Source organism: Drosophila subpulchrella, chromosome 3L (genome assembly GCF_014743375.2).
Source record: "Drosophila subpulchrella strain 33 F10 #4 breed RU33 chromosome 3L, RU_Dsub_v1.1 Primary Assembly, whole genome shotgun sequence".
NCBI classification, from domain to species: domain Eukaryota; kingdom Metazoa; phylum Arthropoda; class Insecta; order Diptera; family Drosophilidae; genus Drosophila; species Drosophila subpulchrella.
In genome coordinates, this window is record NC_050612.1 from 13,571,020 (window position 1) to 13,635,085 (window position 64,066).

General features: G+C 41.9%; 29 protein-coding genes across 30 annotated transcripts in view; 14 read left to right on the forward strand and 15 right to left on the reverse strand.

The window, feature by feature from the left end:
- Positions 1-4,467: 4,467 nt before the first annotated feature.
- Positions 4,468-5,042, reverse strand: LOC119554637. Its single transcript, XM_037865634.1, has 2 exons — positions 4,863-5,042; positions 4,468-4,798 (listed from the first exon to the last, which is right to left on the reverse strand). Exons 1-2 carry the CDS (start codon positions 4,875-4,877, stop codon positions 4,514-4,516), a joined length of 300 nt encoding a protein of 99 aa, XP_037721562.1. The 5' UTR covers positions 4,878-5,042; the 3' UTR covers positions 4,468-4,513.
- A 485-nt stretch (positions 5,043-5,527) lies between these two features.
- LOC119553238 (retinin) lies at positions 5,528-6,451 on the reverse strand. Its single transcript, XM_037863508.1, has 2 exons — positions 6,335-6,451; positions 5,528-6,270 (listed from the first exon to the last, which is right to left on the reverse strand). Exons 1-2 carry the CDS (start codon positions 6,344-6,346, stop codon positions 5,704-5,706), a joined length of 579 nt encoding a protein of 192 aa, XP_037719436.1. The 5' UTR covers positions 6,347-6,451; the 3' UTR covers positions 5,528-5,703.
- Positions 6,452-6,481: 30 nt separating this feature from the next.
- On the reverse strand, positions 6,482-6,974 carry LOC119554615 (protein dpy-30 homolog). The gene has a single exon (XM_037865609.1). The coding sequence runs from the start codon at positions 6,905-6,907 to the stop codon at positions 6,563-6,565; it is 345 nt and encodes a 114-aa protein (XP_037721537.1). The 5' UTR covers positions 6,908-6,974; the 3' UTR covers positions 6,482-6,562.
- Positions 6,975-7,439: 465 nt separating this feature from the next.
- On the reverse strand, positions 7,440-8,987 carry LOC119554002 (trimeric intracellular cation channel type B). Of its 2 annotated transcripts, none has more exons than XM_037864710.1 (3): positions 8,526-8,987; positions 8,090-8,362; positions 7,440-8,011 (listed from the first exon to the last, which is right to left on the reverse strand). In XM_037864710.1, exons 1-3 carry the CDS (start codon positions 8,810-8,812, stop codon positions 7,723-7,725), a joined length of 849 nt encoding a protein of 282 aa, XP_037720638.1. In that variant the 5' UTR covers positions 8,813-8,987; the 3' UTR covers positions 7,440-7,722. The 2 variants fall into 2 exon arrangements, with proteins under 2 accessions (XP_037720638.1, XP_037720637.1); XM_037864709.1 differs by having other exon boundaries at positions 8,090-8,365.
- Positions 8,988-9,215: 228 nt separating this feature from the next.
- On the reverse strand, positions 9,216-9,822 carry LOC119554568. The gene is made up of 2 exons (XM_037865540.1): positions 9,697-9,822; positions 9,216-9,632 (listed from the first exon to the last, which is right to left on the reverse strand). Exons 1-2 carry the CDS (start codon positions 9,706-9,708, stop codon positions 9,216-9,218), a joined length of 429 nt encoding a protein of 142 aa, XP_037721468.1. The 5' UTR covers positions 9,709-9,822.
- A 1,031-nt stretch (positions 9,823-10,853) lies between these two features.
- LOC119553977 lies at positions 10,854-11,682 on the forward strand. Its single transcript, XM_037864684.1, has 2 exons — positions 10,854-11,017; positions 11,340-11,682. Exons 1-2 carry the CDS (start codon positions 11,006-11,008, stop codon positions 11,610-11,612), a joined length of 285 nt encoding a protein of 94 aa, XP_037720612.1. The 5' UTR covers positions 10,854-11,005; the 3' UTR covers positions 11,613-11,682.
- Positions 11,683-12,373: 691 nt separating this feature from the next.
- LOC119554080 lies at positions 12,374-12,868 on the forward strand. The gene has a single exon (XM_037864824.1). The coding sequence runs from the start codon at positions 12,428-12,430 to the stop codon at positions 12,788-12,790; it is 363 nt and encodes a 120-aa protein (XP_037720752.1). The 5' UTR covers positions 12,374-12,427; the 3' UTR covers positions 12,791-12,868.
- Positions 12,869-13,177: 309 nt separating this feature from the next.
- Positions 13,178-13,924, forward strand: LOC119554079. The gene is made up of 2 exons (XM_037864823.1): positions 13,178-13,319; positions 13,379-13,924. The coding sequence occupies exons 1-2, from the start codon at positions 13,308-13,310 to the stop codon at positions 13,922-13,924; spliced, it is 558 nt and encodes a 185-aa protein (XP_037720751.1). The 5' UTR covers positions 13,178-13,307.
- Positions 13,925-14,863: 939 nt separating this feature from the next.
- Positions 14,864-15,446, reverse strand: LOC119553983 (A-kinase anchor protein 14). The gene is made up of 2 exons (XM_037864689.1): positions 15,387-15,446; positions 14,864-15,322 (listed from the first exon to the last, which is right to left on the reverse strand). Exons 1-2 carry the CDS (start codon positions 15,396-15,398, stop codon positions 14,864-14,866), a joined length of 471 nt encoding a protein of 156 aa, XP_037720617.1. The 5' UTR covers positions 15,399-15,446.
- A 2,491-nt stretch (positions 15,447-17,937) lies between these two features.
- Positions 17,938-18,290, forward strand: LOC119553993. The gene is made up of 2 exons (XM_037864699.1): positions 17,938-17,988; positions 18,063-18,290. The coding sequence occupies exons 1-2, from the start codon at positions 17,977-17,979 to the stop codon at positions 18,288-18,290; spliced, it is 240 nt and encodes a 79-aa protein (XP_037720627.1). The 5' UTR covers positions 17,938-17,976.
- A 663-nt stretch (positions 18,291-18,953) lies between these two features.
- LOC119553987 (A-kinase anchor protein 14-like) lies at positions 18,954-19,451 on the reverse strand. The gene is made up of 2 exons (XM_037864694.1): positions 19,388-19,451; positions 18,954-19,326 (listed from the first exon to the last, which is right to left on the reverse strand). The coding sequence occupies exons 1-2, from the start codon at positions 19,397-19,399 to the stop codon at positions 18,958-18,960; spliced, it is 381 nt and encodes a 126-aa protein (XP_037720622.1). The 5' UTR covers positions 19,400-19,451; the 3' UTR covers positions 18,954-18,957.
- A 356-nt stretch (positions 19,452-19,807) lies between these two features.
- On the forward strand, positions 19,808-20,399 carry LOC119553985 (A-kinase anchor protein 14-like). Its single transcript, XM_037864692.1, has 2 exons — positions 19,808-19,868; positions 19,931-20,399. Exons 1-2 carry the CDS (start codon positions 19,857-19,859, stop codon positions 20,324-20,326), a joined length of 408 nt encoding a protein of 135 aa, XP_037720620.1. The 5' UTR covers positions 19,808-19,856; the 3' UTR covers positions 20,327-20,399.
- Positions 20,400-20,798: 399 nt separating this feature from the next.
- On the reverse strand, positions 20,799-21,549 carry LOC119553990 (neuropeptide-like 3). The gene is made up of 2 exons (XM_037864697.1): positions 21,392-21,549; positions 20,799-21,307 (listed from the first exon to the last, which is right to left on the reverse strand). The coding sequence occupies exons 1-2, from the start codon at positions 21,401-21,403 to the stop codon at positions 21,041-21,043; spliced, it is 279 nt and encodes a 92-aa protein (XP_037720625.1). The 5' UTR covers positions 21,404-21,549; the 3' UTR covers positions 20,799-21,040.
- Positions 21,550-22,601: 1,052 nt separating this feature from the next.
- LOC119555323 lies at positions 22,602-34,721 on the forward strand. Its single transcript, XM_037866651.1, has 5 exons — positions 22,602-22,750; positions 31,173-31,339; positions 31,405-31,744; positions 32,726-33,088; positions 34,010-34,721. The coding sequence occupies exons 2-5, from the start codon at positions 31,328-31,330 to the stop codon at positions 34,663-34,665; spliced, it is 1,371 nt and encodes a 456-aa protein (XP_037722579.1). The 5' UTR covers positions 22,602-22,750; positions 31,173-31,327; the 3' UTR covers positions 34,666-34,721.
- LOC119553989 (uncharacterized histidine-rich protein DDB_G0274557) lies at positions 24,343-25,101 on the reverse strand. The gene is made up of 2 exons (XM_037864696.1): positions 24,920-25,101; positions 24,343-24,850 (listed from the first exon to the last, which is right to left on the reverse strand). Exons 1-2 carry the CDS (start codon positions 24,929-24,931, stop codon positions 24,509-24,511), a joined length of 354 nt encoding a protein of 117 aa, XP_037720624.1. The 5' UTR covers positions 24,932-25,101; the 3' UTR covers positions 24,343-24,508.
- On the reverse strand, positions 32,660-33,292 carry LOC119553986 (larval/pupal cuticle protein H1C-like). The gene is made up of 2 exons (XM_037864693.1): positions 33,231-33,292; positions 32,660-33,147 (listed from the first exon to the last, which is right to left on the reverse strand). Exons 1-2 carry the CDS (start codon positions 33,240-33,242, stop codon positions 32,764-32,766), a joined length of 396 nt encoding a protein of 131 aa, XP_037720621.1. The 5' UTR covers positions 33,243-33,292; the 3' UTR covers positions 32,660-32,763.
- Positions 34,722-35,484: 763 nt separating the features above from the next.
- LOC119553991 lies at positions 35,485-35,854 on the reverse strand. The gene is made up of 2 exons (XM_037864698.1): positions 35,809-35,854; positions 35,485-35,760 (listed from the first exon to the last, which is right to left on the reverse strand). The coding sequence occupies exons 1-2, from the start codon at positions 35,827-35,829 to the stop codon at positions 35,545-35,547; spliced, it is 237 nt and encodes a 78-aa protein (XP_037720626.1). The 5' UTR covers positions 35,830-35,854; the 3' UTR covers positions 35,485-35,544.
- Positions 35,855-36,002: 148 nt separating this feature from the next.
- On the reverse strand, positions 36,003-36,576 carry LOC119553988. The gene is made up of 2 exons (XM_037864695.1): positions 36,542-36,576; positions 36,003-36,483 (listed from the first exon to the last, which is right to left on the reverse strand). Exons 1-2 carry the CDS (start codon positions 36,560-36,562, stop codon positions 36,133-36,135), a joined length of 372 nt encoding a protein of 123 aa, XP_037720623.1. The 5' UTR covers positions 36,563-36,576; the 3' UTR covers positions 36,003-36,132.
- Positions 36,577-37,182: 606 nt separating this feature from the next.
- On the forward strand, positions 37,183-37,846 carry LOC119553984 (cuticle protein 16.5). Its single transcript, XM_037864690.1, has 2 exons — positions 37,183-37,247; positions 37,314-37,846. The coding sequence occupies exons 1-2, from the start codon at positions 37,236-37,238 to the stop codon at positions 37,764-37,766; spliced, it is 465 nt and encodes a 154-aa protein (XP_037720618.1). The 5' UTR covers positions 37,183-37,235; the 3' UTR covers positions 37,767-37,846.
- A 518-nt stretch (positions 37,847-38,364) lies between these two features.
- LOC119555173 lies at positions 38,365-38,776 on the reverse strand. The gene is made up of 2 exons (XM_037866424.1): positions 38,762-38,776; positions 38,365-38,694 (listed from the first exon to the last, which is right to left on the reverse strand). Exons 1-2 carry the CDS (start codon positions 38,771-38,773, stop codon positions 38,365-38,367), a joined length of 342 nt encoding a protein of 113 aa, XP_037722352.1. The 5' UTR covers positions 38,774-38,776.
- A 6,032-nt stretch (positions 38,777-44,808) lies between these two features.
- On the forward strand, positions 44,809-45,727 carry LOC119553368 (cuticle protein 63). Its single transcript, XM_037863713.1, has 2 exons — positions 44,809-44,932; positions 44,993-45,727. The coding sequence occupies exons 1-2, from the start codon at positions 44,921-44,923 to the stop codon at positions 45,368-45,370; spliced, it is 390 nt and encodes a 129-aa protein (XP_037719641.1). The 5' UTR covers positions 44,809-44,920; the 3' UTR covers positions 45,371-45,727.
- A 3,330-nt stretch (positions 45,728-49,057) lies between these two features.
- On the forward strand, positions 49,058-51,541 carry LOC119555326 (extensin-2). Its single transcript, XM_037866657.1, has 2 exons — positions 49,058-49,123; positions 50,936-51,541. Exons 1-2 carry the CDS (start codon positions 49,058-49,060, stop codon positions 51,539-51,541), a joined length of 672 nt encoding a protein of 223 aa, XP_037722585.1.
- A 1,605-nt stretch (positions 51,542-53,146) lies between these two features.
- Positions 53,147-53,959, forward strand: LOC119553827. The gene is made up of 2 exons (XM_037864460.1): positions 53,147-53,214; positions 53,281-53,959. Exons 1-2 carry the CDS (start codon positions 53,203-53,205, stop codon positions 53,821-53,823), a joined length of 555 nt encoding a protein of 184 aa, XP_037720388.1. The 5' UTR covers positions 53,147-53,202; the 3' UTR covers positions 53,824-53,959.
- A 2,555-nt stretch (positions 53,960-56,514) lies between these two features.
- LOC119553828 (cuticle protein 16.5) lies at positions 56,515-57,161 on the forward strand. Its single transcript, XM_037864461.1, has 2 exons — positions 56,515-56,590; positions 56,657-57,161. The coding sequence occupies exons 1-2, from the start codon at positions 56,579-56,581 to the stop codon at positions 57,134-57,136; spliced, it is 492 nt and encodes a 163-aa protein (XP_037720389.1). The 5' UTR covers positions 56,515-56,578; the 3' UTR covers positions 57,137-57,161.
- A 1,074-nt stretch (positions 57,162-58,235) lies between these two features.
- Positions 58,236-59,124, forward strand: LOC119554290 (vegetative cell wall protein gp1). Its single transcript, XM_037865147.1, has 2 exons — positions 58,236-58,345; positions 58,408-59,124. The coding sequence occupies exons 1-2, from the start codon at positions 58,328-58,330 to the stop codon at positions 59,122-59,124; spliced, it is 735 nt and encodes a 244-aa protein (XP_037721075.1). The 5' UTR covers positions 58,236-58,327.
- Positions 59,125-60,102: 978 nt separating this feature from the next.
- LOC119554383 (cyclin-dependent kinase inhibitor 1C) lies at positions 60,103-60,887 on the forward strand. Its single transcript, XM_037865263.1, has 2 exons — positions 60,103-60,173; positions 60,255-60,887. Exons 1-2 carry the CDS (start codon positions 60,156-60,158, stop codon positions 60,780-60,782), a joined length of 546 nt encoding a protein of 181 aa, XP_037721191.1. The 5' UTR covers positions 60,103-60,155; the 3' UTR covers positions 60,783-60,887.
- A 393-nt stretch (positions 60,888-61,280) lies between these two features.
- LOC119555334 lies at positions 61,281-62,718 on the reverse strand. The gene is made up of 3 exons (XM_037866668.1): positions 62,654-62,718; positions 61,597-61,645; positions 61,281-61,538 (listed from the first exon to the last, which is right to left on the reverse strand). The coding sequence occupies exons 1-3, from the start codon at positions 62,716-62,718 to the stop codon at positions 61,281-61,283; spliced, it is 372 nt and encodes a 123-aa protein (XP_037722596.1).
- A 100-nt stretch (positions 62,719-62,818) lies between these two features.
- Positions 62,819-63,420, forward strand: LOC119555058 (glycine-rich protein). Its single transcript, XM_037866258.1, has 2 exons — positions 62,819-62,847; positions 63,019-63,420. Exons 1-2 carry the CDS (start codon positions 62,836-62,838, stop codon positions 63,418-63,420), a joined length of 414 nt encoding a protein of 137 aa, XP_037722186.1. The 5' UTR covers positions 62,819-62,835.
- Positions 63,421-63,926: 506 nt separating this feature from the next.
- The window catches only part of LOC119553952, a 738-nt gene continuing 598 nt past the window's right edge, over positions 63,927-64,066 (reverse strand). Inside the window, exon 2 of the mRNA XM_037864646.1 lies at positions 63,927-64,066. This exon is cut by the window's right edge and continues 487 nt beyond it. The gene's annotated coding sequence lies outside the window, so the exon portion shown is untranslated.

Consider the following 64,066-nt stretch of genomic DNA (forward strand, 5'->3'; position numbering starts at 1 on the left):
AAGTAGTGATGCAATATAAATGTGTTAATCGAGCCAACCAAAGTGAAGCATAACCCAAGACCAATATCCTCTTATAATACAATTGAAGAACAAGTGAAAATCAACAAAAAAACATTGGAAGCATTCAAACATGCACTGAAATACATTTAAACCAACCGAATCGATAGACAAAGTGCGAATCATGATGAACAGCCGTTGAAGAAGTCGCATGCCTCTGGCATAATATAACTATATATTTTGTGTTTAAGTGAATTGGTATACCTAAGAACAGCCGTATTTTGGTGCACGTATATTTATATATATATATATCCAATATAATATTTTCCAAAGCCCAGGATCCGGAGCGTCGAGATCTCATCGCCCAGGATTTAAAGAGGGGGTAAGTTTGTCGGAACACGGTTCCTTTCTTATAAGCATACATATATAAATATCCGTGCAGTATCCTACAGTTTTATAGACTAATATAAACTTTTTCAGCGGCGAGTATCAGCCTTGTTGTTGTATGTACAATTGCAAGAGCTCTCTGAGCGACGTTTTGTAGTCGTGAATAGTCAGCATTTTGCTGATGTGTGCACCTTCATCGGTGGTAAATTCGATACTCTCCGCTAACCAAATATTGTCAATTAGTTTAATTTCCATATGATTTAGCCAACATTATGTTATTCATCCACGGCACTCGCCGACCTAAATATTATCCAATAAATTTGTAATGTGAAAAAGTATTCGAAATCATGGTGTGCTAAAGCTTTATTAAAGGGGTGTGCTGACGCGAGAAGTGTAGTAGGTCAAGAACAATGACATAACTTTTGACGGACAACCTTGACAATAGGGGATCGTATTGCGCGGCCCGCGACGATCCATTGGCACACGAATGTGTGAAGGGGAGGGAATATGGCCAAAACACAGCCCGATCGTAATACGATCAAGCGACAGCTAAGCTTGTGGGGCAGTGTGGACTGACGACCGACGAACTTTATGAAGTAATATTATTTTCCAGGCACTTTTAATATTTATTCTCGTTATGTTGGAGAGGAGAGAGGCTTACCAAGATCCCACGACCCGAATACGACGTAGCTTATGCCGGCAAATGGTGCCAGAATATCGGACGCCTCTCCCTCGGCCCAAGTCCTTGTCAGGACTCGGGCACTAATATGCCCACGTAACAGAACATTGTATGTACAGAGCTTTTCTATTTTTAGAAATCTAAAAACTAATTATAGAAATATTTAGATAGTGGTCTGTATATTATAATTGTAAACATTTTATAAAATTAACAACTAAGAGATTTTTGTAAGTAAAAAATTTAGTTCTTCTGGGAAACTAAACAACATGAGTCAGACTTTGGGTTTTAATATTATTTTTATTAAAACAATTGTTTAAAACTGAGAATATTGTCTTTTATTTATTTTAGGTTTATATAAATTTTTCTTCAATAAATTTTTTTATTTTCCCTTGTTTTAAATCCTACAATACACATATATTATATTCAATATAATAATATATTATGAGTAATTTTTCCCTCAGTGTCTACAATTGCATTCCGCTTTTACACTGCCTCTGCAATTGTGCCATGGATTTGCCCGAAAAATTCGCCAATGCTGGAAAATCCCAAGAAAACCCAACTTCAGTTTTTGGTCTTGCGTTGTTGGCCTATTCAATTCTTGATTGCTTGCCGGCTTCAACGGCTTTTGGGCCTTGGGGAAACCCCAGTCAAGTTTGTGGCTAGCATCGCTTGGCTGGATTTGCTTTGGGCTTGCATAATAATAATAGTAATGCATTGGAGTGCGATGCAGTGAGCCGAGCTCATGATTCATACATATGTTCGGAGTCGATTTGGATTTCTTTGACTGGCTTATGTGCCTTCCATTCGAATGAGTTTTTCACTTTTGTTTTCATCTCAGCTTCGGTTTTTTTATTTTCTTTTGCGAAATGGCCTGTAATAAAATCGATGCGTTTGCTGAGGTTTATTGTTGTATTATTGTAATCATTATAGTTGGCCAAAACCGTCAAGGTCGTTCACCCACATTGTGTGATATGCATACGGATGGCGGAGTGAGTCATGTCGTTGGCAGACAGCTGTTGCTCCCACTTATTCCCCCTGGTTATTACATAACATCCCGAATTATTTCACCCGCATCAAAAAGCTTTTGTTGCTATTGTTGCCCTTTCACTGCTCTTTTACTGCCTGGCTCATTTAACACGGCTTATTGTCTTTATCTCGGCTCAAACAAATTTACCAACGACGAGCTCTGAACATTTGTAAATTAATTTGAAAGCCGTTGCTTGCCACACCGGAAAGTTTGGAGATGGAAAAAGGGGGTCTTGCCCCACAAAACTTCCGTTCTCCCACCAGCTTTAAGTGAAAGCCTCGGCCAAAAGTTGGCCAATAATTGCGCCTTAAGTTGAAACTTCTGGATTACATCAAATATTTAATATGTTTTGGGCAGAGAGTTCTGGGAAAATGTTTTTTGTGGCTAGCCACTTATGGTAAGTGGCTCGCCGTTTGATTTGAACAGACGGAATTTCATCTTTCGGGATTTAAGTTATTAAATTCTAAGCAGACCCCCTAGGATGGCTGGTCCTTTTAGTGCGTTCAGTCGCCAGGATGACAGCATAACGATGCATTCAAATGGCGGTTGGGATAGACAAACAAACCGATTACACAGCAGTCGAGCACCCAAATCACCCACTGTGCCAATCGAGAGTGCCCATATAACCAGGTCCAATCAAAGCCCCAGTCCAGGGAGAGAGGGATGCAATGAACCCAGCTTTTGGGGGAGGTGGAGGTCTTTCATGGCTCTTTCATTGTCCGATTCCTTGGGGCAGCCTTTTGGGAGGCCGATCGGCTTTGGTTGGTGTGAGCCCAAAAGGCTGCTATGCCGGGAGGACTGGGAAATACAAAACCCATGATGACGATTGTGAGATGGATGATGATGGTATCCGAGTTGTCGATGAGGTGGAGCAGAAGAAACTGCGCCTCTTCGAATTGCATCATTGGATTGCCTGCGTTTCCTGGTAATGACAGGTATTCAATTTCTCGTTTAAAACAATGCATTTGTGCATCAATCGATAAGCAAACTGTTCCGCCCACCTTGATGCTTTGACCTTAATGCAGAAGACCCTTGGCTTGTGTAATCCGATAATGCTTAACTATGTGTGCTCTTTGGAAGGGTATTACTTACCCCCTTTAAGCTTTCTGCGTCATTTTGCCCAGCGGGTTGTTCACACAGTTAATTGGCATCAATAAATCCTTTGCCAATTGCATAACCTGTTTTCAGTGTCTTCCAGAAGTTGAACTTTGGCATTATCTGGGGTTCAGGGTGTTCAGTTTCATTACTCTATTGTGTCATTTGAAACTCTATTATCTCTGTCTTCAAAACATAGGGGCTTCCATTTGTTATCTTTCGTTAGGAGACGAAGCCAGGGAAATTTCACACACTGGGTGAAAGTCCTCACTCAATCCCAGGCACTTCCCTCACCTCCTCGGCTCTTCGGGGATCGGGGCTAGGTTTTTGGCCACTGACCCGGGGTCATTCCTATGGAAATTTATGAGAGTACAACAGCCTCCAAGGCCCTGGAAATAATGCCAAAACATTTGCGTACAGCACGTCAATCATCCTTGCACCAATGCACCCAAAAATAATAAAGGTTTCGAGTATGTGTGCTTTGAGATACCTATTGCAAGATTTGGCTAATATTACCATTCTTTAAAAACTGTGTATTTATTCTGTTTGTTTATTTATTTCAAATATTTATAATGCTATAGAGTTTAAACTTGATAGCCTTGATTAATGTTACTTATTCTGTCGTCGGTTTACCGTTATATAAACAACATTTTAAATACTCTGTTTATTTATTTTTAGTTTTTCGATTAATTAAAAATAAATTTTTAATCCTTATTAACATTTTCGGTACTGCTTTGGTAATTGAGTTCCAATTAGATTGCACTTTCGTGGGAATGATGGGTATTTAAATAATTGTACTACAGCGAAATTCCATTTAATATTTTCGCACATTACAAATATATGTTTAATTTTCAACTGGAAAATAGCTCTTCAAATTTTGCAATTAACGTGTTTAGTAATACTTTTGAGAACCTCATAGAAAACTTCGAAATAAGATTGTTTATTCAATTTAAATATAAATCAGCTAAGGCCATCTATCCTGCCTCCTCCGATTCAATAAACCCCTACAAGATCCTTGCGAACAGGATACCAAAGCAATGCATACATCGTGCGTTTGTTTGCTCATCTGGTGACGTCAGTTGAATCATATTCCGCCACCCAACACTCAATCAGAAGTGCAGCGTAGCGCGAAATCTAATTGGCAGTCGTCTACTCAGAATCCAGTTGGGATTATCCCATACACCCCCACTCAATTTCCCCCATCCGAATGCGATACAATGTCTTTTATGGGGCTTTTGAATTTGTTTTATTTTATTGTTTAAATCGAAAGTTTGGTAGGCCAATCATTTGAATTGAATCAAATTTAAGGATTCATTTTGGTCAGAGGATTACTTTCTGTACAGGGTGTTGGCACCATCGAAGAGCGGATAGTTCCAGGTTGGATAGTGCACATAGGTGGTCCTCAGAGCAGGAGTCAGCAGTGGTGTAACCCTTGGGATACTACGATGCACGATGGTGGAGCTCTGGTGGGAAACCGCGGTGGGCACATGGTCCACCAGATGACCCACCTGGGCCAGAGATGGTTGGTGATGCAGGGTCATCAAAGGATGGTAAATTTGCAGCGCAGCTTTTCCAAATGCCAAAAGGCAAAGCAGGATAACAAATGAGAAATTCTGCAGTAATAACAGAAATGTTAAAATCTGTATAGGTTTTCATTGAATGCTTTTCTGAACTCACCAATCTTTGTGACATCTTCTTGGCTCAGTGCACTTCACTTGACTGTTGTTCGTTGGCCAGCCAATCATCCGCTTTTATAGTCCAGCAAAAGAACCCAAGACTGGAGAATGGACTAACCATTCTAAATGAGTGGTCCCAGCCCTTGAACATGAGAAGAGCTTGGGCGTTAACCCAGACCCTGTGCCTAATCCTCCAGAGATCTTGATTGCACACAATCGGAGTGTTCATTGGGGAACCGGGGGGCGGATGTGGCATATTTATTGTGGTCGTGGGCCGGTCTCTGTGTTAACTTTATTGATTTCCTGTCGCACCGACAACGCCCAAGAATCCCAGCCAGACAAGTGAAAATGCAATATGTTCACAATACGCAAAATGCAGGACAATCATTTTACATAAGATGGGCGAAGAGATAGAATTATATGGGTAACGAGTGGTAAATGTCTTTAAGGGGGAGCTTAAGAAGGATAACTTATTAAAGATAGATTTTTAGCATACGATTTCCAGAGATTCTCGGTTGGTGAAAAATTTTATTTTTTCAAATCATAATAAATTTAAACTTTACTCGAATTATAATAGAATTATCAGGACTTGACTCCTTGTTATAATATTTTTGCAAGTTGTAAAAACAACTTGAAATATTGTCCTTTAAATAAAAATTCGTTAAGTGCAAATGCGAAATCTTTATTAAAAGCACACTACATAAGAATTCTACAGAAAATGGCAGAAGAAAGAAGACAGAGAAGAGACAGAGTTTTGTGGGTAATCAGGTTGAGAAAAGAAATTAAGAGTAGTAATATCATAGATTTGGCGAGTTCATCTTGTTGATCTTTGGAATGCCTGCTCAGTTGCGGATGAGGACCACTCGGGGATCGGAGGCCACGGTCCACAGAAGCGGTGGCTCCTGGCGAACCACCTGGGTGGTGCGAACAGCGGGGGCCACAATGGGAGTGACCAGCCGGCGATGATCGTGCACCACCGTCTGGCTCTGATGCGAAATGGCAGTGGGCACGTGCTGCACCACCTCACCCACCTTGGCCACAGCCGGCTCCCGGATGGTCAGTACGGTGCGCAGTCCATCGCGAGCGGCCAGGATCAGAGGAAGTGGCACGGAGACGGGTATGCCGGATGAAACCAAACGGGCATCGATGGGATCCGAGCTGCCACTGGAGGACTGGGACAGCTGCTGTTCCTCATCCTCATCCTCCTTGGATTGCTGCTCCGGTTGGGCAACGCCTGAGCTGACAGATCCCGAACTGCTCTGGGCCAACTCAACGGAATCTTCGCTGGCAATGGGAAGCAGCTGCGACGACTTGACCGAACTGAGGGCCACCAAATTCGAGGGCCATTCCAAGCTGGCTGCCTGCGAAGCTCCGGCAAAGACGAGCACAACGGCCAGGATGGGCAGGAACTGGAATTCATGTCTCAACTTAGTAAAAAATGCTTAAATAGATCATCCTAAAGATAGGACTCACCACTCTAGACATGATTATGATAGTCTCCCTTCAAATCCGTAAGCTGACGAATGAATGATGCAGCTTGGATTAGATTATCTGCTTTTATAGCCCTTAAACCTAGAGCCAATCTCCCCGCCTGACTGCGCATAGAAATGCATCATTGGCTAAGTTAAACACTGAACCAGAAACATTTAATCAGCTGATAATTTGAAATTTGATTGGGTTACACTGGGGATGATACATATATCAAAGTATATTCTGCGGCAAATCAATATCGCACTTGTGCTTGTTCTCAAGCCAGAACTTCTCCAAATAACCGATGGGATCGCGGGGCATTTCGCGAGCCAATCCCAGCATTCCCTCCATCAGAATGGGCACCACCTCCTGTTCAAGATATGTCCGCTTTTCGCCCTCGGACTTGTAGCTCTTCACTCGAGGACAGTCCTTGACCTCACCCCCTGGCTTGGGTTCTTTCTTGGGCTTTTTGACATCCGGACAAATGACCGATATTATAGCGGAAGGATTCTTTTTGGCCTTATTCACGCTTGTCTTGCTCTTCTTGTGGGGACTTACTTTTCGATTGGATGACATTTTAACAAATTATCTGGCCAGAATGTAGAAATATTCGTTAACCTAAAAGGGAAAAATAGATCTAAGGCAACTCTTTTATGATACAAATGACTCTACAAGGGATTGATGTGTTGACGAGAACTAAACTCTATTTACTCCATTAAAAGTCCAAAAATTAATTTACAAAATTAACAAAACAATATTTTAAAATTAGTAGTAGGCCATAGAAAACAAAAACCACTATAAAAATTCAGTCCCTAATTACAAATGTTAAAGAATAATATTTAAAGGGAAATTTATCAAATCTAACGATTTTAAATTTATTGTCTTTATTATAATGTCTTTCGAGAAACTTGTGGTTTTACACCACTTATATCAAATATGCGAAAGTATTAGATACATGTAAATCAAGTAATATATATTTCCTTAATCTATTTCATTTTATTTCCCTATTGAATGTTTTTTTACATTTAGAATTTTTGAAGACGGTTTTAGATAATCTCAAAAAAGTAATAGTTAGATTCGTTTTCAAGAGATACAAATTTGGTTGTCGTTTAAGTGTGGTAATTTATTCTCAAACAGAAATTTCTCGGTACAGCTGGACGAGCACACTTGAGCATCCGGCAACCCAGCACTTCCTCCTCGGCTCCGTCGCTCCGTCCACCCGTGGGCGCTTCTAAGCTGATTAGCATACGTAACCCGATCAAGCGAGACATCTGCTGCAGTTCTCCAATCGCTTGGCTGGACGGGCGGTAACTTAAGCCGCTTTACCCACCCCTAGCCCCTTCTGGAGGGAATGTGGGAGGGAATACGATTGCGCAATCCCCCCGAGGGTTTCAATCCAGTTCCGAGAACGCCCACTTTCGCCGGCTTTTGGGCTCCGGCAGGCGTTGAAAGAACTTGCTCAAATCCCTCGAGAGACCGCCAAAAAAGGTGTATCGTATCTGGTGCTCCATAAGCCAAATAAAATGGTCCGTTCGAAAGGTCAGCGACAGGAACTTAAAGGCAGTGGTCATCACCAGCGTGTAGACTATCAGTTGATGGCGGTTGAGGCCCAGAATTAGGGGACTTTGGAAGATCTCGAGCGTGAAGAGGAGTGATAGGACCAGTGCCAGTTTCGAGTTGCTGTGATAATATAAAATATATATTATATTATATATAATCCCAATTCTTGATATAATATATTTAGCCTACAGAACTCACTTGGTTAGCTTGAGGTACGCCATCTGGTTGTGCTGACATCTATTGATTAAAAGACTCGCCACCGGCTTCAGCACCTCAGCTCCACTGCCCATGACAGTGCCCACTATAAGCATGGGAACTGGTGCATTTCCGTAAACCTGTCCCGCCAAATGAACTCCTCGGTCAATCAGCTGAACTTGGCTGATTGTCGACATGGCGGTGGTTAGGACGCGAAAGGCCATTGTGCTGGCCAGGGCGTGTGCCAGGTCAAAGGGAAAGTAAAATATGCAGTACCTACTTGAAGAAAAAAATTGTTTTGATATTAAGAACGTTTATTTCTTAAAAAAGTGTAAAGAAGAATTCTAAAATTGATAACACCGGATATTGGTTTTTTCCGTACTTAATGTTTCTGGGTGTTTTTCTTCTTTCTTTTGAATTCCGAATAAATCACACTCACCAGATAAAGGAACAGAGCAGTATATCTGCGGTATTGCAGAGTGGTTCCAAGGGTAGACTACCCAGCAGCAGGTTTCCAAGGATATCGCCTGCGTAGTTCAGCAAGAGGTTGGCCAGCCACAGGACGAAGGGCTGCCACTCCAGAGCCTTGCTACCACTTCCCTTCAATCTAAAGGATCCTGCAGAGACTACCAGTTCGTCCCGCAGTTGCTGGGAGATCTGGGAATAGTGCAGGATGCGAAAGATTAGGAGGTTCGGAAGCTGCTTCAGGATCAGCCGGGCATTCATCCCTCGGTCAACTGCCTCACGCCTTAGACCTTGCTTTTGGGAGTCCTCTAGTTGACTCTGAATTTTGGCTTTAGGTATATATTTTTTATTAAAAGCCAATTACACTTAAAAAAAGTAATAGTGAACAGAATTTGCTTAAACAAAAATATTGACAAACGAAACTCAGGTGTCTACATTCGTGTGGATGTGTGTATGCAAATAATATTGATTGGCAATATCGTTAGATTATAAAAGATCGTTTTACCTATTCGGACCTCTAAATAAACTGGAACTTGAAAAATTTCTATTAATGGCATGTAATGTAATATGCAAGTAACAGGATCCCAGGGACTAAATATTTTTAGTGAATGTGATAAGTTTATATATGGGATTTAATGTAATATTCCTAGGATTTATTATCATTCTAAACTGGCGACAAGTTGCTATGGGTGGCCAAACTGCGGGGTCCTGGGACTAGAGAGGCGAAGCTAATGTTCCGCACGGGCTTAATTCTCGGCAGCATTTGGTGCACCACTGGGTGGGCGGCGTAGGTGAGGTGGGCGGGTGTCTGACCGGAGATAATGGGCACCTGTACCTCCTTCTCCTCCTCCGCCGCCGGGAAGAACCTCTTCACCTGCTCCCCCGCAGCTCTGTGATGGCTGACAATCCTGGCTGAAGGAGCGACCAACTGCTTTTGGGACTGGAGGATTAGTGGCTCCGCTGACGATAGTCTAGTGAAGCTCTGGTGGGAAACGGCACTGGCCAACTGGCCGTTGCCATGCAGGATTGTCGTGGCTGCCTGACTGTGGCCTAATCCCCAGGTGAGTACGAGGCAAACAACCTGTTAGGATTGGATTCAGCTTGGAATCAGGTGGAACTCGGACAAAACATTGCGGATTACTTACTGTGATGTGCATGATGGTCACTTGAGTGGGCAACTAATTACCGTTAGACATGTGCCCCTGCCATTTATAGCCGGGCCTCTTGGCCAAGAGGACTCCTTGACCAAGAGGTCGCCCTGCCCCTGTCGCAGCAAGATTTATGGGCCATTTTGTATGCAGCAAATTAATTAATCAAAAAGTACTCCAATCCGACAGCCTCTCATTAGCTGCGTGCACTTAGAGCTTCCATTACGCGCCTCCGGCTAGTCGCCAAATCATATGGCCGGCTTATGACTCAACATCGCCGGATTGATAGAGAATGTGCGAAGCCACGACGGCAACTTTAAGTATTGAAACGTAAAGCGGCATAAATATATTAGCTTCGAAGCATAAAATACCCTATTAAAAACTTTACAGTAAACTTTACAATACATAAAAGTTTAAAAACAAATGTTTACTATAATGTAAAACGTTCTGGTTCTGGAATATCAATTTTATTATAATATATTTTTTATAAATGTATGGAATTTTTAGAATATTTGACTTGACCTATTTTTTACTAGGTCTCATGTTTAAACTCATGAGTTTCGTCTTTTTTTTTTGTAAAATAATACCAAGTTAGTTAGAATACTTTAAAAATGTTTATATTTAAACATGATTTTGTTAACTGATGGATCTTCATGAGATAAGTTTATCTCCTAATAGTAAGTTAGTCCCCCCTCGATAGAGTATTATAAGAGAGCAAACAATCCAAGCAACCACAGAAGGTGGTGGAGCGGTGGGTGAGCGGCGGAGGTGCGAAGTGGAGTGGATCAACCTTCAGCGAGTTGCGCAGACGCAGACGCCGTCGCATGTTGTAGGCTTTGTTGTTGCGGCGCTATTACTACAATATTTGCGGCGTTCGGTATTTATTTATATTTGATTTTTTTTCGGTTTATTTCTTTACGTAAAGCTGCGTCCAAGTTGAGACACTCCCACAATTGCAAGATAACCGCGACTGCGCGCGTGTTTCCAACGCTTCGATCGCAGATCGAGCAGTTTTCCAGGGGCTCTGCGAGGGGGGCTGCCTCGATGGGCCTACCCCCTTGTCATGCTCCACAGGCGCCCCTGTTTGGGCCAGCAACTGCTCCACCGTGATTTCATGGCACAGCAATTCACACAGCACTTCAGTTTGACTTTGCCACTCGCTCCGCTTTGTGTTTGTTTCTTGAAAGGGGAACCTCCACTCCACTCCAGTCTTCGATTCGATTCGATCCGCCCACCTCAGTTCGACGGCGGTGTTCTCAGCGGCCTGCTGCCTCCATAATCGCCCCATTAGGCTTGGATCGTTACCATGCGGCATCTGGTGAGTGGGATGATCATCCTCCATCAGGGTGGGTCGATTTCGGGGATACTTAAGAGCACATGTGATTTATTTTCATTCAACTATAATACTTTTGAAGCATCAGTTTTTTTTTTGAGAAGGTTGTCATTATGTCATACAGATTTCAATATATATTCATCAGTGATAAGATCTTAGGCTTTTAGATATTAACAATTAACACTAGTTTACAAAAATAAATCAAAAATGTACTTAGAATATAATTTCAGTTTCATCTTCGATTGGAATCTGCAATTTAAATTTAAGCATTTAAACCTTCTAATAACTGATTCTAACACCCTTTTAGGTGTTTTTGGCCCTAATTTTCGTGGCTCTGGTTTTGGCCAAGCCGGCGACGGAGGCTCCTCGTCTGCTGATCGATTCGGCGCCCTCGGTGGTCTCCTACCAGGGTTCATCGCAGGCACAGACCCGCTTCGTCATCGCGCCCATGGGCCGGGCACTGGGCTACGTAGAACCCACCAACCTGAATCGAACCTTCCACACGAAGGCCACGCAGGAGGATGGCTCCACGGGCTACGAGCAGCTCAATCTGAGTCCGGTTTATGTGCCAAACAGCTAGGCAATGAAGTGGTGCACCTAATTTTAGATAGTTAAATGTGTAAATAAAGACAGTGTGTATATGAGTAAAACGTTTTGTATTTTGAACATTATTTCTTCCAGGTCTCGCAAGCTTGCGAATTTCAAAAACCTTCTAAAAGCATATAATCAGTAAACTGGAACATAACATAAATATTCTTATATATATGTACAAATTAATACTAAATTATGTTTAAAAGGAGATAAATTATTAGAATTTTATCAAATTTTCAAAAGCTTTAATAGCCTCTGTATACTGCGGTTGTGTGTTTTTTGATGAAATTCTTCTCACATATTTGTAGTCAATAATATAATTATTATTTATGTATGGTTTTTATTGCTTTTACAAAAGTTTGTTATTAAAAGTTTATAAAAGTCTTAACACTCAAGCTTTTATCTGCTTGAACTTTGATTTGGTACTCCAAATTTCCGTTTGCCTAAGCTTTTGGTTTTAAAAAATATTCACAGCCCTTAGTGAAAGCCCAGCTGAACACAAACTATTTACTATTTAACTTTTTAAGCTAAAACGTCAGCCTAATTTTTGCATATTTGCAGATATTTCAAGTAAAGTACGTAGTAAATATTTGGTAAATTTTATGAACCCTTTATTTTTGGTCTTCTTGGTAATATGTCCGAAGTATAGAGTTGCTTGCATAGGGACATCCAAGAACTAATTCCTCTGACAAAAAATGATTGTTTTGATTTAACCACGCAGCAGGCATTAAATAAATTTCAATCATATAAAAAGGTCAGACAAATACAAAAACACAACGAAAATACTATTTTAAAACAATAATCATGTCGAGCAGCAGTCGTCGCGAAATGTGGGTGCCCAGTCCGTCGATTATGTTGCACCAGCTGCAATCCGCGGAAGAGGAGGCCGACGAGCCGGCCGTGGAGTTCCACGAGAACTGCAACCATGCGTGGCGGGCCCAGTACAAACACCCTGCGATGGCCAGCGTGGGAATTGGGTACGAGTTCGTCAGCTCACCCAGCCGGTGCATCAGCTCCTCCCGGGACGACGATGCGGAGAATCGCATGAATGGTAATTCTTCTTCCAGCACCAATCGACTGGTGCGCACTCTGGAGATCCCCCCAATCGGATACCATCCCTACAGTTTTGGGTCGGAGGACGAGATCCAGATGCAGCACCTGTTGTAATCGCAAAACCCATCCCCCCAAACTAAATTCTCAGTGTTTGAAAATTCTGATTCGCTTTTTCCCAAACCAGGATTTACGTGCCTGACCCACCGCTGTCGTATCTGAGCCCTGATGAATCCCAACTGGAAACGCTAGGCCCCGAAAGGGGGTCTTTTATAGCATCACCTCTTTGGAATAAAATTGCACTTCATTTTGTTTTCGCCAACACAAATCGAAAGACCTTCGCTTGGGCTCTGAACCTCTAAACTAACAATACGTTTTTTGGTATCAGTCTTTGGGTTATTGTTTGAGCTTTGAAACCTTTTTGGGCCTAACGACAATTGATTGTTGAGAGTTCGCAGATGTTTAGTTCAAGTTCAATGTAAAGCAAACGAGTTTGCCAATTGCTCGTTAGTTGATTTTGGTGAAGGACAATCTGGCTGGCTAATTTTTGGCCATATAAAGACGTAGTTTGGGTTTCAGATCAGCAACAGTCACTCGTCGACTTCCAAGCACCACACAAACCCAAAAACCCAACATGTTCCGCTTCGTGAGTATCTAAGGGGCTTAAGGATCTAACTCAGGATTTAACTTGGTGCTTAACTCTAGATTGCCATCTGTGCCCTGGCCACCATTGCCGCCGCCGCCCCGGGATTCATTGAGGAGCATCATGTGGCCGTCGCCCCCGTTGTGGCCAAAGTGGGTGCTGTGGTGCACAGTGCTCCGGTGGCCACTTCCCATCAGAGCTTCACCCAGTTCCACAACCAGGCGGTGCTCACTCCTGTGGTCAAGCATGTGGTGCCAGCTGTTCCCGTGATCAAGACTGTGGCTCCGGTGGTTCCTGTGGTCAAGACTGTCTACCCCGTGGCTCCCGTGGTCAAGCATGTGGCTCCCATCGTTCCCGTCGTGAAGCATGTGGCTCCAGTGGTGCCCGTGATCAAGACCGTGCCTCTGGTGCACCACCAGACTTATGTGGCTCCCGCTGTCCACCATGTGTCCGCCGTGCCCGTCGTGAAGGCCCTGCCCCATGCCGTCTCCCACCAGAGCCACACCCACGTGCACCACCAGAAGACCTTCGTCACCCCAGTGGTGGCTCCTCTGGTCAAGACTGTCGCCGTGGCCGCTGCCCCATTGACCCATGTCTACCATCATTAGGAAACATATGATTGTTATGGTTGCTTCTTTGAATAAATTGTATTGTTGATATTACAAATTGCGAAATTTACCTATTTAAGGGGTAATGCAATGGTCTACTTTTTGTCAAAATTCCAGTTTGAATAGCTGATCGATTTGATCCAATCCAATTAGCATATAAATAATAAATTTGAATGACTCTTATTTAAGTGTTTTTCATAGGTATTCATCGTTAAGCTTAGATCGGTAGCTCAGTGCAAAAATTCAAAATAAAAGAAAAGATAACAAAAGCTGCCCAGGGGCTACACCAAAAATATATGTATTTTTAGTCATTTAAAAAACCAAATGTGAACGTACCTTTGTGTGTATAAGTAAAATCTTTTTAGTTAAACATTTTTTATGGGTTATATTAACAGAGCTCTATCTCACGAAATTCTGATTATAATACTAGCCGATATTAATCGTTTGTAAGGAGTGGTCAAAGGTTCTAAAACAGGGGTATGTATATTCTGAATAAAACTAAGAAAAACAAAAGGAACAATACTCTCTTTGCCAACTTCCAAAAAAAAATTTTATCTTCGATTAGAGGCGAAGAAAAAACCATTGCTTTTATTTTTATCTACTTTACATTTTTCGATCTTACACTTATATCTACTTGCCTTATATGGGCATAAGGTCGTAATTCTTCAACTAATGTTCTTTTTTGAGGAATTTTGGCGATCCGATAGGTATTGACAAGAGAAATTGTATATAAAACAAAATATTTGAAAATTAAACATGTGTGGTTGTGGGCGAGGCACTTTCGTGGAGTAAGCGTAAGAACCTCTAGAATCTGCATGATTAATCCCAACTTTCCGAGAATTCAAAACCAAATAATTAATTTCAATCCTTTTTTTATTAGTTGTATCTTTTTTCGTTCAATAATTGTATCGTAACCACATCACAACGCTTTGAATTGATTTACTTGTGGTAGGCAGAGTAAACCACTGGGGCACTGTGGACAGTATGTACCAAAGGCTGGACGGAATGAACCACTGGGGCAGCTGGGATCACAGTCTTGACCAGAGGAGCGGCGGGGACCACAGTGTGGAGCAGTGGAGCAGCTGGGATGACGGTCTTGACCAGAGGAGCGGCATGAACCACAGGGGCGGCATGAACCACTGGGGCGGCATGAACCACTGGGGCGGCATGAACCACTGGGGCTGCATGAACCACTGGGGCGGAATGAACCACTGGGGCGGAGTAGACAACTGGCACCTTGCGCACCAGGTTCACGTTGCTCTGATGGGTGATGGCCGAGGAGGCGCTGTGATCCACGTAGGCGGTCTTGGCCACAATAGCTGGCTGGACAATTGAGTGGGTCTCGGCAATCAGACCAGGAGCAGCAGCGGCCACGGCGAGGCAGGCGAAGAAGGCAACCTGCAGATGGGATAATCGGTTAAAGGACACTTTTTTTATAATTTCCAACTCCTGAACAACTCACGAATTTGAACATTTTTGGAGATTTGGTTTTTTGGGGATTTGCTGCGATGGCTGAATCAATTGCAACTGTTGATGATGACAGGCCAAACGCTGGGCTTTTATAGTTGCCTAGTTTGGTCCAAACCCCAATTGCCTGCTTGTCGCTAAGTACTTGGCTGAACTTGAGCCCCGAACCGGTTTGGGTTTCAAGTAAAACACTTATTCGGGTTTTCAGCTGGCTTTCTTGGCTTGGCTTCTAAACGCGCTTATCAAAGACGCAGTTCGGTTCGTTAACTGACCTAGGTTCCAGGGGCTTTTGTGTGGGTGACTCTGAGTGAGGAAGTCGAGTCGGTACAACAAGCCAGGCCAATCAATCGACAATGGGCCAAGTAATTGGCCTTAGATGCGGTCGCTTACGCAAATGAGGCTGCCGGAGATGGAGTGCGTGGGTTATCCTTGCACTTCACCAGGGGATACTACATCTTCCGCCGCGTTGGCCTTTCACAATCCCTCGATCCGGGCGTAATTGAGTTGCATTCTCGTCTTGGGGATAACCACGCATCCCTGCCCAAAGGAGTGTATACTATCTGTTGGATATGTGTTCGTGCGGCTGCATCTCCCATAGCTCGTTATGTGACCTTTTACCACATAACGCTAATGAATAAATGTGCCAATGTGTAAAAGTGCACATACCATCGATGGCAATTCTATAAGGGCGATTCATATAACATGGATTGCATTGACAGGAGATGTGGAGATAATTAAAGGTTATGACAATTGTCTGTGTGTTCACAGGTGTGCTCACCTTGACTCGGTAATGTACTAAGCCCATGAACTAAGAATAAACATGGCCTTTCAAAATCAATCGAAATGGAAGATATAATTCTGGGAAAGCAAGGACTAAGACAATCAAAATGATGAAATGCTGTGGGGATGTAAGCTGGTTATGTGTGAGGAGCAAAGCTCGAAAGCAGTTGAATGGGGAATTCTGAAAAACACCAATTAAATAATAATAGAAACTAACTTTGTTTATTACCTCTTATGTTGAATATTTTATAATGCTTCTGTATTTAGCTACAGAGAAAGCAAACTGACGAATTAATATTTTTAGCTGTGTTACAAATCGGTAAAAGACATAATATAAACAAAAATCTATACTAAATTACATTATTTCTTAGAAATTGTATATTAAATAAAAGTATACACTATGCGAAAATGGTATCATTATTTAAAAAAATACTTATTATAATGCTACCATATTTAGGTAAGAATAATGAATGGACATAACCAGAAGAAAACCTCTAAAAGCAGGAACTAATTCTAAATTAATTTGGGAAAATCAATGTTTTGTTACATGTGTTACATGTGTAGAGAACACTCCATATGATGTCCGAACTTGACCCAAATCAGAACCCTCGAAGCCCCCGACTTCGCCTTTATTAAACGGGGCACAAACAAGAGCGCAGTAAATTATACGCGTACGCCTGCATTCAAATTGAATCCGATTGCAACATCGGCGGGTCCAGTTGATGGCTGCCGCTTCTCAAGTGATTCATGGCCAGGCCATAAAGACCTGGCTACCAACTGCAGCAGCTGTTAAGTGCCGCTCGAGTGACAGATAAAGACCCCCGATTCGGTCCCAGACTCGATCCCAGTCCCTATGTCAAGGTTATCCGCCGGACAAGCCCCACGCGCACTTAACCCACAATTTTTAACTGGACGTTGTTGTTTTGCCGTCTGTGTCATTGTTTTTTCGGCTTTTCGGGGCTCGGCTTTGGTTTGAGAGACAGTTACACGTACTTAAGATAACCATCGGATACCAACTGGTAATGTGGAAAATGAATACCCAGAAAATTATGCACACATCTTGATCGAAACTCGAGTCTCTGCTCTCGTAAATCCTAATTTGCGGTCTCTGTAACTTTATGGAGTGATGCTTGCCGATTATTTCTTAATGGCTGTTGGTTCGTACAAATCAATCAGTCGTCCCAGGATGAGACTAACCTGTTTTTGTTTGTTTATATATTTGACTCTATTTTTTATTTTTTTGAATCGCCTTTATTTTGTGGGTTGGTAGTCCCAACTTGGGACACAAGCTACTAACATATGTTAATTTAATATATTAATTTTCTATATCCCAAGAGTTTGGGTATCTGAACATCTTATATAATGCAATACTCTCAAGACAACTATATATCTCCTTAATTATGGCAAATTTCACAACTTATTGCTTACAAACAACCTCATAAATATCACGTTTTTTTATGCATCTTTTAGTTTTCTTTTTAATTTACGTCGCCTTATTAATAATCTCATTTTTTAAGCTTTTTACAGTTTTTTCTAGATTTTGCCATAGGTTCAATTTCTATATATTTTTAAGATCAGTGATCCGATCATGTCAACAACAGTTTTCTGGTATATTCAATCGTTTTGCTAAGTATACCCGTTGTAAGACCTTCATTAAATTCGGCGTGTCATTTGTCATTTTGGCAAATCTATTGACAATTTGGCTATATAAACGGTGCGTAGGCCTCAGTGGGTCATGAGTTCTTACTGGAGTTTTGCAGAGCCAAATTCAAACTAAGACTAGATCCAATTTCAGCTGCCTCAACATGCATAGAATGGTAAGTAAAAATACTACAATAAATATATTTTATTTTTACGTTTATAAATTTATAAATTTCCATTTTCTTTGCAGCTGCTCTACACCTTGGTAATCGTTGCCCTTGCTTTGGTTCAGGCCTGCCAAATCCATCATAATCTGACATTTCCTGCTGCGAACCAAGTTTCCGACTGTTCTGGCCACCACCTCAATTTTCGTAATCGGAGTTTGACGAGGGATCTGCCCACATTAACCACCGGCAATTCGATGTCTTCTTGGCCTGAACTTTGCTTTTATGGCAAACCTTTTACGTTGGGGCACTAGCCATGCGTTGTTGTTGCTTTTGTTATTGCTTGAATAAATTGTTGTACATTATTTATCTTATAAAAAACATAAAACAATGTTGGGAAAGTTATTTTTGCTTAACAAGGGACTTCTAAAATTAGATGTTTGATCTGTAATTCGGCTGGAAGTTATTGCTTGTCTGAGTTTAATAATGATAAATTGAATATGAACTAAACTATTTAGTTAAGCTAGCTAGCTGTTTTTATATTTTCGATTTAATCTATAACATTCCATGTTTGGTTAAATGTTTATTTCTAAATGTTTCACTCCTTCCTGCAGCTTAATATTTAAAAGTAAGCCTACGGTGTACATACTAATAAATATTTTAAAATGTGATTTACTATTTATTTACACATTTAACATTGATAAGCAAATAATTAATTTAAAATTTATGTCCGTTTTAATTTCAGGTGATAATGGACAATAAAATGTTATTTTAGATATATATCTTTTTACTATAATTGTAGATTTAGTTGATTAAATTTGTTTTGATAAAGACCCGTTCATCTCATTTATCAATCCATTGATTCATTGCTGTTTCATCATAAATATAATAAGAAATGATAGTTGTTTAGGGATCGATAATACTTGTGGGAATTTTATTTAGTTTTCATATAATTGGTTAACAAACAAAAGGTTTAAAGGATTAGTGGTGAAGGGTGTAGGCCACCGGCACGGAGTGGAGGGAGTGGACGACTGGAGCGCCATGGGCAACGGGAACGGAGTGGACAGAGTGGACGACAGGAGCGGCATGGACAACAGGAACGGAGTGAACGACTGGAGCAGCATGGACAGCCACGGCGGGTTGGGTGTAGGTGGTGGTCTTCACGATGGGGGCAACCACTTGCTGCACCACTGCCTTGCTGTGAACTTGGGTGATGCTCTGGTGGGACACCGCCGAGGGAGAAGAGTGCACCACCGATCCCACCTTGGCCAGGACGGGCTCATGCACCACATGGTGGGTCTCGATCAGACCAGCACTGGCGGTGGCAACCAGGAGAGCGATGACAGCAATCTATAGGGGAAAAGATATTTTTACTCCTGCCGTAGAGGATAATATTCCTTTTGGTACTCACGAATTTGAACATTTTGGTTGGATTTTTTTAAGCGAATGCTGCTTGTTGGCTTGAGAAGATTCGTTGAATAACTGATGATGTTTGGGGATAGCAAACCTAACTTATATAGAACCTCGAAAGCGCATTGAGTGCTTCAAAACCAACCGTTGACCTTGATTACGCCCCTGCATGACCCGACTTTGATCCGATCGGGAACCGAAATCTCGACGAAGTCAGCTCATTATGGTTTCTCGATGCTGCAGCAGCCGACTGCCGAAAGCTCGGATCGATTTGGAGCCCGAAGTCTCAAGTATCTCGTACCTTATCAAAAGCCCCCAAGGTGGACAACTTCGGAAGCCGAAGTCGCTGGCTGTTTGAGCCCTTAGCCTGCGTTGGTTAGTTGCTATATAAGCCTCATCTGCAGGTTCCAAAAGCATCAGTCATCTCTCTGAGCTTACCCCAAAAACAACCAACCAAAAACCAACTCAAGATGTTCAAATTCGTAAGTCTAATGGATTTCTGGATGGAAAAGAAGATCTCATAAAAAAATATGTACTTATACAGGTTGCTGTCATCGCTCTCCTGGTTGCCACCGCCAGTGCTGGTCTGATCGAGACCCACCATGTGGTGCATGAGCCCGTCCTGGCCAAGGTTGGATCGGTGGTGCACTCTTCTCCCTCGGCGGTGTCCCACCAGAGCATCACCCAAGTTCACAGCAAGCCAGTGGTGCAGCAAGTGGTTGCCCCCATCGTGAAGACCACCACCTACTCCCAACCCGCCGTGGCTGTCCATGCTGCTCCAGTGGTTCACTCCGTTCCTGCTGTCCATGCCGCTCCAGTCGTCCACTCCGTCCACTCCGTCCACTCCGTTCCCGTGGCCCATGGCGCTCCAGTCGTCCACTCCGTCCACTCCGTGCCGGTTTTGCACTCCGCTCCTCTGGCTTACACCCTCCACCATTAAATTTCCAAATGTGATACAGTATTTACCATTTTTTGTTTAAATAAATGTTTTTCGTTTTGTCATAACAAGTTAATCAACTGTTTTTCAATCATTCTTTAAAAGGGATGCTTAGATACAAGGTTGTTTAATTACTTTTACTCGTTTTTTAAGCTTTAATTTTGTATTTTTTATTTAAATTAAGACAATGTAAGAGGTTTTTTAATGAGTAATTGATCTGCAGACTTTTATAAGGGTTTTCTAAGTCAAAATTTATATAAACCCACAAGTTAATTTATTGTAATTCTTTAAGCACTAAAAAAAAAAAATTGAATAAAATTTCGATTCATATCTAAACGATCATATGCCCAAGCAAATATTTTGTATACCTCCCATTCTTATAAAACTCTTATACTTACCATTCGATCGACAAATCTTTTCTGCACTATACTTTAAGGCTGCTGTAGAAATCATTGAAATAACAAAGTCAAAGTCATTTTCGCTCGCTATAACAAGTATGGTAGGTAATTTATTGCTTGGAATGTATTTTAGTGTCTAAACATTTTTTTGTGATTTTTTTTCTTCTCATTGCTGGATTTGCTTGCATTATAAACAGGGCACACAGGATACGTGATTGAAGTAATCCGCAGGAAATGCTAGGGTTGAACAGGAGCTGAATGGCTGGCTGGAGTGGGTGAGATATGTGGGCTTGCAGGATCGTCAATGGATATAGCTGGATTAACCGATCACAACGGGTCCCAGGCCATGGACGCTCTTGACCAGCAGCGGGGAAGGATGCACCTGGGTGATGGCAGCATGGGAGATGGCGCCGGGCACCACGCTCACCACCTGGGGAGCCAGCAGGGGAGATCCGACGACGGTGGGTCCCCAGATTCCAGGAGCCACCAGGCCAGGGTGAATCAGTCCAGGAGCGGGTGCAGGAGCAGGAGCTGGGACGGGAGCTGGGGCAGCAGCAGCCAGGCTAAGGAGGGCAACGAAGACGCACTGGAAAGGTAAGGGATTGTTATCATTATAAGGAGTATTACTTATAAAATCCTAGATAATCCTTTCTTAGTTTATCTCACTCACCAGCTTGAACATTTTGTTTTGTCGATGGTTTGCAACGATTTGATATAGAACTGCACTCCAGACTGGCCTATTTATACAGATTATTACAGAACTGCAGTTCTAACGCTCTCTAAATGGGTCGCCAACACGCCTCTGCACTCTGCACTCATTTGGCCTGGCAACAAACACATTTTCCACAGCGTTATAGCCAAGTTAAGCCACATAGAACCAAACCGAATCGAACCGAATTCAAACCCTTCCGGGGGCAGGTTCTCGTCTTACCCGGCCTCACAGTAAAAATAAATACTATTAAAAAAATATATTATTATAATGCATTTGTAACATACACGGAAAAAATAAGTAAGTACAATTTCAAGAACTTCATGATTCAAGAATAATCTATTCTCATTTCTTTTATAGACTCCTCTAGGATCAAATCATATAAACTGTCGTTCAACTTTATGTCCGAATTTCTAACCATAATTTTAAAAGTCTCGAATCGTTTTTTCTTGTTGAAGTGATACAAATATATTTTGAGTTCAGTCGATAAAACAAAATTAAATAATTATAAATATTTTAAAAATTTGTTATAAAAAATGTATAAATATTTGTTAAGTTTCTAATAAAAATCCATAATTTTAAAATAGAATGAATATAATATTTTCTGTAACTTAGTTGTTAAACAAAATTTTTTTAAAAAAAAGCTCTCCCTATTTTAAAGACTTTTCTCCCAGTGAACTCGTTCTCCCCCAGTTGACTGGCCACTTCAAAGCGATCTGATTCGATTCTATTCGATTTCGCCGCCTTATGATTTATGCAATGCGAGACATGTTCTAAGTGGACTCCCCCTAACTCAGCCTCCCCTTCCTGCAATCTCACTTGGGGCTATGCGGCGTATACTTGACACTGTTGCATGCGTCGCACAATTAAGCAAACAAATAAATAGAATCATGTCAGGGGGAAAATATGTAATGTGAGCCCAAGAAAAGAATTAACTGAAGCGGCTTAGTTGGCGGGGAAGAGGGGCTTGCTCTTTGCACTTTTGGCTTGCATAAATTAAGTTCCCAACTTGGTGAAACGTTGATTAATGTGACTTGCCAATAACGCCAGCGGGCAGTTGGTAGTTCAGTTGGTCAGCCAACTTGCCACGGGGCTCGGCCAATCGACAGAGATTGTCTCCAAAGCGATTTTGTCTTGTGCAATACTGCGACACTGGCACATCAGACACGTTTTATGATCGCTGTCGCAGGCAGTGAGTTATTATAATGCCGTCATGTAGATCAGGAAATGTATTTGAATATCGGTGGAATCTTGCTCGAAGGATGACTTTTTCGGTAGCCAATTGTTTCTAAATCAATATCCCAATATTTGCAAAACTTGGTGAGTTAGAAACTCAGAAATAAACTTAAATATAATATTTATATATGTTCTCTAAAGTCACAGAAACATGTTTTGAAAAGTTAGTTACTGTAATCTAAGTATTTCATCTTAATGAAATATACAATATAATAAAAGTTTAAAAATATGTATCAAGTAGTTATATTATAATATTATATTATCAACGTATAAGTTCCCAATTCTATCGTTTTCCAACCAATATCACACCCCACATTTTTATCTATATCTCCACATCTTTGCTATTTGCTCGTTTGTTTACCTTTAATGAGCTACCGAATCACGTGCCTCAAAAATAATATAAAAACCGCAGTTACCTTGCCGAATCTATTTATTTATTGTTTTATTTCAGCTGCCTCGTTTGCCGGTCAGCGAACCACTCTGAAAAGTTGGCTTAAACCATAACCGATTTGCGGCTAATTTTGGGCGATGAAAAGACAGGCCAAAACAAAAAGCGAAAAGTTTTCAGGGTTACTAGTTGATTGATATTGATTTTGATTTGATTTTAATGCACCAAACAAGGAAGTATCCAGTTATTTGTGTAGTAAACAAAGGCGCACAAGGGGGAACCTCAGTATATAAGACCCCTTTGAAACACCCCTGATTTTGCCCAACCCCACAGCTTATATTTATTGCAAATTGGCCATTTATAATTGATGTTTATGTCACATTAAATGTTTGAATATCCCATTTGACTGGCTTTATGGCAATGTTTGCCGATTAAGCTTATTCTGAATGCGAATATATCACCGGGCTCAGTGTGGGTAAACTACACGGGCAATTTGCATTGGCTTATGCAAAACGCCGAGTCAATTGCAAAAGCCAAATAGACTTGAACTTGAAATGGATCTGGATCCCTTCTGGTTTTATTTTCAGACCCTGTTCACCATGGAAAATTGCTTGCAACGGCAACTATTTATCACCTCTCTTGGCCAATACATACCATAGATATTCCCCCCGTCCCGCTTGCATAGACATTCATCATCTGCTTATGCACTGATTTGCATAACACTGAAAAAGCATTTGGTTGCCACATGTAGTTGCAACGTGTGTTGTCACCATGGGAAATGTGCCATCCCATACCCCCTCGAATGTATCGAATGGTTTTTTCGGTTAATTGCGATGGCAGACTAATTATGTCACCTCGATATGGGGAAGCGATTTTCGTGCGGTTTCGCCACAAATAGATCCGATCTCATTTGATTCACTTCGAGTAATGAATACTCAGCTAAAAAGAAACAGATTAATTGCAATCGGTTATTATAAATTGTACAATCATATTTGTGATAATTGATTTAATATTTAAGTTCTGCCTATCGCTGAGTAGACCGTCAGAACATTTTAAATCCATCCATAAAAAAGGATTTTGATTTAATGGGTGTGCTCTTCTCTTTTTAATCCCTTATAAGTCATATTTCAAAATCCAAATCCTTTCGAGGACCTTCAGACGTTGTATATATGTATTTTTGTTAGTGGATCCTTATTTAAAAACAGTATTTGCCTATAACCCCCAAAACCAAATCAAAGATCACTTTTAGATATTGTATCTTTTATGTACAGTATTTAAGATAGATGGAATAGCATAGTCAGCAGCTTACAGCGAAACTTCCTTTTGGACTTTACACATGAACAATCGAGACACGCAAACATACACAGCATACAAAGGTTGCATCCTTCCCGTCGTCGTTATCGGCATTTAGTTATCGTTATCGATCCTCAGTCATCAGCGTCGTCAACCGTCGTTTAATGCAGGTGGTAATCGTGGAAGTCGTGATGGTGGTGCAGATGGAAGGGATCGTATGGGTGGTAGGCCTTGAGGATTGGCGCAGGATGGTAGGCCTTAATGATGGGGGGATGGACCACGGTCTTCACCACGGTGGGTAGCAGCACCGGCTTGATGATGTGGTGCGGCACACTGTGCACCACCGTGGAGCTCTGATGGGAAACGGCGGGCAGGTGGTAGTGCAGTGGCTCCACATGGTGGTGGTGCGGATAGTACGGAATCTCCGGATAGTGGTGGTGGTGGCCGTGTAGGTAACCAGGACGAGCTGCCGCCAAGGCGCAGATGGAGAGTAACGAGAGTACCTATGGGTTTGTTTTCGGGAATATCCTTAGACCGATTCGGGGTTACAGGTAAATCCTCGATATCCTTACCAGTTTCATCATGTTGTGGGGGTGGCTTGTCCTTATCCTTGCTGATTAGTCTCGGTGGCTCGCTGCTTGCAACTGATGCCACTCAATGGAGTGGAGGTGGCTTTTATTCACTTGCCACCTAGCCATTTGGCCACCAGCAACAGCTGCGGATTCCGTTGCAGATGCAGATGCTCTCGTTGCCATATCCGCCGCCGCCGCCACTGAGAGGCTTCAATGTTGTGGAACTTTGCGTTTGCATCCGCAGTTTGCAGTCTGCAGTCTGCAGTCTATAGTCTGCAGCCTGAAGTTGCTGCCGCTGTAATTGCAGCTCGTTTCGTTTTCATTTCAATTGTTGTTTTTGCGTTGTCTGCACTTTTTTCGCAGAGCGTTTTGTCAAGCGCCGCATTGTTTACCCGCAGCCATCGCTTCGTGTCTGAGATGCTCTATCCATCGACCCCTCACAATCCCAAGCGCTGAACTCTGCCACGGTTGGGTTCAATGAGGTGGCAGGCATTGCATTTATTGGGGCTATTGGGATGCTCTAAAATAAGTCTGAAGAGGATGCGAAAAATAAAAACAGGCCAAGTTATCAGAACCTATAATTTGTAGCCTTCAATATGCAAAGATCATTTCTTTTTTCTAAAAAATCAAACCGATCTCAGCTGTTTAATGTAATATAAATATTATGATTTATAACTATACACCTATCCATACCCAAAAACGTATTCTAAACATTCGGTTTTAAGCGATCCTTAAAAACATTTTCTTTTAAATTTATAAACATATCTATAAAACCTTAAAGTAAAATATAAATCGTTGAAGCAGAATAGATTATAAATTATATATATTAAAAATTTGGTGTTTATCCTATTTCGTATGTTATTGCAGTAATAAATGTGCTAGTCATAAATTTAATAAACAGACAGATGATAATTATAAACATAGATACTTTAAAGTAATGATTTTCTCTACTAATTAGAGTATCTTCTCATGGGTTCAGATTTTGTTGACTTGTTTTAACCTCTTTCCCAACTTTTTCCCATTGCTGATGTACCATAATTAATTGAAGAGCAACTGCCTATGTGTTCATTCAGAAAGCTTATCTTAAGGTTGTCGCTGCTTTTTTGTATCTCTTGGCAAGTCTTACATATAATTCTATAATATCCCAGCGATTGTCGCCGTTCTGTTCTCGATGTTCCTCTGCTGCAATTGGCACTGGTAATTGTAGTTGCAGTTGTTGCTGCTGCAACTTCATTGCAATTTGCGCTTGCAATTCGCTCGTACCGTTAGACCAACAGCAGTTGCAAATTGTCTTTGTATTTACTTTTGTATCTATGTAGTCATAGTAAGTAGCATAATTTATGCCAGTGTTACATTTGCCCCGCTGCGACCTTGACTACCAGCAGTTTTTGGCCCGCGAATTGCTGTTGGTTTTACAGCATCGCATTTTTGTTTTTTCGACCTCCTCTGTTTTGGTTTCTTGGTCAGCGGAAATTCACACTTGCCAATTTAATTGTTGCAATTTTTTTTATCGTGGAAATTAGTTAACTACGTCTACGTCTATGTTATCTCTAGGTCTGTGAATGTGCTTTAAAAGAACTAGCTTTTTTGTTGAGTGTGTGAGAATCAAGATCTAGACACTGCTGTCGCCATGTACCTACAGTTGCAATCGAAATAATAGCTTTAAAAACTTGTTCTATACGGTGATATTTTTAGAAAATATAACACTTTTTTTATTAACCTTTAAATATTATTTACAAGTTTTTCTGCAAAGTTATCTCGTGAATACACAGTGGATCTTTAAGGAGCCACTTATAAAGTTATAGTTATGAATATTCCGAGCAATTTTACTCTTTATGGCTAATAAAGCTTTTTAGACTTATAGGGACTACGAGTTAGACAACAATAAGACAAATAGCTTAGACAAATTTGAATTAATTCCTCATAAGTTTTAAGATAATTATAAAATTTATTAAACTAGATGGAAATAATACATTTTTATTACAAACTGTCTTAACATACGAAGATGAACTACTTTGAAAGGGGGGACTACTTATATGGTTACTTAAAATTTTCATAAAACAAGTCTTTTTGCAGAGACTCCTCTCTTGTACACTTAAGCTATAAAAATCAGCCGAATCGAACTTGGAGCTCATCTTGAGTGCTATTATCTTGACTGCAGTTGCTGCGCTTTGCTTCTGTCTGCCATCGATTGTGATATTTAAGGCTTCCATTTGCGCCCTGTCATCTCATCTCCTCGAAAAGTTCACGAACGGCAGCGGATTCAGCTTCAATCCATGGCGAACTAGAACACTTGAGCCGAGAGCACGAGCTCATTAGAATGTCGTTTGGTATTTTGACAGCCAACACGGACGGCAAGTGCTGAAATGTCAGCCTACGAGGGAAGTCTCGGGTGTCCGGGGGTCTCGTAAATTAATCATGATTTGCATTTAGCGGGATAAATATTTACACAACAATTCGCTGGGGTCCCTGGTCAGCACTCCCAAAAAAAAAATGGAAAAAGTGGGGTCCAAAATGAATTCAATTGCTTGGCTTATCGCGACCAGGAAGCACTGCATCTGCGGCATAAACGGGTTGCAGCGAGTGACTCGAGTGTTGCAAGCAGCACACTCCACCCAAAAAGTTCGATTCAGTTCAGTGGGTTAGTGGGAGCCCCGATCCGCATTATCTTTGGCTCGGAATCTCGAGTTATTTTCAATGTTAGTGCAATTAAGCTGCGAACCAAGTCAGGCATCCGCTGACGCAGCATTTTCAATTCTGTGCCGAGAATTCAATTGATGGACACATCTGACCTTAGCGAGTGGCCAATGGCCAATTGGTCGCTTGGCCACCTGCTGGAAGTTCGTTGAGTATCCGCCATAGTGGCAGCAGGCAGCAGGTATACTATATATATATAAGCAGCTCGAACGTAATTACTTGGGGGGCCAAATGAAAATGAATTTTATATGCCGCTCTACTTGCCGCAGCTGCAGCACATTTCTTACTGGTTGCCATTTGCGTAATGGTAACGCTCCTTCTGGCCAGATTATCCGACTCTATGGAGTCTATATCCAAGTTTCTGAGTGTCCAGAGGTCTGACACCTGAGTGAACTGTGCCAACAGGACAGGTCGGATCATTTGTGCTTGTGGCCGGGAGTGTTTGGCAACTATGCAGCTACAAATATCCAACAGATTGGGCCTGGCCAACAACGCTCTTTTCTAGCCCCAGCCCGCGAAAATATTCAATTTCACGTAACATAATGGTCAACTAATTTTGAGTCTTGCGAAGTGTTTGGGTTGCCAGCCGAATGCCTTTGTGCTTAAAGTTTATGGATAAGTTAATGGGTTTAGTTTTGAATTACATTAGTAGGCGGCTGAAAGGTAGGCTGACTAGTCTTGTTCAAAAACCATGGGAGGCTTTTTATTTTCGAACCATATATAAAACAATTGACATTTTTATTATTATGTAAATTAAACTGTATAGAACGCACGAACTTGCAAGAGGTTTTATTGTTCTGACATTATAATATTAATCAATTTAAGAAATCTGTTATTATAATCATGATTATAATTTGAATTTGATTGATCTGTTAATTCATTACTTGATCTTAAACTTTTTTGTTTACAAAATATTTAACTTGCTTTCAATTTGTTGGCTAATTTTTCCAATTCATTTTCCTTAACAACTTCCTCATTTATGAACTCCCTACATTATTTACATCACATCAAACGTTGCTCATATTCTTCCGTCTGATTTGTACCGACCTTCCAGCCAATTACCTGTATACAAATCACAAAGGCACAATGGCAGATCAGAAGTTAATATTGAAAGACTCGGAAACACTGTATAGATAGAGGTAATTACGGCAAGAACCACACAGAAAAGTAATGACGTTTAAAAATGACTGTCAACAAGATTTTTTTTACCCCCAGTAATTGATCTTTAAGCGCGGCTTAATTGTTGTTCATTACGCTTATACTGAGATCAGCTCGAATGTCTCTAATTAAAAGCGAAATTGAGTTTGGTGCTAAACGGTGGCGATAAGGGGCGATCGCAACGGAGTTTGCCCGGGGAACTGGTTCCCCGCATGATAATTGCCTGGCAATTTCTTAATGTGGTTAGTGCTCTTGTGTCCAGTGTTATGCAATGCACTGGCAGAAACAGAAAAGAAGTAAAAAAAAAAAACCAAAACAGCGACAGAAATGTCACTTGCCTGCTGGCCATAAGGCGTACATTACCCCCAGAGCAGTACCACTCGAGATCCAATGAGAGATATCTACCACAGATGTTGGGGCACAGCATGTTTGGCAAAAAACATAGCCCGGATATTGCCAAGGAATTCACTAGAAAAAGACTCAAATCTATTAAAAGTCACTCAAGAATTTCGGCTAACAAAAGAGGTGGTTGGAGGAGGGGGCTATGTGTCGCCAGATTGAAACATTCATTAATCATGCTAAAAATTGCTGACAAATCACCATAACGGCGGCAAATACAACTCCAGTTGAACACTATGGAAAGTACAGTTGTGTTTGTTACTTTTGGGCAGTGAATGATTATGCTTTAAGCTTTTAAAAATCTAAAATCAAAATTCTTTTATATTATCCTACCCCTTTTATTCGCCACCACTGTTGACCAGCTTATGTGTGATCTGCGCGCCTGCGCAATCGCAATCGATGTTTGCTTATTACACAAAGCGGAACTCCAGACCAGTCCCGAGTGCGGTTCTATGTGGGAAGTGGATGTGGATGTGGCTGTAGCTGCGACTGTCTTGGGTCTGTGCCTTCTGGTGCTTTATCGCCTGGCCCGTCGAGCTGGCCATTGTTATGCCAGACAATTGCAAGCCGAGATTAGCATAACCTGAAAAATACGAACGGAAAAAAGGGGGTGGAGAAAGGAAGGGAGTGCTGGTGCTGCCCAGAGAAATAACCGATACAATAAATCGAAATGGGAATGAGAAATTTTGAATCAATTTATTTGGTTGGGATATTAATAAATTTGGGAAACGACTTTGTATTTACAAAAAATATTTGCATGCTTTTACTAAACTTTAATACACATATCGTGCCTTGTTCTTTGTTAATTTTGGGTATTGGCGTGTTTCTCGTAAACGTAAAATATATTAAGAAGAAAAACTCAAGGTAATAATAGCAATTGGTATTCTTTTTCTTAAAACGTTACTTAATTTGACTGGTGTATATTTTTCTCTTGCATATTTTAAATTTGAGACAGCAAAAGTAATTAGCTTGGATATACGGTCTTAGAAGTTAATATTTCTCCATGGGTAAAGTAAATGTTGTTCTGTTATAGAACTAAAGAAAGTTGTTTCTTTTTTAATGAATAATTTCTTTTAACTTCGTATATTTCCATTTATTATTTTAAATAAATTTGAATAAAGTTCCTTGGATATTACTTACCCAAGTTCCGTTAATAATTTTTATTTGCTCATCTCCATAGACAGAAAGTGCGAAGAAGTAAACAAAAAAGCCCTGTGGAACTTGCTAAAAATATGAAGAAATTAATTTTCATTTCGTTTCGCGTTCGTGGGCCGACGTGATGGGCAAACAAATTGGCCAGCGAGTTTGCGCACATTCCTTTCCCAACGCAACTCAACCCGGTGACGATTACCAATGGCCTTCTTTTCCTCCTCCGCCCGCAGACAGCCGTCAACCGGAGACGCAGATCCCCCTGGGCCCAGACCCCCTCCCCCTCACATTAGAGCCAGTTATGTTTCGGCCATGACAGATACACGCAAGTGCGTTTGCATTGAACTTGGGCTACTTTGGGCGGGTTTTTCTCTTTTTTTTCGCCCGATGTGGCTGCTGTGCGTGTTGCAGCCTCGGAAAATTTTCACGGTCAAAATCGAGGAGGAAAATGACAAGTGTGAACCACATTTTTAGCGACGCTTGTCTGGGCCTGAAGTGATGCAAGTGGCGGCTGCTGGCCAACTGCCCGAGTGGGCCAAAAGCCCAACGTCCGCGAGCTCAACCCAGCCAGACAGACATTACATTTTGACTGGTTTTGTTTTTTTCTGCTTTTTGCAACCTAATGGGGTACGATGTCTTTGGTGGGCAGTGGCCACTCGGTCAGTTGGCCATTTCGGGGAGTTGTTGGCCAAAATGCTGGCCGAAGACAAAGCGAATCAGCTGCAGCACATGCAAACTTTGGCAGCTCTGCCACTCGTTGCCGTTGGCGTTATTTTTCAGCTTTTCCTAACGATGCTTGAAGGAGGAAAAAACAACAAAATTATTATTATTGTATTTTCTGCATTTTAAGATTCGGTTGCACATGGGCCACTGCTCGGATTTTGGCAGTATAAAAGCCACTGCAAATTTGGAGCTAACAACACAATTCGGCGAGGCGTCAACACAGACCCACAGTTCAGTAGTTCAGTTAATAGCTAGCGCACCAGGATCGCAAGGATTAGCAAAATGTACAAGTTGGTAAGTCAAGTTATAGAATAAATACTTTATATACTATAATAAATATTTCTGTATCCCTATTAAAGGTGGTGTTCTTCGCTTTGCTTGCCGTGGTGACTGCCCGTCCGGGTTATTTGGAGGCTGGTCCCTTGCTCCATAGTTATGCCGCCCCAGCTATCATCCATGAACCGGCTCTGGCCAAGGTGGGCGCCATCATCAAGACCGTTCCCAGTGCCGTCTCCCATCAGAGTATCAGCCAGGTCCACAGCTCGGCCCACATCATCCAGCCGATTGTGGCCCCCGTTCTGAAGACCTATGCCGCCCCCATCATCAAAACCTATGCGGCTCCCGCCCTCCACACGACCCTCCTCTCGTCTCCGTGGGCCGGACATGGTTGGTCTGGTCATGGCTGGGCCCCATCCTGGTAAATGGTGTCTTATAGCCGGAGGTCCTGGATGGCTTTGCGTGGGCTAGCAACTGTGGCTTATCCTCACCCCGATCCCACGCATATTGTCTTCACCCTGCTGTTTTGTTTTTCTTCCACCACATTTCGACTGATGTAAATAAATCCAAGTTTCATGCTCAAAACAATCCTGTGGTGTTCTATTAATAGGGGAAATACTTAAAATAACCAGGCAGTAATTAATGTTCTATTTAAGCTCTAAAGACGAAAATATTAATAATGGTCCGAAGACTTATTTATCAATCTAAATTGAGTTGGCTTAAACCCCTTTTGATGATACATTGCTGAAAGTTTTTTTGATAAACAAAAATGTCTGCATCGGGGTCACAGAAATCTCGGGGGAAACTTGTACGAGCACTCATGTTTACGTAAATTTCCCCTGAAGTTCAATAAAAAATAAATTTCAAATAAAAATTTTAAATTTGTTATACTTGCAAAATATTTAATAATCCATTTTTTTCAACCATTTTGTCATGTGTGTCATATGGTCTTCTTTAAAGATCATGTGGTACTGTTTGAAGACCAAATCTTATTATTTAATAACTCTTATTCAGACCAACGGCTCGGTCTCATTTTGAGCCCTATTAGTAGAGTCCTATAGTTATTATAGTTTACATGGTGATTGAGTAAAATGAAAAATTGCTTGATAATTATCAATTATAACCATAAGTAAATCTAACTATTCAACACATTATATTATTATGTTTTGGATAAACAATTTATTTTATTGATCATTATGTTTAGAATCACGTTTTTTAAAGACCAAAATATTTAGTTTTAAATCCTAATAAATAGAATCTTTATTAGATAATTTCCGCTGTTGCCTTAGAACACCCTTCAAAATAGTCTAGAATAAACACATATAAGTTTTTTTAACATTCACATTTTACTCGCAATTAAACTCGTTTATATACAATAGGAATCGCTATTTTCTAACCATCCAGATCGCTCGAGTGAGCCCCCAAAGGTCCAGTTCTGCCGATTACCAGCTGGAATGGTAGACGACGGGAGAGGCAGCGGCGTAGGAAGTGTGCACCACTGGGGCAGCAGCGGCATAGGAGGTGTGGACAACGGGAGCAGCAGCATAGGAGGTGTGCACCACTGGAGCAGCAGCGGCATAGCTGACCACCGGAGTGGACTTCACCACCGGGGCCACGATGTCCTCCACCACATGCGAGTGGCTGTGCACCACCGACTGGCTCTGGTGGCTCACGGAGGTGGGCACACTCTTGACCACGGATCCCACATTGGCCAAGACGTTCTCCTGGACGATGGTCGTCGCAGCTGGAGCGGCATAGACCAAAGGAGTCTCATAAAGATGACCGGGACGAGCGACAGCTACGGCGAGGAGAGCAGACAACACCACCTGTGGGATGAAAAATAGATGAATGTTAGATATAAGATTTGATATAATGATATATTTAATATCCACTGTATCAGTAAACTTACCAATTTGAACATGTTTAAGGATTTTTGTTTCTTGGTCTGTGTTGTGCTGCTGAAGCGAACGAAGTTGACTGATAATTTGAAAACCAAAATTGCTGGCTTATATACAATGTTCCAAAAAATATTGTTCATCGCCGCTCCGACGCAGCTGCAAAGCGAAAAAGAGTGGTTTAATTAAAGCATTTACGAGCCGAGCAGAGGGCAGTCAAAACCAAATGAGTTGAATAAATCTGCCCTCGCTGGGACAATAAAACATGAGACTTGCAATTGGTCACTCCAAGACCCGAAATCCCAGAGCCACAGGTACAAAACCCGAAAGCTCACGCACTGCAAGTTGACCCTGACTCTCGCCCCCAAAATGCAAGTAATGCAGTTGCCGAGGAATCACAGTCTCTAATGGCAGTTTCGATTCGAATCCATTTTACACGGAAAAAATATTGGTGATACCTATTTGCTTTGATGATTTTTAATTTTACAAGAAATCTGCACACTGAAATGTTATTATAAAAGGTATTTTTATTTATTTCAGTTTTAAATCTTATTAATTTAAAATGTTATAATTTTTAAGATCTTTTTTAAAATCTTATCATAGGCGTTCAAAATATGTTTATGTTTTAAAGTTTACTTATAGAAAATGTTGTAAATCAGTTTACTATTTCTAGACATATATTTTGTTAACCGATATTATAAACAACACTATTTTTCTGTGTACTCAAACACGTAGAGCAATTGTCTTCACTGAGCCGTCCACCGACGCAAATTGCTTATTGATCGTCGGCCAGAATCTGATATGGGTTTAATTTCGGCTCGAATTGTGACGGATCGCAAGGTCAAAGCCAAATGGCTGCTGTATAAAAAGATTACTGCAGCCCGGCAATCAGCAGCAGTTCTCGCAAGAAACTCAAACCGATCACTCGCAGTCCAATCAGTCAATACAGACCTAACCCATTTACCGAAAATGTTCAAGTTGGTGGTATTGTCTGCTCTGCTCGCCGTAGCCGTTGCCCGTCCCGGTCACCTGTTGGAGTCCTCCCCGCTGGTCTATGCCGCCCCAGCTGCCACGACCATCGTCCAGGAGAATGTCTTGGCCAATGTGGGATCCGTGGTCAAGAGTGTGCCCACCTCCGTGAGCCACCAGAGCCAGTCGGTGGTGCACAGCCACTCGCATGTGGTGGAGGACATCGTGGCCCCAGTGGTGAAGTCCACTCCGGTGGTCAGCTATGCTGCTGCCGCTCCAGTGGTCCACTCCTCCTATGCTGCTGCTCCTGTGGTGCACACCTCCTACGCTGCTCCTGCTCCAGTTGTCCACGCCAGCTATGCAGCTCCTGCTCCAGTCGTCCACACCTCCTATGCCGCTGCTGCTCCCGTTCTGGCCACATCCTACTCCCATGTGGCCGCCTCCTCGCCGCTGACCTACACCGCCACTGGTGTGTGGTAAATCAGCTTCAGTCCGATCCCCACTCCTCCGCTTCCAACCTCTGCCAGGTGACCAGGATGCGTTTGCATCGCTGGACGGTCATGTGATACGAATTTTAAATAAATAAATGTTTTGCCTTGAAATCGTGCATTTGCCTATTTAATTGAAGTTGCTTACTTTCCTACACAAAAAAAACCTTTGGTAAAATTGACCAATATTTTTTGGTAGCTTTACTAATTTTATATAGTGTTACTAGTTTATAGTAATATTAATATTTTATTTTTAAAGTAATCTTTACCATTTTCATAGTAGAGTTACCATTTTATTGTAGCTTAACTATTTTTTTGGTAATTTTTTTTATTTTTCAGAAGTTTTACTACTATTGTTTGGTAGTTTTAAAAAAATCGGAATGGATTTTACCTTTAATATATATTAAATATATTTAATGCAAGGCTTCTTTAATGCTGTACTGTAAATTAGCAAAAGCAAATTCAAGTCTAGGCATTTTTCTCGTCACTTTGGGCTTACAGTTGACATCCTTCGGTGTGGACTTGGTATTAACTTGTTTTCGTTTCTAAATGTGTCCTAGTTCGTTGCCCTCTGTCACGTACTTTCTTCCTGCTGCACCTGTTTTCCTCTGGGTAAATATTGGACATACACATGTCGGGAAAATGCCTCAAATGTGGGTGAGAATTGGTTAGGTGACAGCAGTGGCATCCAGCTGGCCTGGAAATTGCCAACCTTTCCGGCCAGTGAACTCGCCTTTGCCTTAGAAATATTTTTTTTAAGATGCCAAGGCAAATCCGTAATACTATTGCTCCAAATGGATTATTATAAAAGTAAAGGAACGTTAAAATTTATTTAATCAAACATTTAATTTTCTTAAAATACTAAAATAGTTCATCTGCTCCCATCTTTGCTGCGAAAGTTTGATATCACGGGTATTTCAATATTGGCCCGGGCAGCTAAATTCGCAAGGGGGCTGAAGAGCATAGTCAATGCTCCCCCCAATCCGTGATCCACCTCGGTTAAATTTACACCCCTTCTGACTATCTCGTGATGATGGGCAACATATCCGCTGGTGCAGTGGTAAGATAGGAAAAGGAAAAACAAAATCTGCAAAGCAATTAAGTAGTTCCCAGAAGATCTTTCATCTACTCTTACCGCTTTCATTAGAAAATCCATTTTTAGTGCTTGCAAAGGCGGCTCAAATGCAATAACTGCTGCGTTGTCGAGACTACCCGCTTTTATAGAACAGTTTCCTAAGTTCTAGGGACGCGTGTTCTTGATGCACAGGTGCAGTCATGACTTATTAGGAAAAATAAACACAGACACGGGTTGGTTGACGAAAATCTATACCTTAGTGGTCAGGTTTACTTACTGATTTTCAACAAAAGTTTTTATGGTACCATGTAAAGTCAGTGATTTTATTTCGAATTATTTCGATAAATAAACAAGGAACACTTTGCGAAAGAGATTCGAAGAAATCTAGATTTTAGTTGGGTGAAATACAAATAAAGAAGAATTCGTTTGGGTTTGGTTTGACGAAGTAATTGAAACAGGTATGGAAGTAGTGAGATTTCCAACATTGTCCTGCTTTGGTGGGGGGTCCTCACTTCCGCTCAAATTCGTTCGTGTTTTGGTTGTCAATGGAATCGATATAGGAACGGGGGTTGTCAGATTTACAATTTGATCCTGATTTGTTGCAGAGTCATAGGTTCCACTCAAGAAGACCCAATTGGAAAATGACATCGCCGTAAAGTTAGAGTTTCTTTTGGCAATTCCCATTGCCTTCTGATCGTATCCAAAAGCATATTGACCGCAAAGGCATATAATCATCTGTAGAAAGGGTATAAATTTACAGAACTTTTCATTCTTATGTATGATTTTATCTAACCACTTTGAAGACGACATCCATTTCAATCGAGTGTTGATTTCAGTTCTATTATATGCATCCCAAGTATCTTCACTTATATAGCGACTATCTATTTTGTTAGCAAAGTCTGTTCTTCTAGAACTCTGTTTACCTAGCACAATGCATTGTTTATTTGTAGAATCAAAGTAAAAGCTTCTGCGAAACGAAAGTATTTTTTTTTGTCATAGGATGACTGGCCTTGACTTCAGTCGGAAGCGGGTTTCGATTGGCTCGCAATAAGAAGTAATTTAGGAACCTGGGTTCTCCCTTCCTAACCAGAAATCGAACCTCAGGTGAGTACGTGCGACTAATGATCTCTGCGTTGTGAAATGAAACCAAGAGTGGGTATGGCAAACAAGTGCGAGGCCGAAAATAAGTGAAGTAATATGGGGTAGGAGAGGAGATGGAGAAGTCGAGCCAAACAGAAATTGGCCACGAATAATAATCTGGTTTATGGCCAAGACCCGGGACAAGCGGCCAGAATCCGTTCAGGCACGTTCGACTTATGGCTCATTGTATCCGCCTCAATGGACAATGTGCGTGAGTGTGTGTGGGAGCCACGAAAGTGAAGTTCAAGTATAAAAGACGTTGACAGTCCCTCAGCTCAACACATTCGAAGTCTGTCTCCCTTTGCAGCGACACCAGTCGAAGAATCCTCAACCAAATCTCCATCAACATGTTCAAATTGGTAAGGATCTTGATAGGATTGGATCGATAGGATTGGATTACTAACTCTCATTCTGATCTTCTTCAGTTCGTTCTTGCTGCTCTTCTGGCCGTGGCTGCCGCCAAGCCCGGTCACCTGGCCGCTGCTCCTCTGGTCTACAGTGCTCCTGCCACCACCGTCGTCCAGGAGCCCGTTCTGGCCAAGGTTGGAGCTGTGGTGAAGAGCGTGCCCACTGCCGTTTCCCACCAGAGCCTGACCCAGGTTCACAGCACCCCCGTGGTGGAGGATGTGGTTGCCCCCGTGGTCAGGACCACCGCTGTTCACTCCGCCCCCGTGGTGGCTGCCGCTCCCATTGTCAAGACCGTGGCTCCCGTCGCCTACTCTGCTCCCCTGGCCTACTCCGCCCCGGTGGCCTACTCCTCGTACTCCGGCCCCCTGAGCTACTCGGCGCCCGTGGCCTACTCCGCGCCCCTCTCCTACGCCGCCCCTGCGCCCCTGCTGCACCACGCCCCCCTGACCTATGCCGCCAGCGCCTGGTAATTTGGTTAGGAACGAAAGATTTTGAACTGTGCCTGGTTTAATATACTTAAAAAACCGAAACCGAAAAAATAAACTAATATGTGAATACCAAACAATTACTGTGTTTTCAAATATCAAGGGATTCTATTGAAAGGCTTTGAAAAATACCTATTGATGGATAAGAAGTTTAAAGCATTAGTGATCATATTTTTAAAATACTAAACATTTCGCCCCGTTTTTCCGAGATAGTTCTTGATTTGATCATTTAGCCATAATAATAACCATAATCTTTTAAAGTCTTGTCTTTTTTCACAATTTGTATAATTTTTGAAAGTAGATAGGCTCAAGGGATTTTTATGATGAACTAAATAAATATTTTAAATTTGAATTTAACCAAGCTCTGATCAACTGATTATTAGGCTTATTAAAATATTTATCAATCTTTAAAATGTTATAAAGTATAAATGATACAGTGGTTGTTTGTAGTTTTTAACCTGTCTTGAACTTGTATTTATTGCAAAATCGAAGAAAAGAAACATTTTTAAAAAATAAAGAATGTGATTCTTAGCATTAACGCAGAATGAGATTTTCAGGGGGGATTTTTCTATGGAGGGTTCCTCTACTTTAGGTAAATACTGGGGTAACTGGCTCCTCCCCAGATTCCCGGCTCGTACCATCCCGCACTGCTGCCCGCATAGCCCAGGGGAGCATAGGAGATGGAGGTGGCCGGGGCATAGGCCGCCTTCAGGAGCGGAGTGTGGTCCACAATTGGGCGCCAGTAGGGGCGCTTCTCGTGCACCACCGTGGAACTCTGGTGGGAAACTGCGGCTGGCAGGTCGTAGCTCTCGTAGCCCACCACACTGGGGGCATACTCCACGTGCTCATAGCTGGGCAGATAACTAGGACGAGCCTGGATCAGGGCAGCCAACAGTCCGCACAAAAGGAATACCTGGGGAAAATAAATATTGCTTTAGTAACTCCTTTTTGATATTATCAGATGCGCCATGGCAACTCACAACTTTGAACATCTTCGCTGGGTGAACTCTGCAACAATGTTTGGCAGTTGAAGAAGTCACTCGGGTTTTATACAACCCCGACCAAGGGAATTGGCTTCTTTACGTTAGAATTGGCACAAACAATCGAGCCATCATCTCAAAGTTTGTCTGTTTTTTTCTATTTGGCTTGTGTTTTCTGCGTTTTTCCTCAACCATATTCCCAGGCCCAGATGGCTCATTAGTGACCCATTTGGGCGTAACTGAGCGAGCCGAGGCGAGGCTGAAACCGAAAGCCAAATGGCCAAATAAACCAGCCAGCCGAGCCACCCACAAGTGATACCTGTTCCAGTATCCAACACCACACCCACAATCACCCATTCCCAAATCCTGTTCATTTCTTCTACTTGACTGGCATTCCAGACATTAGCATAACCAGCAGCCAAACTCTTTTGCCCCGACTATTTTTGGCTGCCACCAACGCAAATCGCACACCAAACACCATATGCCGTGTATGGCCCATTTGGCTAACTTTGATTATAATTAAGGCAGCATACACGCCAAACAGATTCCCAGCCCATTTGCGACGACCTTGGCTCTAATTTAATTAAGAAGAAAAACCGAAGCAGAAAAAAATATATAAAAAAAGAAACCCACAATGAGCTTGTTCAGAAGCGAGATATTTAACAAGCGGCTGACAGGCCCCGAAACGATTTAATCATTGGCCAAGTTGCTCTTATTGTTGGCAGTAGCTAACTGCAGAATGCCATTGTTATTGGATTCGGTACACTTTGGCTTCTATACCCCCAAGACTTGGCTTGTGTTCCAGCCAGCTTGAAAGTGTAAATCACTGGACTGTTTAGCAGTAGTTGGCATAAGTCTTTGACTTGCACTCACCGCCGGGTGTAATATTTCTAGCTGCACAAAAAAAAGCAATAAAAAACGCAACAAATAAATAAGTAACTAAGCTACAAAGCTAACCTTTTTTTATGACCAATTCCAAAATATTTTATAAATCAGGTGTATACTTTTGAGCTGTGTCTCAAAATGAAGCTTGGTTTTAAAGCTTTTCTTAGCTTAAACAAGCTTTGTCTTTCCACTTAACCCATGTTGGCCTTTGGGCCAAAAATTACCCACAAAAATGAGTAGACATATTTTAGTCAAGCGGAATTTCCTACAAACAATTAGACCTCAACAAAGTTCCAGCAAATATTTCAATCAATTTATTTAATGCATTTAATTTAACCCAAGTTGGTAAGTTGTTGAGGCTTAATTCCACTAGGAAATGAATGTTTCCACGAAGAACTTTAGCTTTAGTTAATCCACTTTTCCAAGACAATTCCATAAACAATCTCTTAGTAATTGGATTATTGACAAATGGACAAGAGTTTTAAATAGTCTGGCTAATAGGAGTTGACTGTGCCCACTGGGACTGGCTCAAACTCAACTCGAGTCTGCATTTGTATCTGTATCTTTGAAGTTGTCAGCTTGGAACATGCAACTTAATTAGCTGTTGTAAACCAAATTCGAGTGCAAGATTTTTGTTGTAATTATGGGTGCAAAGTAGCAACACTCTGAGCTGGTCTTATCTGAAACCTTATCGGTGCGACTCCGTTTTGGCTAAGAAACAGCATTGAAAATCGCTCATACGCCATGTAATTAGATCTGTAATAGCCACATCCGCCTGCAGGCTTAAACGTTTGGGAAATGCCTAGTTTGGCCGGTTCTTGCACCGCCTTGGAGAATTGCTGTTGGCGCGTTTTTGTGGGGCGTGTGATCTGCATTGTCTTATTAATTTTAATGACTGAATTATACAAAACTCGACGCACAAGCAACTTTTGTGCCGGTTGCAACTCGCAAACAACTTCCTTGATTACACACAGAATTCGAAGTTGATTTGAGCGGAGTTTGTTTGCCAGTCGCTGTCGTTCTCAAATCGAATTCGTTTTGGTTTTATTTTCTTGTAGCTATTTCTGTTTTTGTTTTCTATGTAATTTACGTACATGAATTTAATGTTTAGCTGCGGCTATCATTAAGTCTAATTGACTTTTTATCGCTTATGGTGTTCTCAGCTCATTTTTGATTTTGTTTGTGAGAAATCCAAAGCAGAGCGAACTTGATCGGCAGATTAGCAGTTCATAGAGCGCGACCTAGGGATGGTAAATTGTCATCGCACCCGGATGGGGATTATAAGGGAATATTAGAAAATTAGCAAACTAGGCCACAATAAAAATATAAATATAAAGATGGCCCTTGAGTAGGGATTATTCAGACCCTGCTTGGGCGCCAGTGCAAACTTATAAACTCGTGATTGATTTATTTACCACCTCTAACTTAGATACAGATACTCCCCTCACAGGTGTGCAATCATGCTTGGATCTCGCCCAGTAATTTGATTTCAGCACAAGTTCAGGGTGAGTAACCACACAAGTCACCGAATTGCTCTAGAACAATCTCAGAACCGCTGGCAAAAAAAGGTAGCAAAAAGTGAAAGTCAAATTGGATGCACTAGAACCCACTGGTCTCCTAAAACAATAGCTACTAACTCAGGTGAAGAAAAGGGGAATGCGCACCCATACGAGAAACAAATTCAATTAAAAAGCACTAATCGAGTAACGAATTATATGGGACAGCCCCTCGCATAAATCTCAGCAACTGGGAGTCAAACGATTTGCATACAATTTGGCGACACACAACTCTAATTTACGAGCGCCAAAAGGGGCGTGAGTTGTCCAACATGTTGTTGTCTATTTTTATTTCAGTTTTCGGTTGTCATTTGTTATTGTTGCAACTCAAGTTGGAGACACTGAGCTCCGATTTAACTACTTAATTATGAAGCAGATTGCAGATTTCGGTCTATTTGCATTGGCAGCCAGAGAGCGAACACTCAATGAAGCTGTCAAATGATCTGTGACCAAAATAGTTTTAGCATGCGGCAGGCTGATCAAAAACAACACAATTTGCTAGAAAAACAAGTGCTTTACGTGCCATGAGCCCCATTGCGCAATGTCCCCGTACAAAAAGAACTTCAAAGCGAAATGAAACCAACTTTGCAAATGATAATTGTTGGCCCAACCTTCGGGGCTGAGCTGAAGGTAAACTCAGCTCTGCCATAATGCAGTAGCCAAATGGAAGGAAGGAGATCGCATGGGGTTAATCCACCTTAGCTCACTTTAATTCCATTAATGAAAACTTACCTCTCCGCTGGCGAGTGTGTTTCTAGAGCTTTTCACAGCGGTGCCTGGCTGACATTTGCTTTATGGAGGTGGAAAAACAGAGCGATGATTGGTACCCTAGAAGCATAATCACGGTATGATATTTTAGACTCATTAAAAAATAACTCGAAAAGATCGTGGTATGAAGAAAACGATTTTATGGAAATGGCTGTAAGGAATACAAATTTATTTCGATTTTATTTCTGTAAATATAGATTCATAAACGTATTTTAGATAGATTATATTATAGATTTATATTTTATATAAAATATATATTTCGAATTTTAAGCGAAAAGGTTTTATTTTACTCATACTAAGTCAAAATATAGGTACTTCCAAGTCTAGTTACTAAGGTAATATCATTAGCATAAGGTAATAACATTTAAATGGTAAGATCTCATTTCTGATCCCATTTTCCAGGGTAATTAACTAATCAGAAAAATTAGATTTTATGCCAGCCATTGTTACAGTTTCGCACTTGGTAGTTGTAGCTACTTCTCTGGGTATTAATCATTATAAAACGAGTAATTGTCGGGGTTTTCGCTGTACACATTGTAATGTGCACGACATTGTGACAAAGGCTGGGGTAAGCACGACCTTGACCGAGTGGCGTCCAACATGTGGTATACTTAATACCTAATTGGCCACACTTGAGTCACAGCCAGCAGTCCGCAGATGGGAGTTAGCCATGCAAATTGCCATCCGCCCAACCGACAATTATGTAAAACTATAACAAATTAAATAACAACTCTTTGCGGTCATATGTTGGACTAATCAAATGCCAGTAAGCCGAACTAATCACCTATGCTCTATTTGCGAGTTCCAGACCCCCCGACTTGTGAAATTTCCCTAGCCAGAATTCGCCAGACAAATTTCAGGTCCGACTATTTTGCCCAGAAAAATCACATACATAAATCATGAAAGGAAAAAATATTGAGTTGAGCCACAGCGAGTTGGGTTGGAAAATTGACGGCTTTTAATTTCGACTTTTGAATGATTTGTTGGCAATCAAAGTATTTTGGGCGTCGCTTGGAAAATGCGAATCCGATCGAGAGTTTCGACTATATGGACTGGATGGATGTTGCCCAATGGTTATGGCAGACACAGAATGCAATTGGGAGGCCATTAAAATGCAATTACAGGCTGGTCAGCTGCAATCGGAACCCCAGACCCACAAAACCCAAGCCCAACCGCATTGAAGAGTGGGTGGCAGTTTCGGTTTTGTGGCCTGGGTGCGAATCGATAGATAGCCACGCAATTTGGCATCCTGTTTGGTGTCAATCAAGCCGCCTTCGATATAGATTTATGCGACAATTTGGTCAGCATTTGCATAACGCCACGGGCCGAAATCACGAGGTGTTGGCTTGGTGAAGGGTTTACTTTGGCTTAGTTTGAGATTTTAGATTCTCGATTTTAGACTTGAATTGCTCTAGGCCCCTGTTGATATGGAGATTGCCCAGGGTCAAAGCCGAAGAATTGTCCCCATCATAATTGTTTATTGATTTATGTGTCATAAACTTTAAGCCGCGCTTTGATCGCCCTCTGAGAACTCTGATTTTTGATACCAGACTTCGATACAAAACACCGATTCAAGGTTCGGAGACAAGCGTTTTGCAATTCTTTTCACGCCTCGTGTTCTGGCCGATCTTGTGATTTGATTTGAAAAGTTTCCAAGGAATTAAGCATGGCTATTAGGAAATCTGGCAGGCCATTCGAAATGCGGCGAATATGATTTACCTATGTTTCCAATTGATTCCGCTCCTTCCACCCAAGTTACGCATACGCCATGTGTGCGCGATAACAAATCAGTTAAAAATTAATGCATGCAAAATATATGCAAACCAGCTGCTGACCATTGGCCACCGACTGGCCAACTGCACCAATCTCGATCTCCACTCGCTGTGTTTGTCAGTTATTAAAGTGAGTAATTTTTCTTGGACCACTTGAGTTCAGTTTAGTGCGTGGAGAGGCAGCTCCGATTGATCATTTGCATGTGAGCAACAACATTTTCCACACCTACGGATCTCAATATCTGTAATGAGCTGTCAGTCAGTCAGTCAGCTGATTGATAATCAAGTGCGTGTCCGCTTTTAGAAAGGATTTGCAGATCAGCAATCGGCAAACAGATATGCTTAATGGGCTTAGGGGATTTTCCAACAGAAAATCGTTGGATTGCTTGTACTGAAGTAATTGAGCAGGGAAGTAGGATATGAACATGTTTAATAGCATAGCTAGTTTAATAACAATACTTTTATGAGGTCTTTTCAAAAGGAAACGTAACTTTATAGCCAATTTACAGCTCAACTTAAAGTGCAAAAAAAAGCGTTAAGGCCCTATGACACTTGCTTGATTTTTGCTGCATGACAGCCTTAACATAATGTAATATAAATTATAAGATATTGTCAAGCTGTATAGTTTTTATTCTCTTGGTTGCAAGGACGTTTTTTAAAAATAAATCCAGTCAGTTTATCAAAAACCAAGCTAGTGTCATAAGGCCTTAAGAGACAGAACTAGAATTTTCCCAGCTGGTAACCGCTAGAAAACAATTGTTCATTTCCACGCTGAAATGAATGGAAATATAAAAATTTCCGTTAGAGCAAAAGCCGCCCCATGGAAGCCAACAATTGCTGACAAAAAAAAGATACAAATTGAATTAAATGTCCATAGAGGCATTCCATGGGATTCGTTGGGGGACTCAAGCTGGCCAAGTTGGTGGGTCCGATCCAAAGTAGCCGCGTGACTGATCTCTTTCGCGATCTGCTGGTCGGCAAATGCACAAAGCTTCGGCTCTCGGCCGCTGAAAGGGGCGTGTTGGCTCTCCCTCTCCAGCGCCGCTCTTTGGGCCAAGATTTGTCAGAATATTTCTCATGTTGCGGGTATAAATAACAGGGCAACTTGAGACGTCTAAGCATAACATACTCAGCTCTTCACTCAAGAAGTCACAGCAATCATCGAAAACCAACCCAAAATGTTCAAGCTGGTAAGGATACTAAGGATACGCGTTATAATGGAAATACTATATCATAGTTCCGCTCTGCAGATCGCCCTCATCTCTGCCCTGTGCGCCGTGGCCAATGCCGGTTTGATTTCGCCCTATAGCCATGGCTATGGATTGGGATACGGACACGCCCTGGCTCCGGCCTACGCCGCCCCTGCCGTGATCTCGCACGCCCCCATCATCAAGAGCTACGCCGCCCCGATTGTGGCCCATCCGGTGGCCACTTCGTATGCCAACACCTACAAGGTGGCCACCAAGTCCTACCCGGTGGTCCATGCCGCTCCCCTGGTCCATGCTGCTCCTCTGGTCCATGCCGTTCCCGCTCTGCACTCCACCTCCACCTACCATGGATCCTACGGCGGCTACGGCAGCTACGGTCTGGGATACTCCGGCTACGGACATGGTGGCTACCTGCACTAAGGATCTGATGTCGTGTGCGATATCATCCCAAGTTGACGACCCCCCCAAGTGAGATATTACAGCGGATAATTCGCATTTTGCTGCCGTCAAAATGTTGAATTTGCATTTCGTAGTCAGAGGCAGGTCGAAATTCAATCGGTTCAATCCCCAAATTGTGTACAAAAACCCTCCAGAACCCCAGAAAAAAATCCACTTAGAGACAGAGACACTTAGAGAACTAAAGATAACTAAACGGGAGGCGGCGAGAGCGAGAGATTGAAGGAAGGATCAAGATTCGTTGATTTTGTTATAAAGGTGCAACTCAATTCACTGTGGCTTCAGCACTTTCTGTAAATAAACGATAAATGACTCTAAAAACGAATGAAAATGGCTTTTTCTTTTGGGGTTTTTATTAAGGATTGTTAAAAGGGGTGTACATTTTCTAAAACTTATCTTTTATTTATTGTTGATATACCCTCGTTAAAACTAGGTATAAAGTAAATCATTTGTTATGCAAATGTATTTTATATTGTCGATTTGTTATTATTAATTGAAGTGTATATGCTATCTTAAACAAATCTGAATCAAAAAATGTTATGGGGTTGATAAGAAGTTAAACATTTAAATAAGTTGATTTTCGCAATACAATTGTTATGGAAATAAAACCATTTTCACCACTATTTTCTATGTTCGTATGCTGAATAATAAACACATAAACAAACAATCATTGGTAGTAGAGTGTGAACTGCACAGTTCTATGAGTATTTATAAGGATTCCAGATCGAATTGCTGGTCGTGGCATCACGAAAATTTCACACCCAACTGATTGTTCAATTTTCCAACAGCCAACTACTAGTTCACTCCAACTATCCCCGCGATTTCTACTCCTATTCAGCATTCAATTGGACTGCAAATTAATTTTACTTGACCAACTCGATTCATACCGACTCCCGTCGAGTGTTTTGAAATTTCGAGGAAAAACAAAATACCGAAAAAATTGTTTTATTGCAACGCCTTGCCCAGCCCACCGGCCCCCCTTTCCCCACTTTACCCCTCCGCCCCTGGCAATTATCATTGGCGTAGAGACGAAAGACTTAAGCGACGAACGCGTGCGCCTGTCAACAGGTTGACCAGTGAAAAGTGCGTTGAAATATATTTTTATTAATGCCTGGCCAACTGTCGCAGCTAAATGCTTTTTGCCCAGTTTCGTAAGTGAAAAATTGGAGCACATCAAGAGCTGCTGAGAAGTGAATTGAGTCACTTAATTACCTTTTCAGCCGGCCAGTTGATCCTGGGACCAAAAAATAACTATAATTCATACGAAAATTGAAAAGTCGTGTATTAATATTTGCCCGTCGGCTGTGCATTGGAAATCAATTTACGGTTTTATTTAATAAATGTTATTTCGCAAAGTGAAAATCTTGTGCCGAAAGGGTGGGGTAACTAAATGTAATTCATAGCGCCCAATAACAATAAGCCATTGTTGGCGGCTCTTCGACCTTGACAGCCATCCAACTTTATTGTGCCCAGCTATAAGTTTAATTTGTCTCAGTTCAGTTCGGCATAAATTATGTGCCCCCTGTTCATGAGCCATGTCGTAGTTATGGGCTTATGGAGACATCACTACCGTTAGCTAGTCAAGCGATAATTTGGCAACAACCTTCAGGGGATTCGCAGACAAAGGTGGGCAACAACTTCGCTTCCTACATCTTGCCATAGGCCATTGAATATTCATTCGAGCTCCTCGGTTGACACTAAGTGGATGCATTCTGCGGCAGGTGCTCTCATGGCACAGTTGCAGCTCTCAGCTGTTTCCCACAACCTCGCGAATGCAACACACCTGTTGTTTGCCTCCCGCTCTTCAGATTGAGTGCAAAATCAGCCAAATACCAAAATTCTGGGCTACCCTTTGAGTTTTTTGCGTTTAGCCCGAGAGTATACTAAGCTTAATTGAATTACTCGAGCGGAATTGGATTTGCATTTCGCCTGGCTGCTGCTCTGCATTATTAACAAGTCACTGATTCGAGCCAGGGCAACGACCTTTGGCAGGATGCGAGTCGAGAATCACAACTCGTATTGCTGCAATTAAAACCCGCATTGAAGCCACAATCTCTGGATTCAGAGAAAATTAATTTCAAAGGGTCGAGCTGTTTCCCGGGAAACCCAATCCTTTGCCACGGAAATGCACGTTCTGCACAGGAAAAAAAGGATCATCATCAAAGGATCCACTTTTAACATTCCGTAGTTTAAAACACGTATTGAAAATTGCATGTCTCAATTTCTCTCGACTTCAGTTTAATTTTTAAGTATCACTTTAGACCTTAATAATGTTAAATTGATATTAAAAATTGCAATTCTCATTCTCTTTTCCATCTATAATATCAACATAATAACTTAGGTAAAACTAGTATTATTTTTATGATTTTTTTTCAGTGTGGAGAAAATGCACACGTTTTCATTTAACCTTGACCAAGAACATTGACATGAAGGGAGCTCGAACCATCCCCTCACACTCAACCACTGCTCGTAATTATATACTTGTTATTTGTGCGAAGGATTTGCAACCGATAATTTAATGCAGCCATGCCCTCGCATGTCCTTGCACTGAGTTCAACGACTGCGTATACGCAATATGGAAGCAAGGATTACAGATTATATAAGCAACATAGGGTGGTTGCATTAAAATTCAAATTAAAGAGCAATTAAGAGGAAACAATCTGTAAAATAAGTGTAGCATATTTTCCAGCCAACAAACAGTATGCCCAATCAATTGAGTGAATCAAATCAAATCAAATCAGCTGAAAACTTCAAATGCCTGCAACAAAGTTTTTCCGGATTCGAGGGGAAAACGCGCATTTGTCGTTGGCAAACACGTGCAACGATTTAGCAAGCATTACATTATATTACAATGCGGCTCCAACTGAAGAGCCCCACCTGTTGCCTTTGGCTGTGGAAAATCTGTGGAAAGTGGAGGGAAAATGGCTGGTGGCAACCACTCGAGGGGCTCGAGAACTCAAGAGCTGGGCGTGTGCTCCACTCAGCATGGCAAAAGGGAAAATGGGAAAATCTTCGTGGAAATTCCCGGTTCTTAGTGCCCTCTTTTTCGGTTCAGCGAAGGTGAACATATCGATTTCTGATTTAGCCACTTTGTTATGGTAATTTCACTGGCTTCCCACTCCCATTTTCCATTTCCCCCGGTTTTTGTGTTGACAATTTCGATGAGCGCGTGTCGCGCATTTGGCAGCCAATTTAATTGGCCACCCGTGCGGGAATTTCGGCTGTTTACGACAGCTGTTGGAGCTGATTTTATGGCAGAAGTGGCAGTAACTTGCACGCTTTTGCCCACTTTTGGGCAACTTCGGGGTGATGCAAAATGCTCTGCCAACTTTTGGGCTTCAGCCGGCTAATTGAGAGCTTCGAACCTGGCTTTGTTGGCGGCGGTAATAAATCGACTTTTAACTGGCGTGTGATATTTTGGCATTTATATTTCGGCAACGGCCATCAATCAGAGTCATAAGGCATAAAAAGGTGCCTGGAACGTGATCGCAATGGGTTTCTTGTAGCCGCTGCCACTTGGTTGTTTTTCTTATTTCTGATTTTTTTTGCAGCTGGTGGCGGCAGTAAAAGTTGCTGCAGTGGAGCGCGTGCATTCGTAAAAGTTATCCACTTCTATATCCAGGGATTTGGCCAAATAAAGTGCACATGCTAATGGCTTCTGAAGTGGGCTGGATTAAGCTGATTTACTATCGAGAGCGGTATCTTAAGATACTCGAAGTACAGCGGGTTAAGTGTACATCTTATACATATCCCTTTGAGAATAACAAATAATGTTCCATTATAAAAACAAGGAAGAACGCTATAGTCGAGTACCTCGACTATCAGATACCCGTTACTCAGCTAAAGGGACCAAAGGTAAATGGAGATATGCAAGCAGCAAAGCGAGATTTAAATGCGCCACCTACCGGCGGAAGACAGATTTAAGCATTGTGGGCGTTAGGGTAGGCGTGGCAAATTTTTTTTTGGATCAATCGATAGGTATTGACGAGACCAATACATTTCAGTTAAAATTTTTTATCTAGCATAAAAATTTTGAGCGCCACAGGCTTGGGCGGTTTGTGGGCGGTAGAGTGGGCGTGGCATATTCGCATAACAAACCTGCGCTGCGTACAAAGCTACGGAATCTAAATCTGAAATCCCAATACTCTATCTTTGATAGTTTTCGAGATATCCGCGTTCATATTTACGATTTTTTGAAGTTTGTGGGCGGTTTGTGGGCGTCCAAGTGGGCGTGGCAAACTTTTTTTTGGGTCAATCGATAGGTATTGCTAAGAACAATTCATTTCAGTTTAAATTTTTACTCTAGCATCAAAACTGTAGAAGCCACAGTTTTGGGCGGTTTGTGGGCGTTAGAGTGGGCGTGGCACTCTACTGAAACAAACTTGCGCTGCGTAAGAAGCTCAGGAATCTGCTCGCCAAATCTCAATAGCCTAGCTCTCATAGTTTCCAAGATCTCAGCGTTCATCCGGACGGACAGACAGACGGACAGACGGACAGACGGACAGACGGACAGACGGACAGACGGACATGGCTAGATCGACTCGGCTAGTGATCCTGATCAAGAATATATATACTTTATGGGGTCGGAAACGCTTCCTTCTGCTTGTTACATACTTTCCGACGAATCTAGTATACCCTTTTACTCTACGAGTAACGGGTATAATTATATTGAGTTGAGAATTTATTGTGCTTTGGGCAATCCTTTTGGAACTCATTTTGAAAATATTGTTCTTGATTTAAAGAAACCTTTCGTCGAACAAATCGAGTGAGTTATCTAAATTATTGCTTTCTTTATAATGCATTTGTATAAGAATATTTTAAAGATTTAAGGGTATGCGAATTTATCCAAATGGATATGTAAGTGTACTATAAGTTCACTTTATGGTTATTAAAGGCTAACATTAACATCGAATTTATAAAAATAAATTTATAATCATTTAAGAATTATTTAAAATTTTTACATTACAAATGATTTTACAAAAATACGACGATTTTTTATTACTTAAATTAAATTGATCATGTCATGAAATGCTCTAGAAATAAGTAGATATAATCAAGGAGTTAATACATAATCTCAAAGCAACACATATTATTTCAAAATGTTTGCAAAAAAAAGTGTTGCATGCATTCCCTACAAATAAACCGATTTAATGTTTTGACCACCAAATTTTCCTTGAGGATGGGGCATTGCAAAACTTGTCGCATGCATTTGCCGCACGATTTGCTTGTCGATTGCACGTCGTGCGCAGATCCCTTAATGGAGTTTTTACTTATCGCCTCCTCTAGTTTCCATACCTCCTCCTCCGAAATCAGCATAATGTGAGCAACGCAACTCTGATCGAGGTATATAAACCTGCAATGGTCAACAAAAATCGATTCATTACGTGTGAAACTGTCGAAGAGAAGTGACTTAATACGGAAATCGAAAACGGAAGAAAGCATAAGGAGAAAAAATGTTCAAAAATTCCAAAGCAAGTGAATGAAAAGCGATTTTTGTTTTATAATAATGAAATATTTTTTAATATTTAGAGTGCTTGGATATGTGTTCTGGTGTGTCTGGGCTCCCCGGCCTGGGGAAGTTTCCATCATGGTCCTTCGACGGTGGGTGTACCCGTGGGTGTTCCTGTGCCAGTGCCAGTTCCGGTGCCCTCTCCATATCCGGTTCCATCGCCAGTGGCTGTCCCCGCTCCAGTGGCAGTTCCCGTTTCCGATACTGTGACAATTCCAGCGGTTTATAACGCCCATCAGGCATTTGCCTATGGAACTCCAGAGCATTATGCTCCTGCTCCTCCTCCGGCGATCTTTAAATATGCATCATCATATGCTGCCCCTCAGCCAGTCATCAAATACTCCCTGGGAGCTCCAGTGACCACTACCACCACCACATATACTGGATTTGCTGCACCATCGACTGCTCATTTTGCCGCAGCACCACCAGTTCAGTTTGCAGCACCACCTCCACCGCAATTCCTAACGAGATATGCTGCCCCGCCCACTGGTTACCAGTTTGCAGCCGCCCCCTCCTTCGGAAGATACAAACTCCACTTTGGAGCACCACCACCACCATCATATCATCATTCTCCAGCTGCTGTTTATGGAGCTCCCCCAGCAACGTTTAACACTCAGGGCTGGTAGCTCTTGAAAGCCCCAGATGGGCCCCTCATCATGCTCATTATGCATAACTATGAATGATAATTTCCTCAAATTAGCAATTAATTAAATCTAAATAATGTTGTTATGTTTCGTATTATCCGCGACTCGTGAATTTATGCGAAGAACGCGGAGCGTATCGATTTAATTATGCTTATATCAAAAACCCATAAATAATTCAGTGGTTTTCATGGCTTCGAGCTATCTTTTGGCTCTGCCAATTATGGTCAAAGGCGAGGCATTGAGAGGGCCCAGACAAATGCCGCCAGATATTCCGCTATTAACTTCGAACTTTTGACCAACTGACCTAACTCAATGAATGGATAGAAGATAGCGGAGCCAAACGTCAATTGGGTCAGCAGTTTAAACTTTAAAGAGCTTTCCAGCTTAAAGATGGACAGCTTGATTACACAACAAACATTGACTTTGAATATATAAATAACGAAAATTGACGACTTCCGCATTCAGAGTTTGGGCTTTAAAGTAGGTGTCATGTTTAGTAGCTATCAAAAGTGAAGTATAAATAATAGATGAATAATTTTACATCTTTAACAGTAAAAAAACTCTCAGTTTTGAACCTTAAAGTAAATATAAATAAAATAAAATAAATAAACAACTTAATAAATAAAAGATAGTGCATTTTTAGAATACAATACTAAAACCAAAAACAAAATTTCAAAAAAATATATACAACAATGATATATATAATTATAAAATAATAATGAAAAACATATATTATTTTTATAGTTTTTAAAAAATATACCCATGTCAAAACCAAATATCAACACCAAATTGATAAAACGAATTTTAAGTAATTGTAAATAGTTACTTCCCTTTTTTTCAGTGGAAATTAAAATTAGATGCGCATAGATTTTGATGAAGTCCCATCGGCTGAGGTCAATCTGTGACGAGAGACCCGCTCAGAAAGAGCGGCAATCAAACGCCGAGATTTGGACAACAATCAGGTCTTTAGCATGCAAATCTCGCACCGCACCGTCAAAGTCCTCCGTTTTGGTCGGTGGCTAATGGCTTTAATGTTTGCGACTCCTGTCACATGACGCTCGATTCGATTTGTGTTTAATAAGCTCAAATGCTGTCGACATGCCTGAGGTATGCAGAAAACTTTAGAACAGGGGTGCAACCAAAGGGGGGTGTTGCTAAAAATAACCCACCCGTTTGAAACGACTAAGCCACTGCTAATTTGTGTAGTTGCATAGTTTGGATGCCAATAAAAATGACCAACAGTGATTTCTATGCAAGGCAGCCAAATATCAATATTATCAATAGAGAAGACTGCCCGGTAACAGCTTTTTGTTAAGCCACAACAAATAAACAAAGTATATAAACAAAGGCAACACAAAATGCCAAAAAGCTTCGTCTTGGCCTGCACTCAAGTGTTGGCCTGGCCCAAAGCCATTCACAAAGAGCCAAGAGGAAGACCTGAAAAGAGTGACAAAGAGAGAGGTATCACTCCGAGAACCGACCGATCGCAGCTCCTCCATACGCATATAAAAAGCATCTTCAGCGGGCTCACAAATTTTAATCAGCCGCCAAAGCTGCGACAGCGAACATCAACGAACTTAGGACCCGGTTTAATAATATTGTTTAAAGAACTAGAACGGTGAACTAGAAGTGAAGAAAGTGAAATGGCGTCCCATGTGAGTGATAAATCAAGTGTGTGTGAAGATCTTTAAAGGTACTATTATAATGAAAACCACTTTCAGTTGACCTGTGTGTGGATTGTACTGCTGCAGCTTTTGAGCCTTGCTCTGGGAGATGTCTCCCATTTGGATTACTCTATTACACCCAGTTCCCAGCTGGGCTACTATCACTATCCCGCCCCCAACCGACCAGCATTGCAACGGACGCAGAGAACCCAGTACCAACCAATCCAGACGCAGGAGTATCCCCAACTGGCCCGTCAGTTTGCCGAACCCGCCTTGGAGCAGGCTGCTTTCACCCAGGCTTTGACCAGTCAGGGTTACGTATTTGGAGCACCTTCGTCCCAGCTGCAGGTCGCTCCCTCGGCTCCACAACCCCAGCAGGTGGCCAGGCCTTCAGTTCCTTTGGGTTCTGGAACCATAACGGGTCGCTCCATAGCCTCAAATGCGGATGCCAACTCCCTGAATCTCAAGCTGCCTGTGCCCTTTGGCATTGCTCCCCTGAATGTGGCCCAACTGCCACTCCAGGCTGGAGCCCCCTATGCCAGTGTGCCCCGGACAACAGGCCTCACCTCCTATGGAACACCGCAGATCCAGAGGCGCTAGCCACAACCAATCCTAATCCTAATATAGCATAATAATAAATTTAACCGAGCCAGAGTTATCCCGACTGATCATCAAACTGCGATGACTTCTGCTCTTAGTGAATACACATTGATAATAAACTTGCCATCTAAGCTTAGTCTTTTGGTTCGGTCTCTTTTTTATTGGCCATTTTTGATTTCATCTCATTGCCATCGATGGAGACTGCATTTGCATAATTTTTTGAAGGTTGAGCAGCAGACACAATACAGAGGTCTTCGTTTACACCTTTCACTCTCCTCCGCTGGTTTAATCGTTGCTATTTACATACACACAAATCGGGCCAAGAGATCGCCAGCACGCGATCCTCAAAATTAGACCTTAAACTTGGCATTGGAAATGGCTGTGAAAACCAAATAAATCTAGCCAGTTACTAAGTTTTGACGTATATTTATAAAAGCCAATTAAAGTCAAGTGTCATTGATCAGAATATGGGAACGGAACTGGGACTTGGCATGTGGATCTATATTTATATTTATGGCAGGGGGGATAGAACCTGCTTTCCCGCGAAAACAAAAACAGGAATTCGAATGTGATCTGCATAAATTTGGGTTTCCAAAAATCAGTTAACGGTACTGACGACAGTCATTTAATTCTTAAGAGGAATAACGATCTCTAACGGCTCTAAATCAGCTTGCAGTTCAAAATCATAAAAGGTTAACGAGGAAGTGAGCGGATCGCAGTGGTGTGAAGTGGAGTGCTGAAGACAAGAAGGTGATGGCGATGGCGTTGATGATGGGTAAAGATGTATTTCCGTGCTTGAGTCACCGGAAAATTGGAGCGTCATCGCTAGAGAATTCCAATCCAGACATTGTATTAACAAGAAAGGTCACCATTTCAATTGGACTGTACCACCTGTGGTGACTTTTAAATTTCAGAAGTAGCCACAATGCGGATACAGAATTAAGAATACAGTATACAGTTACATGCGTGGGGCAACTTGATCGCCGGATTGAAAGACATCATATATATCTCATCCTCTCCACTCGTCATCGCTGCGGCCTTGAGATCGGCGTCATCATGCGATCGGATTTCAGAAGCAGCTTTAAAATAACGACCATCAAGATGCTCTGTCCATGCTGTTAATAATTGTTATAAATGTAACACAGTTGAAAAGCTCAAAATACATTTAATTATAATAAATTAAATATTTAGCATAAAAGTTAAGATGATCTAATAAAAGCCATAGTTTATGCTTTTAAAGTTTTTTTGGAGAATAACAGACTAATCTTCAGAGACAAATTATAATCATCATTATAATCATTAACCTGCAATCTGAAATAAGAGTTTTCTTCTGAAAACGACTCATTTTGATGTCAACATAATCTTTGTTTTATCACCCATATTAAGGTATTTTAGTATGCGTGTTATTCTTTAATTTCTACAAATGTGGCAAACTTTACGATAAAAATCCCTTGCCTGCTTTGTTTAAGTATATCCTGCTTTAAGTATATCCTGAAACAACATGACTCCTTTTAAACGCAGTAAGTTTTCCTTGGGAAGTTTTATGTCGGTTCATTATAAAATAATTATTGCATCGATGTTAAAGGAAAAGTACCCCCATTGTAAAGAGCACTTCAGTGCAAATCTCAGGTTCACCAGCCATCAGATGACGACGATGCTGCTGACCAGGCCAGCACGTGACCGAGTGAGCTGCGATGGCTCATTAAGTCCGCAAGCCGGTTTCGACCGCTCGATCACCCGGCCCCTCATCTCGTGGGCCAATTAAGCCACCTCGGAGTGATTGGGCCAAGCAGTGGATGAGCAGGCAGCTCCACATCTCATCCTGTGGCCAGATGGCGTCAAGGTCAGGTCAACACGAAAACAAATGAAGCTCCGGCGGCAAGGATGAGAGGGAAATTTACGACCGCCTTTTATTGGCCTCTCTGCGAGCCATTAAAAAGTGAACTAATGAGACATTTAGTGGGGCGGAATCGTGGCCTAGAGGGGGGCATCGGATTTTATAGCCAATTTGGCTTAGATTGCGGCCAATTCAATGCAAGGCGGCGCATATTGATGGCCCAAACGGACTGCAAATTACGTTGAGACAGCCCGGCCACCGAGGGAGTCTTCAATTGCATACAAATGTCGATCAGTGCACTCGAAAAAAAGTAATTGGTGGATAGAAATATTTTCACTATAAGTTTAAACGTTATTGAATACTTCAAAAATTGTACTCCTTTTATGTATTTTATAGAGAGATATAATATAACAATTTTACTTAATTATAAATAAAATTGGTATACAATATTCGGGTTCCCCAACTTAAACATTTTTAGACGCAACCCTAAACGGTTAAAGATACTAAGACTTATAGATAGTTTTGTAAACTTTATATTTATTTAATTTATTTAGGTTTTCGTTTAGTAAAAATTCGTGAGTAGTTTGATTATATTAGTTCGCTAGTTTGACAAACAAAACGTTTGTATTGCAACACATACAATTTCTCCAAGTGCAGGCGAAAAATTCGAGCGACAACTTGAACAACTTCCGACAATCCATTGGGCAATTGAAGGCGGAGCACGTCTTGGCCAAATGGCGATCATGTATGCTACTTGGCACTCGCCCAGGTTGGCCGGGTAAAGAAGCGACCAAAAATCGGCGCAGACAGAATGTCCCTCAAAGAGCACGGATATGGGCACGAGCTATATAAGCTACTGAGCTGGCTCCAAATGAACATTATCGCTCAAGAGCTTTAGACAAACCCAACCACAGCAATATGTACAAGTTTGTAAGTTAACCTCTACCTCAAAAGGGATTATAATCCAGCTAATGATTACTTTTTCTTATTTTCCAGTTGGTTCTCGCTGCCCTCGTTGCCTGCTCCGCGGCCAAACCAGGAGTTGTGGCCCCACTGGCTGCCCCCCTGGCTGCTCCTCTGGCCTACGCCAATGCTCCTCTGTACGCCGCCGGTGGCAGCAGCCAGGTGGACGTCCGCAACAACTACGACGGCACCCTGTCCTCCTACACCACCGCCCCCTTCGAGTTCGCCGGACCCTACTCCAGCCGCTATGTGTCCGGAGTTCCAGCTGCCCCCGCCGTGGTGGCCAAGTACGCTGCTGCTCCTCTGGCCGCCGCCGCCTACTCCGCTCCTCTAGCCGCCGCTCCTCTGGCCGCTGCTCCTTATGCCACGCCCTACGCCGCCGCCGCCTACTCCGCCTACCCTTACGCCTCTCCCTATGCCGCCCCCTACCTGGCATCCCCCTACGCCGCCCCCTACGCCGCTCCCTACGCCGCTCCCTTCGCCGCTGCTGCCCCTGCTCCAGTGGTGGTCTAAGGACTAGGACACACCCATAAACCAAGCCAAACTATAGACAATTTTTGTATATAAACTTGAGATTAAAATACGAACAAACAACTAAAAAACAATGTCTATTTCATTCAAAATTTTAGCAGTTTCCTTATGAGATTTTAAATATAAGATCTAAATATAAAAGATATAAAAGTATTTGTACAATACGGAAAACTCAATTCATGTACAATTTTTGAAAGATGATTTAATAGATTTTTTAGGGAAATATAAGCCAATACCCTGGCCTCATACAAAACCATATTTTAGAAAATAAACTTTACAATTTTTGAAAGTATATTTTATATTTTATATACATATAAAAGGTTATAGGGACCTTGACAAATTTTTTAATATTCTTTTAAACATATTTTTGTTACCATTGACTTAATGTAATTTTATAATGATACAAATTAATGCCACCTATAAGAAAATCCTTTACAGCCTTCAGCAGAATTTTTTTTTCGTTAATTAATTGTATGACATGAATTTTGTGTCGCTTTTTTTAAAGTATCTTTTCATACACAAACACAACCTACACAGTGCCTGCATGGAGTTACCTTTTGAAAAAATAAGTGTCAAATCTTAAAGATATTTATGATATGATTTTTCCCATTGTGGAGACAAAATGCTCTCAATGGCAACATAACTTGGACTTAGGAAAGTTCAAACTGCAGAAGTTAGTCACACAGTATGTAAACACACAAAGCATTTGTTGTGATTGCGTTGTCACCTAAGGCGCAATATCGATTGTTATTTATGGTCAAAGCAATATTTATGGGTTATCATAATCATATTCCACTTATGGGGAACTGTCAATGGCTGGGCTTGGTTTGGCCCCATGTTATATAATCTTGGGCCGTGCTTTCGAATCGCCCAAGAAGTTATTGGCCCCTCGATCGAAGGCAGTCGCAGTCGCAGTCACGACTTGCTGACCAACTAAAGCTGACTAAAGTGGGTTACCTCACCTCAAATCGAACCGACGGACACCTATTAAGTCGACGACGAAAGTGAAGAAATGCAAGTGCAAGTCTTTTGATTGAGGACCGCCTCAATTTCGCTATAAATATTAATGGAATTTGACAATGAAGAGACATTAACAGCCGAACCAACCGATCGAGCACATCGATCGAGAAGCTAATCCCCCAAAGAAAACGAACAACCAATCCCCCAAGCAAGATGTGGCAACTCACATGGGTGAGGATTCAAGGCTAACCCGTCGTCAAGGATTTAAATTAATAAAACTATTAATTTTTCAGACCTTCGCCTTGGCTTTCCTTCTGGTGGGTGGTGAGGCCAAGCCCTCCCAACTCTTCAATCACCACTTCAACCACTTTGATCCCCATCATGTGGGCCACTTTGATGGGCATCACTTGAACCACTTGGAATCCTTCCATGCTGTGCCGCACCACCTGGATTATGCGGTGCAGGAATCGGTTCTTCCTCCGCCGGCTCCTCTGCTTCCTGCGGTGGCTCCACCACCAGCCTTTGCTCCTCCACCACCCGTTTATGGTCCTGCACCACCCGTTTTTGGACAAGCACCACCTGTTTATGGACCAGCACCACCAGTATTCGCTCCTGCTCCCCTTTTACCCGCTCCAGCTCCTCTATTACCCGCTCCTGCACCACTTCTACCCGCTCCTGCACCACTTTTACCTGCACCCGCACCACTTTTACCCGCTCCTGCACCATTTTTCCCCGCTCCATCACCACTTGTACCCACTCCAGCTTTCCTGCCAGCTCCTGCACCACTTCTGCCGGAGTTCCATTTGCCCAGTGTCACCCACCAAGTGCTGCCACCCCTCCTGGAGGCGGTGCCCTTTGCACCCACCTATAGAGCCATCCCGGGACCCAAAACCACCACCCATCGAGTGTCCATCGGCTACGCCTTCCCCAAGCTGCTGGCCGCGCCCCACGCCCACCTGAAAGCCCTGCCCCTGAAGTTAGCCCATCACCATCACCACTCGTTGTTCTAGAAAGAGCATTCATAAGGACGATGGAAGCCTCACCAAAGAGTCATCAAATCTAGCTACCTGCATTATAAAATAATTTATCGAATAATTATAGTACAATAAAATGAAGTCTAAATTAATTTTGGTATTTAATATCGGGGTTAACAAAAAATGGTATCAACTATAGGGGTCCTTGTATGCCAACAATGTCTGAAAGTTACCCAAACATTGTCACCAATCAGTACCAAAAATAGAAACCTCAAAGAATGGAACCACGGAAGATAATATCATAGGCAAACCAAAAATTAGCCAAAGTAAACATACTTACTCGATATCTGATTCAGACTCTCATTACGAACCAGACGCCTCGTAATGTCGCCAAATGGGGTTTCAGTTATTCGGCTAACACTCACACACACACACACGATCTATTGGCAACACACATACAGCCTTGCGAGGAACTGAAATGTTGCCGGTGAATTTCCAACTGCACGCAACATGAAATCCAATCAGAAATTCCAGACACAGACCCGGCCCAAACACGCGACAATTGTTGCAATAAAAAAAGCAAAAATAAAAACAAAAAGCGGGTGTATGAAAATGTGGTAATTCAATTAAATGATTTAGCCAGTTGGTGGGAGGGTAACACGTATTTTGGGCAAATAATTGCAGCTCATTTTGTAGCACCACCCACCAATCCGAAATAACCGAAAACCCAAACTGTCATAAGCCCACAAAGCCGAAAAAAAACGAAATCTTGCCCAATATTGGCCTAGGTTATGGTCGGCAAATGCGTGCAATTATGAAAGTTTTCGGGGGCGATCGACGTAAGAGGCTGCCGATTGGTTATTAAGTACGTTTAGTACCGATCCAGCAACGCCCTTCATAAGGCCCCTATATAGAAAGTCTTCCAAGGTATTTTCGTATGCTTAACCACGGATAATCCGCGGGCTACAGAATTATAAAAGCATTGACCAGTGGACAGTTTGATATCACAGTTCAGTCTGCCTTCAAGCTAATCACAACTAGCCAACCCATCCCCAAAACCAAGCAAAATGTTCGCCAAGATTGTGGTGAGTTGGGGAGGATCTGGAGAGGATTACGGGATCTATCAAAGTGGATACTAAATATTTGGAATATATTTTTATTTCCAGCTCGTTACCCTCTGCGTGGCCTCCGCCCAGGCTGGTCTCCTGCCCTTCCATGCTCCTGCTCCCCTGGCTGCTCCTCTGGGAACTCCATTCGCTGCTCCTCTGGCCGCTCCCGTGGCTGCTCCTGTGGCCACTGCCGGTGTGGTGGCTCCCTATGCCTCCAGCTTCAATGCCCACCGCATCAACCACGCCGTGGCCTACCCAGTGGCTCCTGCTCCAGTGGCCTTCGCTGCTCCCGTTCCCGCTCCCCTGCCCGTTCCCGTAGCTGCTCCTGCCCCGGTGGCCTTCGCTGCTCCTGCTCCTCTGCCGGTAGCTGCTGCTCCTGCTCCTGTGGCCTTTGCCGCCCCCGCTAAGGTTGGATTCGGCTTCGCTGCCCCTGCTCCCCTGGGATTCGCCCCTGCTCCGGCGCCTGTGGCCTTCGCCGCCCCCGCCAAGTTCGGATTCGGACCCTTCGCCGCTCCCCTCGCTGCTCCAGTGCCAGCGCCCCTGGCTGTGGCCCCCAAGTTCGCCCCCGCCCCCTACTTCTTCTAAGGATTCAGCTAAAAGATCACTCAATTCATCCGTTCCATCCGTCCTATTAGCTTGTAGAACTTAGCCCAAATCTTCATACCTAGAGAGCAAACAATGCTTGGCGAATAAAAAACTAAATGATTAATCAAATTATTACAAGACTTTTATTGAATTGCTTTTGGTGATATTTCCTATCACATCTACCTTGGGGGATATCTCCTAGAAGCATATATCAAAGAATTAATGACATTAAAAGGTGTCATTTCATTTCATTTAAACGATTTTTATGATATATTCTTATTTTGGGCTCTAGAATATTCTTATAGAATGCAAATGAAAGTAGTATTTCATCTCATTAACCCAAAAAAATAATCACTTTTCTAATAATACTTTTTATTTAATGGGTTTAGGCAGACGTCGGATAAAATTCTAAATTATTTTTTAAATTGGATTTCCAATATGTGTATTCGAGGTTTAGCTACAAGGGATATCTTAATAGATACTTTCAGAATAATCCAGCTAAAGCTTCTTGTTCTTAACATGACCAATCCTTTGAAAGAGTGGAACATGTTCGTAGGGCGAGTGCGAAATGGGCACGGAATCGTAGGTGACGTGGGCAATCTTGGTGAGGGGTGCCACAATGGTGTAGCCAGGATGTTGATCCAACTTCTGATGTGTGGAACTGGCACCCGGCAGTGGATGATGATAGATCACCGGGTGATGGTAAATGACCGTGGCGGCTAGGACCCCACTCAGCAGGGCGAAAAACACGAAAACCTTCAGAACAGATGAGAGATAAGATTTTTAAAGGGAACTGAGAATTTACCCTGCTCACCTTGAACATTCTCTGGTGATATTCTGGCTGAAACTGCACTAGGACTAATCTGAAATCATCCGAAGGCCAATCAATTTATAGGCTCGTCTTCATCGCTGCATTTTCATTCCTCTTTTAAACAGTTAGGAACCGGTTGACAATCCCCTGAAATACCCAACTGCATTTCCTTCGCCACCGGGAACCTGTTGCAACATCCATATAGTGGGAGCACTACTCCACTTGGCCTTTTGTCCCCTTCTCTTCGAGAAACCCGTTTTCAAGTTCAAGTTTAAAGCGTCTACGCCGAAGATTGTCAAAGAGTCACTGACTCTTTTGTGCACTTAATTATGCCCAGTCGTTGGTTTTGTTGTCTTACATTTCTCAGCTTTTTGTTTGTTTATAGGTTGTGAGTAAGTTGGTCGCATGTCTTCGATTTTGCCTTTGTTTCCCCGTTTTTATGGTATTTTTATAAATCTAATCATTGCCCAATCTTGTGTTTTTCGTGCTATTTTATGTTGGTTTCGGAGGTGTTGAGAATTAATTAGATTGACTTTATTCGGCTTTTTATGCTTATGCTGTTATAATCGTCGTTTTATACTAGGGCATACCCTAAATAGATCGTGGATTAAGTGTTTTCCAACTTAAGATTTACATAGATACTTAAATTAGTTTACGTGCCATTTGGTCTTGATTAAGGCAACTAAATACATATTATACAAAACAGTAAATTGTAGGAGGTATTATATTTTTCTTAAACCTGTTAGCAGATTTTATCTATTATTTTCTAACTTAATCTCTTGAGAAAGATCATCTCAGGAGACTAAATACGAAGAAAGCTTGCCATCTCAAACATATAGAGCCCATTGACCCTATATATATGATGATATGAATGAACCGATGGAAAAGGCCACCCACTAGATTTAAGCTGCCCACAGGCCAAACAAAGAACTGGAACTGGATCCATAAATGCCAAACTCGATTGTCGATTATACAATGGAAGCCCAAAAGGCGAAAAACAGGTGTTGGAATTCGCGTTTATTTGCAGCAGCTAAGGATGGTTTTGTGGCACGCCTCTAACTTGGGCAACTTGTCCAGCGAATTAAAGTACTTCATTGCACTGTTCATTAGATCATCGATGTCCATCTGGGGATCGAATCCATTGCACTGGGGATTGGTATAAAAGAGCCGCGTTGGGATCAACTGCAGCAACACTAGTGGTTCAGCCTCCCCAGCAGCTGCCGGAAAATAAACTACAGCAAGATGTATAAAGAAGTGAGTAGCACAAGGATATAAAAAATATACTATATCATTAGATCTGAAAAATAAATGTTCCCTTAAAAAAAGTAACATTCTTAACAACGCTATTATGCAATTCCCTTGATGTTATATCCTCGGAGTGGTATTTTAACTGAGAAAATAATTTCCTTTAAAATTTATTTTCAGCTGATACTTGTGACCATCGCCTGCCTGACAACCTCCATCCTGGCAGCTCCTGCTCCAGAACCCGCTCCAGAACCAGCTCCCGCTCCCGCTCCTTCCCCCGGCATTGGATACGGAATTGGACATGGCTACGGTGGATATGGCCTGGGATTAGGTCTAGGAATTGGGCACTATGGAGGTCACTATGGGGGTCACTACGGCGGCTATGGTGGACACTTTGGAGGAATCGGATTGGGCTACCACGCACCCATCATCTCCAAGACGATCATCGGCAAGAGCTACCTGGGCGGCTATGGTTATGGCCTGGGTCACGGATACCTCGGAGGCTACGGACATGGACTGTACGGTGGACATGGTCTGGGTCTGGGATATGGACTGGGATATGGCTACGGTCATGGTTGGTAGAAGTGCTCCTCAGTCCAGTTAAGTCAATCCAAGTTTGGAGCCAAGGAAAGCGAGCAACATGTGAGAGTTTTCAATCGAGTCATTTACTTCGCAGTACCCAAATCATTACGATAGCCTTAATCAGTCAATCACTCAGCAAGTCAATAAATCAATAAAGACAAAGCAACAATGTACAAAAGGAAAGTGTATTAATTATGGGTTTCAAGGCATATTTGAAGTATCTACAATCCTATTTTTCAACGATTTTCTAACATTTGTTGGTATAAAACATTATTAAACTTAATTAACCAAATAATCAGAATTTATATAATTACCAAAACTATAAGGAACCACATAGTACAATAGGAATACATTTGCTATACAATTTTCTAATGTTCGATTATAATCAATACCGAATTATTTAAAGAAAGCTTCTTAAGCTTTGTAAGATACCAGTAAAGATTTTCATTTAGATATTCCTGAAACCCTTTTTTTAAATAACCTCTTATTTTCCAAAAAACGTGTGATTGATTTTTATAAATTCAAACGAAATATATTTCAACATCAAACCCACTTTTCACAATCCGATTTTTGAGAACTTGATTTAATTTAACAAATCTCCGCTATATTCTCTCTTTTTCTCTCACTTTCTCTGTGTATTCTCCTT

Excerpts from the sequence above, each read along its gene's own strand:
- LOC119554615 (XM_037865609.1), bottom strand. The coding sequence starts at position 6,907 with ATGTCATCCAATCGAAAAGTAAGTCCCCACAAGAAGAGCAAGACAAGC.
- LOC119554002 (XM_037864709.1), bottom strand. The coding sequence starts at position 8,812 with ATGAATGCCCGGCTGATCCTGAAGCAGCTTCCGAACCTCCTAATCTTT. Across the intron at positions 8,366-8,525 it reads CTGCTCTGTTCCTTTATCTG|TAGGTACTGCATATTTTACT; the intron begins GTGAGTGTGATT and ends TTTTTCTTCAAG. Across the intron at positions 8,012-8,089 it reads GCGTACCTCAAGCTAACCAA|CAACTCGAAACTGGCACTGG; the intron begins GTGAGTTCTGTA and ends ATATTATCACAG.
- LOC119554080 (XM_037864824.1), top strand. The coding sequence starts at position 12,428 with ATGTCGAGCAGCAGTCGTCGCGAAATGTGGGTGCCCAGTCCGTCGATT.
- LOC119555323 (XM_037866651.1), top strand. Across the intron at positions 31,745-32,725 it reads TGGCTGGGCCCCATCCTGGT|ATCGCTCGAGTGAGCCCCCA; the intron begins AAATGGTGTCTT and ends CTAACCATCCAG. Across the intron at positions 33,089-34,009 it reads GAGCGGCATAGACCAAAGGA|AATCTGATATGGGTTTAATT; the intron begins GTCTCATAAAGA and ends ATCGTCGGCCAG.
- LOC119553991 (XM_037864698.1), bottom strand. The coding sequence starts at position 35,829 with ATGGATTTTCTAATGAAAGCG. Across the intron at positions 35,761-35,808 it reads TGGATTTTCTAATGAAAGCG|ATTTTGTTTTTCCTTTTCCT; the intron begins GTAAGAGTAGAT and ends ATTGCTTTGCAG.
- LOC119553988 (XM_037864695.1), bottom strand. The coding sequence starts at position 36,562 with ATGGATGTCGTCTTCAAAGTG. Across the intron at positions 36,484-36,541 it reads TGGATGTCGTCTTCAAAGTG|ATGATTATATGCCTTTGCGG; the intron begins GTTAGATAAAAT and ends CCCTTTCTACAG.
- LOC119555326 (XM_037866657.1), top strand. The coding sequence starts at position 49,058 with ATGGCTTCTGAAGTGGGCTGGATTAAGCTGATTTACTATCGAGAGCGG. Across the intron at positions 49,124-50,935 it reads GGTATCTTAAGATACTCGAA|AGTGCTTGGATATGTGTTCT; the intron begins GTACAGCGGGTT and ends TTTAATATTTAG.
- LOC119555334 (XM_037866668.1), bottom strand. The coding sequence starts at position 62,718 with ATGGACATCGATGATCTAATGAACAGTGCAATGAAGTACTTTAATTCG. Across the intron at positions 61,646-62,653 it reads TCGCTGGACAAGTTGCCCAA|ATTAGTCCTAGTGCAGTTTC; the intron begins GTTAGAGGCGTG and ends GGATGATTTCAG. Across the intron at positions 61,539-61,596 it reads ATCACCAGAGAATGTTCAAG|GTTTTCGTGTTTTTCGCCCT; the intron begins GTGAGCAGGGTA and ends TCTGTTCTGAAG.